The sequence below is a fragment of the Schistocerca gregaria genome, chromosome 2, assembly GCF_023897955.1.
Source record: "Schistocerca gregaria isolate iqSchGreg1 chromosome 2, iqSchGreg1.2, whole genome shotgun sequence".
Classification (NCBI taxonomy): Eukaryota; Metazoa; Arthropoda; class Insecta; order Orthoptera; family Acrididae; genus Schistocerca; species Schistocerca gregaria.
In genome coordinates, this window is record NC_064921.1 from 942,955,160 (window position 1) to 943,027,248 (window position 72,089).

The window sequence follows — 72,089 nt, forward strand, 5'->3', positions numbered from 1 at the left end:
TCTTCAAGTCCTGGGACTGTGATGGCCAGGGAAGGCGCTGCAGTTCAGTTGCATGCTCCTCATACCACGATTGTACTATCCTGGCTGTGTGAATGGGTGCATTATCGTCCTGAAATGTGGCATCATTGTTGGGGAATGACATTGGAATCATGAGGTGCACCTGATCACCTATAATGTTTACATAATCGTTGGCTGTAACACGGCCTTTGAGAGTAATGATGGGACCAGCAGAATACCACGATATGGCTGCCTACAGCGTCACACTTTCACCTCCATGCTTAACCGTTGGAATCAGCAATCAGGATTGTAGGCTTCTTTTGGCGTTCTCCAGACGTAAACCAAGATGGTTCATATGGCTCTGAGGACTATGGGACTTAACATCTGAGGTCATCAGTCCCCTAGAACTTAGAACTACTTAAACCTAACTAACCTAAGGTTCAAGTGTTCAAATGTGTGTTAAATCGTATGGGACTTAACTGCTAAGGTCATCAGTCCCTAAGCTTACACACTATTTAACCGAAATTATCCTAAGGACAAACACACACACCCATGCCCGAGGGAGGACTCGTACCTCCGCCGGGATCAGCCGCACAGTCCGTGACTGCAGCGCCCTAGACCGCTCGGCTAATCCCGCGCGGCACTAACCAAAGGACATCGCACACATCCATGCCCAAGACAGGATTCGAACCTTCGACAGTAGCAGTCGCGCGGTTCCGGACAGAAGCGCCTAGAACCGCTTGGCCACCGCGGCCGGCAGAGGTAAACCCAGCCCGTTTTTCGACATGAAAACGTTGACCCGTCGGACCATACGACGTGTTTCCACTGATCAGACGTCCAGGATTTATACATGTTTTACCCTTCCTTGCGTTGGTTGTCGTCCCTAATGATTTCGGTACAGCAGCTCGTCCATGAATATTCACTTTGTGGAGTTCTTGGCGAACAGTGTCGAGAGATATGGGGTCTCGAAGATGGCTATTGAGCTATGCCGTAGTTTTGTGTTGTTTTGATACAATTCATGTTAACGTACAACGATCTCTGTCATTTAGTTTTGATTTACGCTCACTATTACGTTTACACGATGATGTCTTTCCATGTTTTGTGAAGGCTATCATTACTGTGGGAACAGTTTCTCTTAAAACATTCAGTAAGTTGGCTGTCTTGGTTACTGATGCTCCAGCTAATCGGGCCCCCACAATCTGCCCTCTTAGGAAACTTATTACACGTCGACTTCGGCCTCTGAATGCAAATACGGAGGGTGCACTACTCGTAAACAACATGCACTGATGCCTAGTCCGCACTGAACACGCACGGTCCAGCACGACACTTGCTTTACCTGCGTTGTAGACCGTCAAACACAACCTTCCCATTACTACCACAGTTCACATTATTTTGCCTATCCCCTGTACGTCCTAGTCTGTTGTATGCCTGGGAACTGTGTCAGTACGCAAATGTCGGCTCCTCGTTGTGACATCGCTCACTTTGAAAGTGGGGAACAAACTTTGTAAAATATGAGCCCGCATTTTGCCCAGGTCGTTTGGACAAGAGTGCAGAAGTTTCCCTGGGAAGCACTTACACAATCTCGGCACAGTTCCGATCTCTCCCCATACGATTTATAAAATTTTTGGAGTGCTCAAGAAAGACATTTGTGACTGTCGGTCTGCTACGGACGAACAGGAGCAAACTTGGTTACAATCATAGGTACGTAGGCAACCACAAACGTTTTAGCATGAAGGTACTGACTGTCTTATCTCACAGTAGGATAATTGTGTAATAACAGTTACAGGTGGCAGGGGTAAAATACAGGGAGCGAAAGGCTATTTACAATTTGTACAGAAACCAGATGGCAGTTATAAGAGTCGAGGGACATGAAAGGGAAGCAGTGGTTGGGAAGGGAGTGAGACAGGGTTGTAGTCTCTCCCCGATGTTATTCAATCTGTATGTTGAACAAGCAGTAAAGGAAACAAAAGAAAAATTCGGAGTAGGTATTAAAATTCATGGAGAAGAAATAAAAATTTTGAGGTTCGCCGATGACATTGTAATTCTATCAGAGACAGCAAAGGACTTGGAAGAACAGTTGAACAGAATGGACAGTGTTTTGAAAGGAGGATATAAAATGAACATCAACAAAAGAAAAACGAGGATAATGGAATGTAGTCGAATTAACTCGAGTGATGCCGAGCGAATTAGATTAGGAAATGAGACACTTAAAGTAGTAAAGGAGTTTTGGTATTTGGGGAGCAAAATAACAGATGATGGTCGAAGTAGAGAAGATATATAATGTAGACTGGCAATGGCAAGGAAAGCGTTTCTGAAGAAGAGAAATTTGTTAACATAGAGTATAGATTTGTCAGGAAGTCGTTTCTGAAAGTATTTCTATGGAGTGTAGGGAAGTGAGACATGGACGATAAATAGTTTGAGCAAGTAGAGACTAGAAGCTTTGGAATTGTGGTGCTACAGAAGAATGCTGAAGATTAGATGGGTAGATCACATAACTAATGAGGAGGTATTGAATAGTATTGGGGAGAAGAGGAGTTTGTGGCACAACTTGACAAGATGAAGAGGCCGGTTGGTAGGACATGTTCTGAGACATCAACAGATCACAAATTTAGCATTGGAGGGCAGCATGGAGCGTAAAAATCGTAGAGTAAGAGCAAGAGATGAATAAACTAAGCAGATTCAGAAGGATGTAGGTTGCAGTGGGTACTGGGAGATGAAGAAGCTTGCACAGGATAGAGTAGCATGGAGAGCTGCATCAAACTAGTCTCAGGACTGAAGACCACAACAACAACCCTTCTTTGCGTTGGTTGCCGTCCTTAATGATTTCGGTACAGCAGCTCGTCCATGAATATTCGCTTTATGGAGTTCTCGGCGGACAGTGTCTAGAGATACGGGGTCTCGAAGATGGCTTTGAACTATGCCGTAGTTTTGTGTTGTTTTGATACAATTCATGTTAGCGTACGACGATCTGTGTCATTTAGTTTTGATTTGCGTTCACTATTACGTTTACATGATGATGTCTGTCCATATTTTGTGTAGGCTATCATTACTGTGGGAACAGTTTCTCTTAAAACATTCAGTAAGTTGGCTGTCTTGGTTACTGATGCTCCAGCTAATCTCGTCCCCACATTCTGCCTTCTTAGGAACTCTGTTAATTCTTTCATTACACGTCGATCTCGGCCTCTGAATGCAAATACGATGTGTGCACTACTCGTAAACAATCTGCACTGATGCCTAGTCCGTACAGAAGACTCACAGTCCAGCACGACACTTGCCTTACGCAATCATCCCTTTACTACCACTGTTCACATTATTTTGATTATCCCCTGTACGTCCTAGTCTGTTGTATGCCTGGGAACTGTGCCAGCACGCAAATGTCGGCTCCTCGTTGTGACTTCGCTCACTCCGAAAGTGTGGAACTAACTTTGCAAAATATGAGCCCGCATTTTGCCCAGGTCGTTTGGACTACAGTGCAGAATCTTCCCTGGGAAGCCCTTACACAACCTCGGCACAGTTCTCGGCTCTGCTTACTCCACGCTTGTTCGCCCCATTCTGGAGCATTTCTGCGCGGTGTGGGATCCGCATCAGGTGGGACTCACTGATGACATCGAGAAAGTGCAAAGAAGGGCAGATCGTTTCGTATTATCGCGAAATAGGAGAGAGAGTGTTACAGACATGATACGTGAATGGGAGCGGCAGTCATTAAAACAAAAGCGTTTTTCGTTACGTCGGGATCTTCTCATGAAATTTCAATCACTAGTTTTCTCCTCCGTTTGGGAAAACATTCTGTTGGTACCCACCTACATAGGGAGAAACGATCATCACGATAAAATAAGAGAAACCAGGGCTCGCGCAGAAAAAAAAAGTGCTCGTTTTTCCCGCGTGCCATTCGAAAGTGGAACGGTAGAGAGATAGCTTGAAGGTGGTTCATTGAACGCTCTGCCAGGCGCTTTATTGTGAATAGCAGAGTAATCACGTAGATGTAGATCTCTCCCCATGCGATTTATATAATTTTTGGAATGCTCAAGAAAGACATTTGTGGCCGTCGGTTTGTTTCGGACGAAGAGGAGTACGCTTGGGTACAATCATGGCTACGTAAGCAACCGCAAACGTTTTATCACGAAGGTATTGACCGTCTTGTCTCACAGTAGGATGATTGTATTGACAGTTATAGTAATTTATTTTGTTATAATAAACAGTTTACTTATTTTTTGCATCTTTCTCGTTTACATTTGACTGCTCGTTGTATGTAAGTGTAGATGAAAGCGTTATGAATGCTTGCGAAGGATTGTCTTCATATGTGTACCACAAGAAGTTTTATGGGTTATGAATTTCAGGGCCTTCATTCTGATTGACGTAAGAACTGTGTTCTTGCGCGAGTAGTACCACTGCAGAGGGACCTTATATCGATCTTGAAGACTTGTGAATTGCACTCACGAATTGTGGTAATCAATGTTGGCGAGAGCAATTAGAAGACTTCAGTGTACGTATATTGTCACTGAAAGGCTTCGATACAGAGGCATACGTGTAGTAGAGATGTCACTTGTCGTACCGTTGAGACCTCTTGTACGGAATCGTAGTTGCTCAACAACGTGTGTACGACATCTTTGAGAGTGAAATCAGAGATCTGGCGAATGAATAGTAGATTCGCCAAGAAAGTTATTTGTGGGATACCAAGATATAAAAAGAGGCTTCGACGACGATCTAAAGGAACGAAGCGTACGGATACGTATTAGCGAAGACTATAAGGCATAGGAAAATCGAAATGAGTCTTTTAGCCAGCAATGGCTGTCAAATGGCTGATGATGTTGCTAGCGGATTTGTACAAGAACTAAAAGGAGAAACTATTTTCTAACAAAACGAAGTCCATCCGCACACAGCATTTGCAGTAGCCAGTACTTGAGGCTACACAGCCTTAATTTTAGCTCAGATAGGACGCCTTGTCATGTGTGTCATTCCTCCATTCAACCCTACGCTAGAATATACGGTTATTCGCACCTTTTTTAAATGACATGTATCACTGGTCTCTAATTTTAGCCCTCCCTCGCCTACCTAGTATGAAATAACTGCCTCTACGGATTTATTTTGTCTGGTCCTTCGCTCTTATCTGCTTATCTGTTGCACAACAGGATGCTGGTCCGTGCCGTAGTTCTGAGTATGGCTGTACTGGTTTATTCATCTTGGCAACAACTGTGGACTGAACCATAGGCTTCGGGTCAGCCATTATCGGTTATATCTGTTTGTTTGCGTCTTTTTCTTTTTGTGGCTAACAAAATTATGCGTAAGTGAGTGCCAATGACGCAATAACGCTCCTAGTAAGTTATCACGAAATGCCGAGAAGAAGTCTACGCAGCCTGCACAAAATCGTTGCTGAAAGAAGAGTGAATCTTGCGGAGCACGTTCTACACATGACAGATAAAAGAATCCGCAAATCAGCACTGTTATGCAAATCAATGGAAGGATAAAGAAGTAGAGGAAGAGATCGTATCACCTGGAAAAGAACTTTTGCAAAGAAACTTCAGTGCATGGACAAGAAGTGAGAGAGAGTTAAAGACCCGGCATCTCATCGAGTTCGTTGTCGTTTGCTAAAAAGTAAGTCTATAAGTTAATTAATCATGGATGGTCAGCTCACCTATAAAGAAATGAATACGGACGCAAGAGCCAATCTAGTAGGTTGTCAAAAAGGAGCATTGTTAAAGATCTAAAAATGAAGGAAGGTCAAGAGTTTAACATTTTATCGACACGGAAAACATTGCAAGCAGTGTTGCGTATAGTATCTGACGATTCCGCCTTTGTATAAGATTCCGTGCTGTTGACTTGTGTATGAACAATGAAGACTGATGTGTGTCCAAGTTTTGTCCTGCCTCTGTGAATAAATGAAAGCTAATGTACATGGATAAAAGAAACATTCATGTAACGTACTAATACAGTATTAATGGTGTGCTGCTTGATTCACTCACGTCGACTAAATAGCTAAGCGTAACATTGCGAAACTGACTAAAATGTGTCGATTGATAAGATCAGTTCCACCGATGGCGACTGAGCGACTTCAGATTGTTGGGAGAGCCGTGGAAAAGCATAGCGCTCATATAAAACAACTGAGAACGGAACACTGCGTGGCACATTCTTGAGTACAGTTCGAGTCTTTGGGATCGTCAGCAGATCGGAGAACCAGGAAGACTTCGAAGCAATTCAGAGGAGAGCAGCTAAATTCGTTACTGGTAGCTTAGGTCAGTACGAGAGTGCGAGGGAAATACAGGTTGACCCGTTATAGGCGGATTCGTTATACACCTTTTCGCATATAAGCGATTTTAGTTTTAAGTCCAGTGCTGCCGTCTGTTAACAGAAGCGGAAGCAGTAATGCGTTAACACATCTCAATGCTCATCTCCTGCTGCGTTTGTCGAGACGTGAATCGTCATTTCAGATAGTAAAGCTGTGATGCACCGGCTGCGCCTGTATTTAAAGTGCCGGGAAAAAGGAAAGACAGTCTACTTCTTGGGGGAAAGAAGCATGCCGTATTCATTAGACGCAATGTTGAAAGTTTTGGGTCGCTATGAGAAAGGTGACCGTATTATTGATTTTCAGTGTGCATCGAAACTTGATGAATCCATTGTGATGACCGTTGGTGACAATGCCGAATCAATTCTAAAAACTGCTCATTCTTCAACAGACTTAATGTGAGACTAGAGTGGCCAAAAGTCGCTTGGAGGCGATGGAAAGAATGGAAAATACTCTAATCCACTGGATTGAGCACCACAAGCGTGCCTCTCTCTGGAGCTGCTATTCAGGCAAGAGTCAAGTGCTTGAATTCTGATTTAATGAAAGAAGAAGACGACCCAGCATGTTTCTCGGCCAGCTCAGGTTCGTTTGATCGCTTCAAGCAACATTTAGGCTTTCATAATATTAAAGTGAGAAGAACAGCATTGCAGCATATGAAGTTGTAGGCAAGGAATTTAAAAAGAGGTTTAAAGAAACTGTGACAGAAAAAGACTATTCCGCAAAACAACGTGGCACTCTAAATTAATATCAAGCTACGAAGGATTTGCATATTAGGAAATGCATCACGGAAACTGGACTGACTAGAGCACCTTCTGATTCTTCAGATGTAGATGATCCAAAGGCTCCAGAGGCTACTTAGGATGCGAATCGACTTAGTGAAAAGGGTTGGTAAAAAAACTAAGACAATTTGCTATTTTAAACTTAATATGAGAGTAAACGAGAACCTAACCCCATAGTTTACATATAAAATTGCTCTCAATTTACGCTAATTCGTTAGGAGCAGCGTTTCCGCCGAATGTAACTACGCTGTGAACGAGATCTGCCTGTACTCCGCAAGATTAGATGGGAGTCCTTGGAGCGAAGAAAGCGATCTTTTTGCGAAATAGTACGGAGGAAGTTTTGAGAGTCAACGTTTCCACTGGATGCACGGCGATTCCCGCTGCCTACACACTTGATGCTGCGCAAGGACCGTAAGAACAAAATAAGAAAGATATTAGGGCTCATAGAGGACCATAAATGTGATTATTTTGTCTCGCTCAATTTGCGAGAGGAACAAAAAAACCGAATGGCTAGAAAATAACCCTCCGCCAAGCACTGGACAGTGGCTTGCGGAATGTGTAAGTAAATGCAGCTTCCTGAAGTTTCTTACGCAAGAACAGTCTCCCAGTTGGTAATGAAGCGATGTCATGGAGCACTTAAAGACACTTCGCGTAAAGAAGGGCAATTTCAATAAAAAATTTAAAAAAAGTAAACGTTGCGAGAAGGACTCACGCTCTCAGGTCACGTGAATTCTGAGACTTTCGAGAATGTTTAAGTTAGAAATAATATAACAAAAGACAAAAGAAATGTTTTGTGTGATATAAATACAAATCAACACTTTTCTGATTTTCTCCTTTTACATGTTCAAAAATGGCTCTGAGCACTATGGGGCTCAACTGCTGTGGTCATTAGTCCCCTACAACTTAGAACTACTTAAACCTAACCTAAGGACATCACACACATCCATGCCCGAGGCAGGATTCGAACCTGCGACCGTAGCAGTCACACCTTTTACTTGTATTGTGAAATCTTGTTTATTCTATGTTAATGGGAAGTACACTACAGGTTTTGATGAGTGAGTTTACGAGTATCAGAATATATGATATAAATGTCCATTTCTTTTGGTTTCATCGACTTGGAAGCTTAACTTTTTTCCGCCGTCAAGGGACCACAGACATTAGAATGTGACGTAAATTTAAACTTGATACGTACACCTGTTCCTGAGAAACATAGGCATTAACAGACAAACAGTCAGATAATATATGACAAAGACTTTTTTTCGTGTGATATAATTACAGATCAACAAAACGTTTCAGACTTCTTGCGAAATTTCATGATTGTTACCCTAGGAATGTACTCTATAGATTTTGGTGAGTGAGTTTGCAAGTATTATAATTTGTCACTTCAATTTTTATAGGGACCGTAGGCCTCAGTATGGGGCATGAATTACTACTTTACACGTCCGTCCGTTCCTGAGAAAAGTGGTTATTAACAGTTCGACAGGCAGACAAACAGACAACAAAGTAATCCTCTAACGGTTCCGTTTTTACTGATTGAGGTATGCAGCCTTAAGAATGTTACGATGCAACGTATTGTCAACAGCGAGAGGCCATTTCAGATGGAGCTGAAGCTTAGATTGGGAGTGAGTGGGGAAGCGCACTTGGCGCATCCTTTTTAATGGAATCAACTCTGCTTTCACCTGAAGCGATTTAGGAAAGCCACAGAAAAGTTTACTCTGGACTGTAGTTTGAACCACCCTCCTCCAGAGCCTGACGGCTGCGGCGCCTCGCGCGGTGGCATTGCTTTCAACTGTTCCCTCCGTCTTTCCTGATAACTCCTCCACGAGTGGTGTGACAATGCTTGGCCAAGACTCAGATCACTTACGTCGGCGAGCGCACTTCTTCATACAGATCTGAGAAGTGGAGTGGATGTTATGTCACAAGGCAAACACAACTGCCTAAGACCGCGCTGTTATCACAGCACCACAGTTAGTGTTTGCTCTGGGGAGGAAGATTTCTGAAATCTTACCCGAAAATAAATAGTAGGCCATGTATCTCCTTGATACTGATAACACGAGGTGCTTTCAATAAGTAATGCAACAAATTTTTTTCTCGGCCAGTTTCGACTGACAAAATACGGCATTTGTTGTGAGACATCGTGGGATATTCCCGCTTCAGCCTCTCTAGTTTCATGAAGCTACGACAGGTGGCGGCCCTATGCGTATACTTCAAAATGGCGTCTGTAATGGAGGTGCATTCCAAACAGCGTGCTGTCATTGAGATTCTTTTCGTCGAAAAGCGGAGCGTAGACGCTTGCACAACGTCTAAAGAAACCTGGCAGAGTACAAAAGGACGGTGAGTTGTTGGGCGAGGCATCTGTCGTCATTGCAACAAGGTCTTGCAAACCGGTCCTATCTCCCGTGTGCCTACCGATTGCACACAGCTGTGACTCCTGCAGTGTTGGAACGTGCGGACAGTCTCATTCGAGGTGATGGATGGATCACAATCAAACTCGTCACTGCGGATATCTACATCTACATTTACATCCATACTCCGCAAGCCACCTGACGGTGTTTGGCGGAGGGTACTTTGAGTACCTCTATCGGTTGTCCCTTCTGTTCCAGTCTCATATTGTTCTTAGAAAGAAAGATTGTCCGTATGGCTCTGTCTGGGCTCTAATCTCTGATTTTATCCTCATGGTCTCTTCGCGAGATATACGTAGGAGGGAGCAATATACTCCTTGACTGCTCGGTGAAGGTATGTTCTCGAAACTTCAACAAAAGCCCGTAGCGAGCAACTGAGCGTCTCTCTTGCAGAGTCTTACACTGGAGTTTATCTATCATCTCCGTAACGCTTTCGCGATTACTAAATGATCTTGTAACGAAGCGCATTGCTCTCCGTTGGATCTTCTCTATCTCTTCTATCAACCTTATCTGGTACGGATCCCACGCTGGCGAGCAGTATTCAAGAAGTGGGCGAAAAAGTGTACTGTAACCTACATCCTTTGTTTTCGGTTTACATTTCCTTAGGATTCTTCCAATGAATCTCAGTCTGGCATCTGCTTTACAGACGATTGATTTTATATGGTCATTTCCTTTTAAAGCACTCCTAATGCCTACTCCCAGATAATTTATGGAATTAACTGCTTCCAGTTCCTGACCTGCTATTTTGTAGCTAAATGATAAGGGATCTTTCTTTCTGTGTATTCGCAGCACATTAAACTTGTCTACACTAAGATTCAATTGCCATTCCCTGCACCATGTGTCAATTCGCTGCAGATCCTCCTGCATTTCAGTACAATTTTCCATTGTTACAACCTCTCGATATACTACATCATCATCCTCAAAAAGCCTCAGTGAACTTCCGATGTAATCCACAAGGTCATTTATCTATATTGTGAATAGCAACGGTCCTACGACTCTCTCCTCAGCCACACCTGAAATTACTCTTACTTTGGAAGACTTCTCCCCATTGAGAATGACATGCTGCATTCTGTTATCTAGGAACTCTTCAATCCAATCACACAATTGGTCTGATAGTCCATCTGCTCTTACTTTGTTCATTAAACGACTGAGGGAAACTGCATCAAACGCCTTGTGGAAGGCAAGAAACACGGCATCTACCTGGGAACCCGTGTCTGTTGCCCCCTGAGTCTCGTGGACGAATAGCGCGAGCTGGGTTTCGCACGATCGTCTTTTTCGAAACCCATGCTGATTCCTACAAAGCAGATTTCCAGTCTCCAGAAAAGTCATTATACTCGAGCATAATACGTGTTCCAAAATTCTACAACTGATCGACGTTAGAGATATAGGTCTATAGTTCTGCACATCTGTTCGACGTCCCTTCTTGAAAACGGGGATGACCTGTGCCCTCTTCCAATCCTCCGCTCTTCTAGAGACCTACGGTACACCGCTGCAAGAAAGGGGGGGGGGGGGGGGGGCAAGTTCCTTCGCGTACTCTGTGTAAAATCGAACTGGTATCCCATCAGGTCCAGCGGACTTTCCTCTTTTCAGCGATTTTAATTGTTTTTCTATCCCTCTGTCATTTACTTCTATATCTACCATTTTGTCATCTGTACGACAATCTAGAGAAGGAACTACAGTGCAGTCTTCCTCTGTGAAACAGCTTTGGAAAAAGACATTTAATATTTCGGCATTTAGTCATTTAGTCTGTCATCCATTGTTTCAGTAGCATTATGGTCACAGAGTGTCTGGACATTTTGTTTTGATCCACCTACCGCTTTGACATGAGACCAAAATTTCTTAGGATTTTCTGCCAAGTCAGTACATAGAACTTTACTTTCGAATTCATTGAACGCATCTCGCATAGCCCGTCTCACACTACATTCCGCTTCGTGTAATTTTTGTTTGCATCTGTTGGTAGTGCTGACATACTCGTCCACCAGCTGGGGGTACTCAGAGGTGTCTCCCCGCTGAGTTCCTCGCCGCTTAACGGAAGGAAGGACCACCTGTGCGAAATTGCTTGTGCGTTACGAGGCTGATCGTGTCAGTGTTTTGCCGAACATCGTCGCAGGCGATGAAACGCGGGTTCATCACTTCGAAACAGAAACTAAACGGCAATCCATGGAGTAATTCCACACCAGCCCTCCTCTGAAGAAAATCTCCAAAGCCGCACTCTCACCAAGTAAGGTCATGGCGAATGTCTACTGAGTCTCTGAAGGAGTTAATCTGTTTCATGTCTTCCGTCATGGCACAATGATAAACTCGGAAGTGTAATGCGTTGCCCTCGGGGCTTTGAAGAAATGACTTCAATGTGATCGTCGCCAGAAAAATGCAAACGGACTTCTCCGTGACAACGCAAGGCCTCCGAGAGCAGCTCACAAAACTTGATTGGATCCCTCAGACATCCTACAGCCCAGATATCGCACCTTTCGACTTCCATTTGCTTTGCCCAATGTAGGATGCACTCCGCTGGTAGCAGTACGAGGATGATGGGGAAGTTATTGAAGCAGCAAGATGTTGGCTCCGACATCGGCCAGTACAGTGGTACCATGAAGGCATACAGGCCTCCCCGCAAGATGGCGTAAGGCCGTCGCCTTCAACCGAGATTATTTGAAAAATAGGGTTTTGTAGCCAAAAGAGGGGGAATAACATGGTTTACTGGAATCCTGAATAAAACCAATCTGCTTTCTGAAAGAAATGTACTGCATTACTTATTGAATGCTCATTTTATATTGGTCATCCGGCTGCATTTTCAGTTGTTGCGTGTACGCTATTGAAGGAAGGCTGCACGATTGGATCTCTAGGAGATTTGGGGCTACACTTACTGCGAAATGTTGCACACTGAGCTGCCACCTCTTGCAGCAACAACTGCTTAACCCAGCTAAGCGTCGAGTCCAACTGAGCTTAGATGACAGATGCGGGTAATAGGTTAATTCCTTCTATGCTCTTCAGCTCTCTGCGATAGTTCATAAACTACACTGGCTGGAAAGAGTGGCATACCGGTCTCTCTACAACACTCAGATATTTTGAGTGGGTGAGAGATTTGGATAACATGCTGGCCCTGGTAACATTCTAAGACCCTTTGTATCGAGATAGGCCTGGACAAAGCGGGTATCATGCGATCTTGCGTTACCTTGTTGAAAGGCAACGTCACGGAGACCAATACGTCAGAAATGTAACGGGAGCTATGAGGATTATCGGCTATGCGAAGCTAAGTTCATCGCACCAATAGCAGCCCATACGGTCGAAACGTGGGGTGGGCTCGTACGAGGATGGCGAATGCCATCTGGCGGCGTTCGTTCTCCTCAGTGCTTCCACACACGGATGCGACCACCGTCTGAAAGGACGACGAATTACCACTCCTGTGTGTCCAGTACTGTCGATGAATGCACCAATGTCGGCGCGCCTCTCTCTGTTGCTGCACCAAGGAAAGTTGCAACACTGGTCACGGTTCTGACAGTGTGGTGCTCCGGATGTCGTCGCACTGCAAACAAGCCTGTATACCGACAGGAGGTGCGTGGTGATTAGATTAGATTTACTTTCACTGCAATTGATCCGTAGAGAGGAGGTCCTCCAGGAGGTAGAACATGTCAGAGAAACAGTAATCAGTGACACATGACAAATATTTACAACTGATGATGATGAGTCCCATACTCCGTTTACCGAGCGTAGGGGAGCGACGCGGGAGACCCGCGCCGCCATACTAGGCAAGGTCCTAGTGGAGGTGGTTTGCCATTGCCTTCCTCCGACCGTAATGGGGATGATTGATGATGATGATGAAGACGACACAAACACCCAGTCATCACGAGGCAGGTGAAAAATCCCTGACCCCGCCGGGAATCGAACCCGGGACCCCGTGCTCGGGAAGCGAGAACGCTACCGCGAGACCACGAGCTGCGGACAATTTACAACTACAACAAATAATTTTTTTTTTACGATCCACCATACACCATAGGTAGTAGATATGGCATCGACTATGGCCCTCCTGCACCTGCACTCACAGAGTTCATATTCAGGTGGCAGTCGTGAAACAGCGACCAACACGAGCAGCAAAATCGCGGAACGCTTAAGCCATGTTTTGATACACCTTGATCTTGCTGCTGTCGAATTCCAACACGCGCAGGTACACCTTCCTCCTTCTCACAGAAAGCATACAACAACCATCACGCAAATAAACGACTTTCAAATGCCATTTCTGAATGAGAGCTCGCTGTCTAACAGTTGTCTTATATACGAAGACGCTCTGAAAAATAATGCCTCCCAATTTTTTTACGCTAAAACTCTTAAGGGCAGATGTAGGGCAAAATTGCGAAAAACAGAATTTTTTATTGCATAATTTATTGGACTGATTCTTTAAAAATAACAAAGCAAAGTTTCATAATCGAGTTCTGGCAAGAACTCTGTTTGGACGTCTGTGCCTACCACGCTCTCTGCTTCTATTCTGTGATCTACATCTTTTCTACGCTAGAAATTTTTTGTGCGCTAAATTTTTCGTTCACACAATCGAAACAAATTGCAGGTGAGGATATAAGGCTGTGAGAAAGATTACGTTTGCTCGTTCCTTTGTTTGCAATACAACTGTGAAATTCCACTTTTATTGCTTGACTAGTTTACGAGAAAAGGTACATCATAGAAACAATGGAAATTAAAAATTGAAATCCTTATAAAATGTGTGTGGATGAGGATTTTTAAACAAAAATTGCATAGAAGATCAAACATTATGTTGTATATAATAGTCTCAAGCCTTACTATTTTGGTTGTAATATTTTTAGAGATATACACTACTGGCCATTAAAATTGCTACAGCAAGAAGAAATGCAGATGATAAAAAGGTATTCAGTGGACAAATATATTATACTAGAACTGACATGTGATTACATTTTCACGTAATTTGGGTGCATAGATCCTGAGAAATCAGTACCCAGAACAACCACCTCTGGGCGTAATAACGGCCTTGATACGCCTGGATATTGAGTCAAATACAGCTTGGATGGCGTGTACAGGTACAGCTTCCCATGCAGCTTCAACACGATACAACAGTTGATCAAGAGTAGTGACTGGCGTATTGTGGCGAGCCAATTGCGTTCACCGTGATATCACCAAACAGGGATGCGACCATCATGATGCTGTAAACAGAACCTGGATTCATCCGAAAAAATGACGTTTTGCCATTCGTGCACCACGTTCGTCGTCGTTTGCACCATCGCAGGCGCTCCTGTCTGTGATGCAAAAATGGTTCAAATGGCTCTGAGCACCATGGGACTTAACATCTGTGGTCACCAGTCCCCTAGAACTTAAAACTACATAAACTTAACTAACCTAAGTACATCTAACACATCCATGCCCGAGGCAGGATTCGAACCTGCGAGTCTGTGATGCAGCGTCAAGGGTAACCGCAGTCACGGTCTCCGAGCTGATAGTCCATGCTGCTGCAAACGCCGTCGAACTGTTCGTGCAGATGGTCTTGCAAACGTCCCCTTCTGTTGACTCAGGGATCGAGACGTGGCTGCACGATCCGTTACAGCCATGCGTATAAGATGCCTGTCATCTCGACTGCTAGTGATACGAGGCCGTTGGGATCCAGCACGGCGTTCCGTATTACCCTCCTGAACCCACCGATTCCATATTCTGCTAACAGTCATTGGATCTCGACCAACGCGAGCAGCAATCGCGATAGGCTACAATCCGACCTTTACCAAAGTCGGAAACGTGACGGTACGCAATTCTTCTCCTTACACGAGGCATCACAACAACGTTTCATCGGTTAGAAACTTTCCTCATGTCAGTACGTTGTAGGTGTCGCCACCGGCGCCAACCATGTGTGAATGCTCTGAAAAGCTAATCATTTGCATATCACAGCATCGTCTTCCTCTAGGTTATTTTCGCGTCTGTAGCAGGTCATCTTCGTGGTGTAGCAGTTTTAATGGCCAGTAGTGTATATGTTTAAGTACAAGAATGCATTTTGCATTACGTCTGCATTTAAAACTTTTTAAATGAAACAAACTTTATTAAAGTCTTGAAGATGTCTCATTATAACCATTCTACATCTGTATTTTTCTTGTCTAAATATTTATTTCTCAACGTAGTCACGCTGGCGACGTACACATTTCTCCTAACGAGATACGAGTTTGTTGTTACTGCCACAGTAAAATATTTGACTTTCTTGACTGAGCCACAGCCTTACCTTTTCTTGCATCGCTTCATCACTATCACGGTGAAGTCCTCCAAGACTTCTTTAAATTCCGGAAACGGATGGAAATCGGATGGGGCCATGTCGGTACTGTATGTATGCAGGTTGATCGATGACAATGAACCGAAGGCGGCCAATTCTCGCAGTGCTCGTATGTAGGGTTTGGCACTGTCGTGCTGAAGGAAATGGTGCTTCTTCTGTGAACGAATTCTTCTGCCGTTGGAAACTGGATTACAGTACGCTGTTTCTCACGCACCGACATAGTAATGTCTCTCACCGTTGTGTTACCCGCTACAATAGGGAGCCTTCTAGCGGCGGAGGCGTACCAATTTGCTTAAACGAAGCTGGAGAGCCGACCGCATATGCATGACATGTAATACCTCAACTGAGATTCAGGGCAAAATAAAAGCCAGAAGGAATTACTTTTCAGAACAATACTACACTTTTCGTACAGTATCTAGATACCGTTTCTCCTACGGTGTCGCAGTTTTACTGACCAGCAGTGTGGGAAATGGCAACGTACAATTCGCAATCAGCAGTTTAGTTGAAGACGACCGCCTGTTGCCTGCAAGTTGACTCACTGTTCCGGATATTTGTGATATACGGAGCCACGTACCACACAGGCAGAACACTGGAACTGGCCCCATCATGAAGTCGCTTCTGTGTTGTCCACGTACACTGAAGCGCCCAAGAAACTGGTATAGGCATGCGTATTCAAATACAGAGATGTGTAAACAGGCAGCATACGGCGCTGCCGTTAGCAACGTCTGTATAAGGCAACAAGTGTCTGGCGTAGTTGTTAGATCGGATACTGCTGCTACAATGGCAGGTTATCAAGATTTAAGTGAGTTTGAATGTGGTATTATAGTCGGCGCACCAGCGATGGAACACAGATCGGTGAGGTAGCGATGAAGTGGGGATTCTCCCGTATGACCATTTCACAAGTGTACCATGAATATCGGGAATCCGGTAAAACCTCAAATATCCGACATGGCTGAGGTCATAAAAGATCCTGCAAGAACGGGAGCAACGACGGCTGAAGAGAATCGTTCGCCGGCCGTTGTGGCCGAGCGGTTCTAGGCGCTACAGTCTGGAACCGCTCGGCCGCTACGGTCGCAGGTTAGAATCCTGCCTCGGGCATGGATGTGTGTGATGTCCATAGGTTAGTTAGGTTTAAGTAGTTCTAAGTTCTAGGGGACTGATGACCTCAGAAGTTGAGTCCCATAGTGCACAGAGCCATTTGAACCATTTTTTGAGAATCGTTCAACGTGACAGAAGTGCAACCATTTCGCAAATTCTGCTGATTCCAATGCTGGGCCACCAACAAGTGCCACTGTGCGAAGCATTCAACGAAACATCATCTATATGGCTTTCGGAGCCGAAGACCCACTCGTGTACCCTTGATGACTGTACGACACAACGTTTTACGCCTCACCTGGCGCCATAAATGCCGACATTGGACTGTTGATGACTGGAAACATGTTGACCGATTGGACGAGTCTCGTTCAAAATTGTATCGAACGGATGGACGGGTACGGGTGTGGAGACAATCTCATGAATCCATGGACTCTGCATGTTAGCAGTGGGCTGTTCAAGGTGGTGGAAGGTCTGTAATGGCGTGGGGCGTATGCAGTTGGAGTGATATGGGACCCCCGATACGTCTAAATAGGACTCTGACAGCTGACTAGTACGTAAGCATCCTGTATGATCATCTGCATCCATTCTTGTTCCTTGTGCATTCCGACAGACCTGGGCAATTCCAGCAGAACAATGGGACATCGCAGACGTCCAGAATTGCTCCAGAGTGGCTCAGGGAACACTCTTCTAAGTTTAACATTTCCGCTGGCCACCAAACTCCCCAGACGTAAACATTATTGATCATATCTGGGATGCATTGCAACGTGCTGTTCAGAAAAGATCTCCACCCCCTCGTACTATTACGAATTTATTTATGGACAGCCCTGCAGCATTCATGGCACTACGTCAGATATTAGTCGAGTCCATGCCACATCGTGTTGCGGTACTTCTGCGCGTTCGCGGGGACCCTATACGATGTTAGGCAGGTGTATCAGTTTCTTTCGCTCTTCAGTGTATTAGGTTCTGATAAATAATTTCTATGTATAAGCAAGTGGGGCAAAACTGCACCCGTGACATAGGAGTAGCATTAAAAAAAGTCCTGGAACCCGAGTTCGAACATCTTCATTGCTTAAATGTACAACAAAAATCATCAGCAATGGCGACCGAAGACCTCCGATATAAGAAATTATCCTAGTTATGCCAACGACCGTGTCAAAGAGGGCAAAGGAATGGGCAGAGATTTAGAGCACTCTCTTGCGCTTGAGGTGTCAAACTGACACTAAAAGGCGGAAGAATCAGCAATGGTCAACGGTATGAGGATACAGAACACAGTAGATATCACTGCATTAAAGAGACATAATGCGTAACCACAGGACATATGGCCTTTAATTGAAATAGTGTCATGATGATCTCTCCTTTGGCTAAAGATTACGGACTAGTTCCCTGTTCGGATCTCCTTCGGATCTTCAAGAAGGGACTGCCAAGGGGGAGTGACCATAAGTAAAAGACCGCATAATCAGTGAAAGGGTAACATTCTACGAATTGGAGCGTGGAATGTCAGAAGCTTCAACATGATAGGGAAGCTAGAAAATCTGAAAAGGGAAATGCTACAGGTCAGTTTAGGTACAGTGGAGGTCAGTGAAGTGACACGGAAAAAAGACATGGATTTCAGGGGAGACGACTATAGAGTAATGTCAACATCGGCAGAAAATGGTATAACGTCAGAAGGGTATAGTATGAATATTAAGGTACGACAGAGAATGAGTTACTGTGAACCGTTCAGTGATAGGGTTCAAATGCTTCAAACGAGAGAGAAGAAAGACTAATTGAGTTCTGCAGTAAATTTCAGCCGGTAATGACGAATACTCTATTCAAAATCACAAGAGGAGGAGATATACTTGGATTCTGGAAGTTTCCATTTAGATTTCACCATGGTCAGGCAGAGATTCCGAAATCAGATATTAGATTTTAAGGCGAATGCACGAGCAGATATAGACTTATTATCAGACAATAATTTACTAATGATGGAGAGTAGGCTGAAGTTTAAAAGACTAGTCAGGAAGAATCACTACGCAAAGAAGTGGGGTACAGAAGACTAAGGAATGAAAAGATACTCTTGAAGATCTCTGAGTCCATAGATACTGCGATAAGGAATAGCTCAGTAGGCAGTTCAGTTGAAGACGAACGGATGTCTCTAAAAAAGACGATCACAGAAGTTGGAAAGAAAAACATAGGTACAAGGCAGATAACTGCGAAGAGATAAACAGGTGACAGAAGAACTACTTCTGTTGATCGACGAAAGAAGGAAGTAAAAAAAATCAGGGAAATTCAGGAAAACAAAAATACAACTCACTTAGGAATGAAGTAAATAAAAAGTGCAAAGAAACTAAGGCGAAATGGTTGCCTGAAAAACGCGAATAGAAAAACAAATGATTGTTAGAGGGACTGACTCAACATACAGAAAATTCAAAACAGCTTTGGGTAAAATTAAAAGCAATGGCGGTAAAGTTATGAGTGCAATAGGAATGCTACTGTTAAACACAGAAGAGAGAGAGAGAGAGAGAGAGAGAGAGAGAGAGAGAGAGAGAGAGAGAGAGAGAGCAGGTAGGTGGAAAGAGTACTTTGAGGCTTCTATGAAAGGGAGATCACATGATACTTATATCAAGAGTCGACAGGGAACAGATAGGGGATCCAGTATTAGAATCAGAATTAAAAGAGTTTTTGCCGACCGAAAATCGAATAAGACAGAATGGACAAATAACGTACCAGAAGAATTTCTGATCTCATTGGAGGAGGTGGCAACAAAATGACTGTTCAGATTAGTATGTAGACTGTATGAGACTGGAGATATACCATCGCAGTTTCGGAAAGACATCATCCATACAGTTCCGAAGACGGCAAGAGCCGACAGGTGCGAGAATTATCGCACAATCAGCTTAAAAGTTCATACATCCAAACTGCTGACAAGAAAAATGTACAAAATAATGGAAAAGAGGATTGAGCATCCGTCAGACGACGATCAGTTGCCACTTAGGAAAGGTAAAAGGAATCAGAAGAAATTCGGACGTTTCAGTTGATAATGGAATCAAGACTAAAGAATAATCATGACACGTTCGTACGATCTGTCGACCTGGAAATAGCGTTCGACAATATCAAATGTTGAAGATGTTCGAAATTCTAAGAAAAAAAAGGTAAGCTATAGGGAAAGACGGATAATATATAACATCCAAAAGAACAAAAAAGGGAACAATAAGATTGGAAACCAAAAAGGGAAGTGCTAAGATTAAAAAGGGTGTAAGACAGGGGTGTAGTCTTTCTCCCCTACTCTGCAATCCGTTCATCAAAGAAGCAATGACGGTAATAAAAGGTAGGTTCAAGAGTGGGATTCAAATTCAAGGTGAAAGGATATCAATGATGGTTCAAATGGCTCTGAGCACTATGGGACTTAACAGTTGTGGTCATCAGTCCCCTAGAACTTAGAACTACTTAAACCTAACTAACCTAAGGACATCACACATATCCATGCCCGAGGCAGGATTCGAACCTGCGACCGTAGCAGTCGCACGGTTCCGGACTGCGCGCCGAGAACCGCGAGACCACCGCGACCGGCAGGATATCAATGATAAGATTCGCTGAAGACATTGCTACTTCAGTGAAAGTGAAGAGAAATTACAGGCTATGTTGAATGGAATGAACAGTTTAATGTATGCAGAGTACGGACTGCGAGTGAATCGAAGAAATACGAAGGTAATGAGAAGTAGCAGAAATGAGAACAGCGAGAAACTTAACATTAGAACTGGGAATCAAGAAGCAGATGAAATTAAGGAGTATTGCTAACTAGGCAGCAAAATAAAAGGGCATTCCTGACAAATTTCAAACATAGGACTTAATCTGAGGAAGAAATTTCTGTGAACGTATATTTGGACCACAGCATTGTATGGTAGTGGAACGTGGACTGTGGGAAAGACGGAACGGAAGAGAATCGAAGCATTTGAGATGCGGTGCTACAGACGAATTTTGAAAATTAGGTTGACTGATAAGGTAAGGAATGAGGAGGTTCTACGCAGAATCGGAGAGGAAAGAATGTGTGGAAAACACTGATAATGAGAAGAGACACGATGATAAGACATGTGTTAAGACATCAGGGATTAACTTCCATGATACTAGACGGAGCTGCAAAGGGTAAAAACAGTAGAGTAAGACAGAGGTTGGACTACATCAAGCAAATGATTAAGGGCGCAGGTTGCAAGTGCTACTCTGAGATGAAAAGACTGGCAGAGGAGAGAAACTAGTGGCGGCCCAAATCAAACTAGTCACAAGACTGAAGATTCAAAAGAAAAAAGAAAATAAGGGCAGGGCCTAATCTTCCACTTCCGTTCGAACGGTGTGGTGTACTCAGCATTGCGCCAGAACAGACCGTCTGTCTACGAGATGCGTTAATTAGAATGTGTGCAGTCAAAGAAAACTGTGAGCGTCCTAGGCAGTGAATAATGGAGTCACGAAACCAACTTTTACATCTCTGAAATCTCACACGATTTATTTTGATCAAGAGTTGCATACGGCTTCGACAAGAATTCGACAAGTGTTGGTGATTTAGTCTTTGTTGTGCTTAAATACTGCAGTACACAATGCAAATATATGATGAAGACAATCGCGTGAAATTGCTCATGTTATGTAGTTACGTCTTCTGGCGTTGGACGTAGTAATATCAACGCTCACTTAATATACTGTAGAGTACCTTGGTTTCTACAATAGCCCGAGATCTTCTTGAAATCGATGTGTGTAAATTCTAATGATAGGCAGCGGTACTCAGTAGTATTCCTTACAAAGTAAGTATTCCGATTCCTTCAGAAATGCGTGGTATCTTAGTGGTTTGCCGAATGCACACCAAATAATTTAAAAAGATTTGATGATATATTTTGCATATTTTCAGCTGCGTGCAAAGGGAATTGTGGCATAGGAAGATGCAGTGACGTTCTGGGAATAATGTGTTTACCTCTGAATCCACTCAAGCATCTAAAATGGTCAACCCCGTTTACAGAAGTGATGAAATATCAGCTTTGAAGGGAGGGATCTGCTAGTCGCTTTGCAAGTGTTCTTGCGGCAGTAGGTTTTTGTGTCGGTTTTAGAATTGCGACGTCAGTTCTGGATACTGAAATCATTGCTGCCCAGAGACACGAAATACAGTAGTCATGGACGGATGTCTGGTACTCCTCATTTTTGTCTGGCACCCCTCATTTTCAGCTTGACTGGACTTCTCTCATACTCTTGCCAAATCCACAGAAGAAATCCTTCATAGTTTCACTGACTAACAATCTCAGGAAAGGAATATAGCAGGAAATAACTTACCTACAGCCTTTTGGAGATTTGCAGTAAAAAACTTTCAATCTGCAGCAGAACATACGCTGAAATGAAACTTCAAAAGACATTAGAATGTGCATTGGACCACTAATTGAATTGGAAGAACGAGAAAAATAGGCTTCTTCAGAGAAGAAGATCACATGCATCACACTTCGTTCTTCAGTAATGGTAATGTGTGAGGAATCCAAATAATGTCGAAATACCAAAAGGAGCTATTAACAGCTTAGGACATAAAAGCACGAGAACTGCGTGGATTGGTCTATCAAAACAGGGAGCTACTCACAAAGCTCTATGGATCCGATAACTGTCAATAATTAGAAGCTTCATACTCAGCGTGAAATCCTATCCCTAACTCATTACTAGGCCTGGCTTACAGTTGCCTGGGATCATCACGATATAAAAGACGTGACTAGGTTAAATGAGAAGGCGTTCAAGCACTTGCCCCTTCTCCATTCCGCCAGCAAAGTGAATAGCAAGGCAGTTTGTAAAAACAGATGCTTGGCAGCTTCAGACCCGTACTGCACAGTAGCTCGCAGACTGCACAGTAAGAACTGGTGAGCAAGTGTCGTAAAAGTCTTTGCGTGTTAGGAGACTTATTTTTCGACAATGAGAGGTGAGGTAAGCAGGAATGTGACAGACGCTGCTTTCGGGTGCATCGGCAGAGGACCACAACGACGAGCGTCCTCATTCCAAACGTGTCGGTGATTTCTGGTTCGAACCGGGAGAACAACGCAGCTGACTGCTGCTGCACGAGTGAGGGTCGCTTCACTTCACTCTGCCAGCCTAAGTTCAACTGCGGCTTCGGGAAAGGGCCGGGCACGGAATGTGAAATCGGTACACTACTTCATTGTGATTAAACAACCAAGCTGACGTGTTTTGCGAAGTAATGGCGTAATACGACCTACTCATCGTGTCTGGCATTGTTATCATCCTGTTCGTTAATGAGGCTGTTTTGAAGAAGTGCTCCCGGTTTGACAATTACGGTTCATTGTCCGAACGAATGCTTGCGTAATTTCACGTCTGCCTGATTATGTTTATTATTACAGACCAAGAGAAATCATTTGAATTCGGCAAAATATTCATTTGTCAACACTCGGATCTGTCGTTCTTCGTTGTTTCCTAAGAAGACGCATTGAGGAAAAGTATATGCTTTATACCATTTGTACTTCCAGTGATGTCTTGAAGTCATGTTTGTGAAGGTAGTGAAGAAAACGATGCTCCCTAGACATAGTTCAGCTTAAAGATTCTGAAACTGACATGTCTATGCTGGCACCAATGTAAACGAAAAAAATGTGGTAAACGTTTCCTCTGCTGTGCGTAATTACTGACATCAATTTGTGGCAGGTTTTCGGAACATAACGAATACTTCGGAGAAAACTATTTATTGACACATAACCAGCACGGACTCAGAATTACCTTTCTTATGAAGCATATCTCGTCTTAATTCGCACGAAATAGTGGGTGCTATCACCAGGAGATCTCAAGGGGATTCCATATTTCTAGATTTCCAGAGGGCTTTTAACGTATTTCCCCACAAGCAGCTTCTAATAAAATTGCATATATATGAAGCATCGTCTCAGCTGTGCCACTATATTCGTGAATTCCTGTCAGAAAGGTCACAATTCGTACCAATTGATGTGAAGTCTTCTATTGAAACTGGGGTGATAGCTGTGGTTCCCCAATGAAGTGTGCAAAGAAATTGGTTCTCTACTTCTGAAAAAAAACCTTTTAAATAATAAAACATGACCTATACAAGGAAACTGAGTACCCCTGTTAGCCATAGACGAAAAAAATCATTGGCATAGTCTTTTTCAGAACGTGCAGAATCTTACGTGGGGCCAATAATCTATATATGGTATGCCAATGTTTACGTAATAAAAAATAAATTAGGTAATACAATACAATTATTATATAGATGCGATAAATCACTTTAACGGGGGCCAAATGGACAATTAAAGTCAATATAATTCGAGTAAACCTGCAAAAGTAAAAAAAAAAAATATTCTAGGGGCCTACATAGACATCGCGCATCTGCTAGATGCCCACGAAATACGTAATTTTGTTTTGAGGCTGACAGCCAATGAGAAAATAGGTGCAAAAATACTTTTGGTCAGTTTTCAAGCAGTAATGGCGGACAGATCGGCTGGTAATATACGTAATTTTAAGGTAGCTAATTTTACTGCACAAAAAATAAGATATATACTCCCTCCAAAAGAAGTTACACACAAACATTAAAATAAAATTATGATGAGCAGCAAAATGTCTGAGAAGAATTTTGAAAGAAAATTATTAATTGAACTTTAATTTGGCGGGTTTTCAACACTGTCAACAAGACAAAATATAAAACCAGAACATTCACATTCGTAGAATACAAAATATAAAGCAGTAGCAAAATGAATGAAGAAACATAGTGATGTATTAACAAATAAAGAAAAGTTGAAATAAACGATACATACGTACTATGACAAGGTAATGCACAAAAGAAAAAAAAATATTATCGACTTTCGGGGAAAGCAAGTGACATAGGTCCCCTGGAGTTCTTAATTTCTATGAACGATGTAGGAGACAGTACGAGCAGTCAGCTTAGTTTGTCCGCAAATGACGATGTCATTCAACGCCTAGTATTGTCGCGGTAAGACAAGGTATCTATATGACGCGGAAAGTGACAACTGACTCTAAAGAATACGAAGTGTGAGGTCATCCACATGAATACTAAAAAATTCATTAAATCTGGTTATATGATAAATAAATCTAATTTTAATGTAGTAGACTCAAAGAAATAACTAGGGATTACGATTACACACAACTTTAACTGGATTTATCACACAAAAAATGTTGTGGGTAAGAGCAACGAGAGACTGCTGGTTATTACTGGAACACACAGATGATTTCAAACAGACACACTCCTGGAAATTGAAATAAGAACACCGTGAATTCATTGTCCCAGGAAGGGGAAACTTTATTGACACATTCCTGGGGTCAGATACATCACATGATCACACTGATAGAACCATAGGCACATACACACAGGCAACAGAGCATGCACAATGTCGGCACTACTACAGTGTATATCCACCTTTCGCAGCAATGCAGGCTACTATTCTCCCATGGAGACGATCGTAGAGATGCTGGATGTAGTCCTGTGGAACGGCTTGCCATGCCATTTCCACCTGGCGCCTCAGTTGGACCAGCGTTCGTGCTGGACATGCAGACCGCGTGAGACGACGCTTCATCCAGTCCCAAACATGCTCAATGGGGGACAGATCCGGAGATCTTGCTGGCCAGGGTAGTTGACTTACACCTTCTAGAGCACGTTGGGTGGCACGGGATACATGTGGACGTGCATTGTCCTGTTGGAACAGCAAGTTCCCTTGCCGGTCTAGGAATGGTAGAACGATGGGTTCGATGACGGTTTGGATGTACCGTGCAATATTCAGTGTCCCCTCGACGATCACCAGAGGTGTACGGCCAGTGTAGGAGATAGCTCCCCACACCATGATGCCGGGTGTTGGCCCTGTGTGCCTCAGTCGTCTGCAGTCCTGATTGTGGCGCTCACCTGCACGGCGCCAAACACGCATACGACCATCATTGGCACCAAGGCAGAAGCGACTCTCATCGCTGAAGACGACACGTCTCCATTCGTCCCTCCATTCACGCCTGTCACGACATCACTGGAGGCGGGCTGCACGATGTTGGGGCGTGAGCGGAAGACGGCCTGACGGTGTGCGGGACCGTAGCCCAGCTTCATGGAGACGGTTGCGAATGGTCCTCGCCGTTACCCCAGGAGCAGCAGTGTCCCTAATTTGCTGGGAAGTGGCGGTGCGGTCCCCTACGGCACTGCGTAGGATCCTACGGTCTTGGCGTGCATCCGTGCGTCGCTGCGGTCCGGTCCCAGGTCGACGGGCACGTGCATCTTCCGCCGACCACTGGCGACAACATCGATGTACTGTGGAGACCTCACGCCCCACGTGTTGAGCAATTCGGCGGTACGTCCACCCGGCCTCCCGCATGCCCACTATACGCCCTCGCTCAAAGTAAGTCAACTGCACATTTGGTTCACGTCCACGCTGTCGCGGCATGCTACCAGTGTTAAAGACTGCGTTGGAGCTCCGTATGCCACGGCAAACTGGCTGACACTGACGGCGGCGGTGCACAAATGCTGCGCAGCTAGCGCCATTCGACGGCCAACACCGCGGTTCCTGGTGTGTCCGCTGTGCCGTGCGTGTGATCATTGCTTGTACAGCCCTCTCGCAGTGTCCGGAGCAAGTATGGTGGGTCTGACACAGCGGTGTCAATGTGTTCTTTTTTCCATTTCCAGGAGTGTATTTTAGAGAGACTGCCTGCACTACGATTGTCCTTCCTCTCCGATATCATATGCGAGGAGGGGTGGCGATCATTAAAAGAAATCTTGTCACGAAATTTCAATCACCAACGTCCTCCTCCGAATGCGAAAATATTTTTTGCCTCCCACCTACATAGGGAGAAAGGATCGTAATGGTAAAATACGAGAAACCAGAGCTCGCACTGAAGATTTAAGTATCTCTCATAGGCAGGATAGCATTCCAGAAACGACAACATTCTAGAAATATTTGACTGTGACGCTAACTTAGATCCCATGCCTACATTCTTTATGAGCTGTTAAAAAATAAAACTAAAAAACCGTACTATTCTCTTTACTGAGGACTCTGTTACATGGGCCAAAACTTACTGATAAATAGCAACTACGTTCTGGAATGATGTGTGAATGCACGCCGTTCTTTTAGCGAGCATTGCACCTGTCAAATTCGGAAATCAGGCATGATTCACATCTGCAGCAGCCAGCAGCTCTGCTACAGAACACACTCCACGTAGGCAACTCTTACTCGGCAGGAGCGATACTAATATTTCCATCAGGACATACAGATTTATGTTTCCTTGTTTGCCACAAGCCACTTAAGGCTAACGCTAGGACGGTTTCTTCGAATAAGTCTGTACTGACTTCGTCCTCTGTTCTCGTTCAGTGAGCTAATGACTCCGTCACTAATGACTCTTATCTGTCGAAGGGGCGTTAGGGGCTAGCCTTCCTTCCTTCCATCCACAGAGGCATCTCCGTGGTAGAGTCAAAATTTCATCGTAAAGACCGTTATCGGTGAAATGCTTCCAAGCTGAGGCAATTTCAGCCAACCAAAATCTGTCAGGTCGGTGGCGCATCTCTGAAATGATTCCCTGATGTGCACAAATTTCAAGAAATAACTTTTGGGGGTTTTCTTTTTGTTGGTAAATAGATCAAAGGCTGCTTGTTATTAAGACACACGTCCAAATTTTTCCAACCACTCAAAGATCAAACGTGGAGTCAATATGGAAAGACCTCCATTATTTAATTGATACTGCGAGGACGAACAGAGTAACATGCGGCCACGTTTACAGAACGTAGATAGACAAATATCCAGAGTATCTATAATATTATCCTCCTAATGTAGACTCTGGCCTATGCCACAGGCTTCATGGGGGAAGGGATTTCCCAGACGCAAATATTAGTTTGGTGCACAATTTCGTAGCGTTTTTATTTTTCATGTTGGTATTTCGGTTGCTACTGGTTTATTTATCGATTATCGTTCTCATTTTGTTATCTAAAGATAGCGAGTAGAGCTGTGGACGTTGCTAATGGAGTGTCAAGTGGAGAAATCGGAATATTTACGACATATTCTTCTTTGAATTCAGTTGAGGGTTGACAGCAGCAGAGGCAGTCAGAAACATTTGGCCGTTTTTGGGGATAATACCGTTGGACACCGCACGGGAAAAATTTGTTTTCCCGTCTTAAGGAGGATCTTCGGGTTTTTAAGAAGATCGTTTAAACGCATTAATTCCCAATGATCCACGTCAGTGTACTAGAGAATTGGCAAATGCTATGAACTGTGATCGTTCCATCATCGTGCGACATTTGCATACAATAGGGAAGGTTCAAAAATGGGGTATATGGGTGCGGCATGCTCCAAGCCAAAATCACACGAATCAGTGGGTGGCCATAAGTGCATCTGTGTCTCCTCCTCATCTGCTGGCTCGTGAACAACATCGACCATTCCTACCCTGTACATTTACTCATTACGAGAAATGGTGTCTTTATGATAACATAAAGAAAAGAAAGGAATGGCTGAATCAAACAAAGCAGCAACACCCCGTTAGGGGTTTGAATCGACGAAACATTATAGCAGCAGGTATCAAGTGTCAAGTCAGTGAAGTTTATAAAAATACGACAGTAGACGAATCGCGGTTAATAAAGTTAATTCAGTTCCAGAGAATGTCATGGCAAAAGTTTAAAAGACCCATCACTACCGACGCATGAGCTGATTGGAAGGTGACGTAGTGTGGGGCGGCGAAGAAGTTGTCGAATGAGTTGTTTGAATGTTCATTTCACGTAACAGACTATTGCCGATGCAACATATGTGGGACGGCGAAGAAGTCGTTGTTTAATGTTGAATGAAAGTTGAACATTGCCACCTTAAATCACGCGAGCCTGGCAACTAATTTGGTGGCCAGTCAGAAAGCGAAGGGAAACTTACTGACCTTAGTTCCCAGTCTGCACGGCCACATTCCTGTACAGCCCAGCTAAACGAAAAATATCCATAGTTCTTCACGGGATTAGGGCTGCTTCAATAAAATTTAAAGTTCCAAACAAGATTTTATTATCTTAAAGGCTCACACAAATTACTCGAAACTTCTGAAAATGCTAAAGACATTAAATATTGTTAATTCAGCCAATCGTTTAATAGTTCAGAGGCGACTTCTACAGCAAGTTCCTCCCGAATAGTTCATTACTCTAACTAACGGTGCTCTATTAATAGTTCGCAATAATGTTAAAAAAAAAGATTAATGCTCGCCTTAAAAGTGGAGTTAGTCACCACTTGCCACGCGGAATTATACTTCACACGGACGGCACAATAACAGTTTGTTACCGAAGTCTAAACGATCCAGGACGGTGTACAGTCCTGGCGATTTTCTATGTCCGTTTATATTGCTAAGTACGCGCATGTCACAGCCCGCTATGACGTCACCCGAGGCGAGGCGCGATCGGACGTTAAGCTCGCGTGGACTAGGCGTTGGTCTAATGCGGAGTGAGCTTACTACTGCCTCTGCCGCTCTTTTTATATAGCTCCGGCGCGTACCGCCAAGAGAGCATCTGTTCTTTCCGTTCCTATGCAGATGCCTGCAGCCTCCAAATGATCGCTATCTCAGGCACATAATCTTAAATATCACATTTAATAATAGCTTTACAAACTTCTCAATTTTTGTATACATACATCTGAGCAGTACAGAAGCACGTAGAAAATCTCAGCCCGCTAAAATTAAAACTTTACTCTCTAGAATTTTTACAATGGAACTAACGGTAGATTGTTACCTCTGAACCATAGCTTTATCAAGACTTGTATCAGCTGTTAATTATGCTACAAGACTAAAACTTGGTGTAGCTTTGTTAATTGTCCTATCTGATCATTGGTCTTAAAGAATTTGTTTTATCATTAAAGTTTAAAGTACTTAATCTATAATGCTTATGTACATTTTACTCACAAAAGTAGTTTTTACTAAATTACTAAAAAAACTAGAAGAGGTAACTGATTGTGGTATTTCCATTATTATTATTAGGGTGAACTGAAGCATCCTACCAATTTTCAATATTGTAGCTCTATTATTTCGCGCCTCTGATTTTTCCGAAAAACGCGGATTCTGGAGTCAATTTTAGTTTTATGGTTTTGTAAACCAGCACCACTCATTAATGACTTCTTACTGCACCTTCTCACCAAATTTTGGCTTCCTAGCGTCATTATTTAGCGCCTCCTATTTTTCTTTCAAAAAGTGAATTTTACGTAAACTACTAATTTTATAACATTAAGATTTGTTACCTGAAACATTATTACATAGAACTATACTTTAACAAAGTTTTACACACAAATCTTAATTTTTACTTTTATGTTAAATGTGGTGCAATACTATATGCAGGCGCGTTACGATGACGTGACGCTACTAGCAGTGAACTAGGGTAAGTCCCGTGCACTCGCTCGCCTCTGTATCTTATACATGATACAGCGCTTGCTTTGCTTCAGTAGCAACTGAAAAATATAATCAATGCTTCAATTCCTGTGCTTCCATTGCGGTTTAGGAACTTAAAAGTTACTTATCATGATAGGCAGACAATATCCACATCCATGGGAGGAGCGGGTGGGGGTGTACAAAATGTAACGTGACACGTCGATATGTGTGTCAACACTGGAAACAGTTGTGTAAAAGACTTGTGTACAACGTTTGTGATTCTGTTCTATTTCGATTTTTGTTACTTGTGGCGTCTATAGTTACGATGCCACAACGTAGACACAGGCTCTCATAAGTTATCACTACGAGAGAAGACAAACTACGCCGACCACAGCGCCCTCTGGCCGACGCTTGGAGCTCAGGGAGTCCCGTCTTGGTTTCGACCCATTTCATCAAGAGCAGACGGCCTGGAAATATCGCTTCTACCACAGGGTGCGCTAGCTTACTATTGAGACTTTGTATTAGTTACGTTCAGTTAAAGTTTGAACAGCAACGAGTATTTGTTAGTTTTTAGATTACACAGAACAGTCATCCTTATCTTCACAGGATTAGACATGGACTACGGCTTCACACCTACGTGCTCATTCTAGCCAAAGTTGTGTATGTATTTGATATTTACTTGTGATTTTGAGTCTATTAAAAGTGTTAAAGTTACATGGAGACCGAAGTGCTTCACCTCTCCTGCTCCTGCTCGCTTCCTTCGCTCACGGCCTATATTACAGAAGCAGTTCACAGGAGCAGATTCACGCACCGCCTATCCAGGCGGGATACAAAATTACCTTTGCTAATTTGCACTTTGTTTTGTTACCTAACTGAAAGGCAAAGCGTACAACGGCAGTCAATGAAGAAATACTGCGCTGGTGTGACGCAGAAAGGGATATCGCTGGCGATTAAACTGTGAGCAGACATATCCCGACCTCGTAAACACTTCCCATTTCCTGTACATCATAAACGCAATCCACTGTCAATACGCTTACCGAAAGATAATCGATAACGATCTCAACAGAATGCATTCCTTTGCAGAGTTAAAGTAACATAAAAGCCGTTTTTCCCTGCCGTATCGGCTTGCTAAAGATTATTTGGCGCCAATGCTGTCATTGAAGTATTTGATGGTTGTACTGAAAATAAAGTGACTCGGAGGAACCGCAAAACCATCTCGTGTCGCTGACTGTTTGTTTGCTTTCCTTCTATGTTGTTAAGTCTTCTTTATTTCCTCGCGGAGGCTACGAGAAGATTAGTCTAATCTACCTGTCAGCGCAGGGAAAACACCATATGTCATTTGAGGAGACTAGAGGTCGTACACTGCTCAGGTGATCGGGATTGTATAGTTAACTGAAGATCCCTTCCGCCACTAACTACGAAACCTAGCCAGCAAGTTCCAGTTGGCAATATACACAACAACTCGCTATGCTATGAAATCTGTCAGTTTTATTATAATATCGTAACGCACCTGCTTATCTTGTGACCACAATGGCTTGAACTTAATCCTAGGTTTTACATTTGTGTTTATAACTGTTTATAACAGTTATTTATAACAGTTTATTTATAACAGTTTAATAAGTCACAGCTGCAAAACACTAACGCGAATTCTTTACAGACGAATGGAAAACTGATAGTGCCGACCTCGGAGAAGATCAGTTTGGGTTCCGTAGAAATGTTGGAACACGTGAGGCAATACTGACCCTACGACTTATCTTAGATGAAAGATTAAGGAAAGGCAAACCTACGTTTCTAGCATTTGTAGACTTAGAGAAAGCTTTTGACAATGTTGATTAGTATACTCTCTTACAAATTTTGAAGGTGGCAGGGGTACAATACAGGGAGCGAGAGGCTATATACAATTTGTACAGAAACCAGATGGCAGTTCTAAGAGTCGAGGGACATGAAAGGGAAGCAGTGGTTGGGGAGGGAGTGAGACAGGGTTGTAGCCTCTCACCGATGTTATTCAATCTGTATATTGAGCAAGCAGTAAAGGAAACAAAAGAAAAGTTCGGAGTAGGTATTAAAATCCATGAAGAAGAAATAAAAACTTTGAGGTTCGCCGATGACATCGTAATTCTGTCAGAGACAGCAAAGGACTTGGAAGAGCAGTTGAACGGAATGGACAGTGTCTTGAAAGGAGGATATAAGATGAACATAAACAAAAGCAAAAAAATTATTATGGTATGTAGTCGAATTAAATCAGGTGACGCTGTGGGAATTAGATTAGGAAATGAGACGCTTAAAGTAGTAAATGATTTTTGCTATTTGGGGAGCAAAATAACTGATAATGGTGGAAGTAGAGAGGATGTAAAATGTAGACTGGCAATGGCAAGGAAAGCGTTTCTGAAGAAGAAAAACTTGTTAACATCGAGTATAAATTCAAATGTCAGGAAGTCGTTTCTGAAAGTATTTGTGTGGAGTATAGCCATGTATGGAAGTGAAACATGGACGATAAATAGTTTGGACAAGAAGAGAATAGGAGCTTTCGAAATGTGGTGCTGCAGAAGAATATTGAAGATTAGATGGGTAGATCACATAACTAATGAGGAGGTATTGAATAGAATTGAGGAGAAGATGAGTTTGTGGCACAACTTGATTAGAAGCCGGGATCGGTTGGTAGGACATGTTCTGAGACATCGAGGGATCACCAATTTAGTATTGGAGGGCAGCATGGAAGGTAAAAATCGTAGAGGGAGACCAAGAGATGAATACAATAAGAAGATTCAGAAGGATGTAGGCTGCAGTAGGTATTGGGAGATGAAGAAACTTGCACAGGATAGAGTAGCATGGAGAGCTGCATCAAACCAGTCTCAGGACTGAAGACCACGACAACAAGAACAACTGTACTAATGGGAGTAGATTGTTTTGACCCACTAATGCAACCAGACAGGCGCACGGTACTCTCTTGGTGTACACAGCAGCAGAGTACTGTGCGCCTGACTGGCTTAACAGTCCACAAGTAAAAAAGATAGGCGTACGGCTTAACGACGCCATGCGCGTTGTTAGTGGGCCAACGTGCTCAACTCCCACATACTGGCTACCTATCTTGAGCCACATTCTATCTCCTGATGTCAGATGGAAGAGAGCGCTACTGCGTGAATATCAGAAGATTGCTAATAACACAGACCTTCCAGTAATGGACGACGTATTCCCTGCGGGACGAAAAAGACTAAGTTCAAGACATCCCAGTCTCATCACAGCCAGCACGATCATGGAAACTGAATTCAATACCATCGATGAATGGTTACGCTACTGGCAACAGCATAGTTCTCCACAATCCCTGAAGCTGCCTCGCATCCACAAGTAACCCTCTGGATTTGACCAGCCTCAAGAAATATGCACTACCTTGAACCGCACCCGAACAGATCATGGACGATGTGGAGACACTGTCTGGAAGTGGTTCAAATTTCATCGCCATCGTGTGACTGTGGTGCGCAACGGCAGACTAATTGCTTATATTGTATTGACATGTCCCGAACGTGCCTACAAGGGACTTTTCGAAGGTTTCCTGACAGCGACGAGTGATGTAATAAAATACGTAAAAGACCTTGATATCCATATACAGCTGTTGTCATATGTGTTATTTTATGGTGGAGAGCTGTGTTTAAAAGTTGACGTGTGTATTATAATAACAAAAAAAAATGTGACGTATATAATTAAAATGGAAAAAAAATTAAAGGATAGTACAATTGTATTAGTAAATGTTCTGTGTGTACGATATTGTGCTATTCTTCACTCACTTTACCTTGCGTCGCTTTTGTGTGTGTGTGTGTGTGTGTGTGTGTGTGTGTGTCCACTACTATATATATTTTAATTCTATTTCAGGTCTTCTGAAAGTTCTTATACTTCTGTTAATCTTACGAAATAGGACCGTGGACTTCCTCTCTGACATTTCAATTGTATATGCAGGCAGCTGACTCCAAGGACACCAGTGCCTCTCAAGATGAAGGAAATCCTCCCGACTTGGCTCAACTTCAATAAAAATACTTAATACCGTTATTAAGTCTTCCCTTATCCAGAATCACATATAATACAAACCACTCGTAACACGTCATACTTCGAGCAATAAATCTTAACCATCCTTCTACATACGAGAGAGTGAAACAAATCGTGTACAAGGAAAAGTGAATTATGTTTTCGTTCATTTGTCTGCGCCTCACCGCGCGTTCGTAGTTAATGTCTTTGCCGACGTTTACGGTCGGTCCTCGCTTCCGTCATTATTGCTGATTCCTTTTTTAAAATAAATTTTAACTTTACCATATCCGGGGTCTTTCACCATTACACATTCGTAATAGTTTTATAATCTTTGATACGTACTGTCATACGACAAAGAATAATATAATTGCTAATTCAAGAAGTTTAGGATTTTCATCCTCCCGAGGACTATGACATCAATTAGGACGGAGTATGAGCTTGAATGGGATAAGAATAAGGAAAGAACCATTCTAGCTTAATCGACGGAGAGGAACCACGGAAAATCTAAATTTCATCATTAACCATGCGCCTCTTTGCGTGGTTTGCTATTTATTCGAAAATGAAATGAAATTTATTCAAAAAGAAACGAAGATAAGGATTAACGTCCTGTCGAGATGGAGGCCGCTGCAGACGGAATACCTATGAGTAGTTCACTTATCACTGCGTAGATATGCATCTAGAAGAACAGTTCTTGATGGGAGAGAGCCGCAGTTGCATATAGTCACTCGGTGTAAAGAAGCTTCTCTAGAAACACAAACTACTGCATAATGCACTCTAAGACAAAACAGAGTGGCCCACCACGAAGGAATTATCCGAATGACACGGAAACTGGTAGTTGTATTGCACATGTACAGACAAAAAAATGATTGCAGTTTCGGAAAAATGGATGATTTATCCAACAGAAACAGCTTCACAAATTGAGAAAGTCATTAATGTGTTCTCCTACCTCTGGTCTTTAAGGGGTGTTGTGGTGTTCAGTCCTGAGACCGGTTTGATGCAGCTCTCCATGCTACTCTATCCTGTGCAAGCTTCTTGATCTCCCAGTACCTACTGCAGCCTACATCCTTCTGAATCTGCTTAGTGTATTCATCTCTTGGTCTCCCTCTACGATTTTTACCCTCCACGCTGCCCTCCAATACTAAATTGGTGATCCCTTGATGCCTCAGAACATGTCCTACCAACCTATACCTTCTCCTAGTCAAGTTGTGCCACAAACTTCTCTTCTCCCCAATCCTATTCAATACTTCCTCATTAGTTAGGTAATCTACCCATCTAATCTTTAGCATTCTTCTGTAGCCACACATTTTGAAAGCTTCTATTCTCTTCTTGTCCAAACTATTTATCGTCAATGTTTACTTCCATACATGGCTACACTCCATGCAAATACTTTCAGAAACGACTTCCTGGCACTTAAATCTATACTCGATGTTAACAAATTTTTCTTCTTCAGAAACGCTCTTTTTGCCATTGCCAGTCTACATTTTATATCCTCTCTACTTCGACGATCATCAGTTACTTTGCTCCCCAAATAGCAAAACTCCTTTACTACTTTAAGTGTCTCATTTCCTAATCTAATTCCCTCAGCATCACTCGACTTAATTCGACTACATTCCATTATCATCGTTTTGCTTTTGTTGATGTTCATCTTATACCCTCCTTTCAAGACACTATCCATTCCGTTCAACTGATCATCCAAGTCCTTTGCTGTCTCTGACAGAATTACATGAATTTTAATACCTACTCCCAATTTTTCTTTTGTTTCCTTTACTGCTTGCTCAGTATACAGATTGAATAACATCGGGGAGAGACTACAACCCTGTCTCACTCCCTTCCCAACCACTGCTTCCCTTTCATGCCCCTCGAATGTTATAACTGCCATCTGGTTTCTGTACAAATATATAGCCTTTCGCTCCCTGTATTTTACCCCTGCCACCTTTAGAATTTGCAAGAGAGTATTCCAATCAACAATGTCAAAAGCTTTCTCTAAGTCTACAAATGCTAGAAACGTAGGTTTGCCCTTCCTTAATCTAGCTTCTACGATAAGTCGTAGGGTCAGTATTGCCTCACGTTTTCCAACATTTCTATGGAATCCAAACTGATCTTCCCCGAGGTCGGCTTCTACTAGTTTTTCCATTCGTCTATGAAGAATTCGCGTTAGTATTTTGCAGCTGTGACTTATTAGACTGATAGTTCGGTACTTTTCACTTCTGTGAACACCTGCTTTCTTTGGGATTGGAATTATTATATTCTTCTTGAAGTCTGAGGGTATTTCGCCTGTTTCATACATCTTGCTCACCAGATGGTAGAGTTTTGTCACGACTGGCTCTCCCAAGGCCGTCAGTAGTTCTAATGGAATGTTGTCTACTCCAGGGGCCTTGTTTCGAGTCAGGTCTTTCAATGCTCTGTCAAGCTCTTCATGCAATATCGTATCTCCCATTTCATCTTCATCTAAATCCTCTTCCATCTGAATAGTATTGTCCTTAAGTACATCGCCCTTGTATAGACCCTGTATATACTCCTTCCACCTTTCTGCTTTCCCTTCTTTGCGTAGAACTGGGTTTCCATCTGAGCTCTTGATATTCATGCAAGTGGTTCTCTTATCTCCAGAGGTCTCTTTAATTTTCCTGTAGGCAGTATCTATCTTACCCCTAGTGAGATAAGCCTCTACATCCTTACATTTGTTATCTAGCCATCCCTGCTTAGCCATTTTGCACTTCCTGTCAATCTCATTTTTGAGACGTTTGTGTTCCTTTTTGCCTGCTTCATTTACTGCGTTTTTATATTTTCTCCTTTCATTAATTAAATTCAATGTTTCGTCTGTTACCCAAGGATGTCTACTAGCCCTCCTCTTTTTACCTACTTGATCCTCTGCTGCCTTCACTACTTCATCCCTCAGAGCTACCCATTCTTCTTCTACTGTATTTCTTTCCCCCATTCCTGTCAATTGTTCCCTTATGCTCTCCCTGAAACTCTGTGCAACCTCTGGTTTAGTCAGTTTATCCAGGTCCCATCTCCTTAAATTCCCACCTTTTTACAGTTTGTTCAGTTCTAATCTACAGATCATAACCAATAGATTGTGGTCCGAGTCCACATCTGCTCCTGGAAATGACTTACAATTTAAAACCTGGTTCCTAAATCTCTGTCTTACCATTATAAAATCTATCTGATACCTTTTAGTATCTCCATGATTCTTCCATGTATACAACCTTCTTTTATGATTCTGAACCAAGTGTTAGCTACGATTAACTTATGCTCTGTGCAAAATTCTACTAGGCGGCTTCCTCTTTCATTTCTTAGCCCCAATCCATATTTGCCTGCTACATTTCCTTCTCTCCCTTTTCCTACTACCTGGTCTTTAAATAAGCAGTTATTCGTCTTGACATTGATTGATAGAGTTGTTGGATGACCTCCTGAGGGGTATTGTGCCAAAATCTGTGCAATTGGCGCGTTAGATGAACAAAATCTAGAGCTTGTTGGAGGGCCCTGCCCATAACGCTCCAAACGGTCACAATTAGGGAGAGATCCGGCGGCCTTGCCGGTCAATGTAGGGTTTGGCAAGCACGAAAACAAGCGATAGAAACTCTCGCCGTCAGCGGGCGCGCATTATCTTGCTGAAAAGTAATCCGAGGACGGCTTGCCATGGAGGGCAACAAAACGGGGCTTAGAACATCGTCGACGTACCTCTGCTCTGTATCTGTGCCGCGGATGACAACCATACTATGAAATGAAATGCACCCCAGACCGTCACTCCTGGCTGTGGGTCCGTATGGCAGCCGACAGTCTCATTGGTACCCACCACTGTCCGGGGCATCTCTAGAGACACCTGCGCTGGTCATCGCAGCTCAGTTCGAAACGAGGCTCATCACTGAAGACGACTCTATTCCAGTCAATGAGATTACAGGCCGAAGTCGTGTCTGGAGACGCCCCGTGGGTATCTGGAATTCAATTCTAGGGACACTTTATTATCATATTGCGTTAAATTTAATTGCATTGGACATCTTCGCCATGCATTTGGATTTCAAGGAGCGACCTGCCTCTCAGTAGGTCCAGCTGACGCAGATTTGTCCCGCTCACACGTGGCATTTCTCAGGTATACAGAGAAGGGCAGCATGAATGGTCACAGATTTGTCTGATCCATCGGAGAGCCTCACGAAAATGCTGAAAAACCTGAACTGGCAGACGCTAGAAGACAGACACAGAGTTTCAAGAGATAGCTGTAAATGACGAACCTAGGAATATCTTCCAACCATCTAAGTGTCACTCCCATACAGACCGCTTAGAGACAATCAGACTAACTGTAGAGCGCCCAGAGGACTTTAAAGAATTCTGCTTCTCGAGCTTCTAATGTTTTCACATTTAATTTTTACTTAGTTTTACAAGAATTAATACAAACATCACCTATAACCTCGTCTTGATAACGATGTTGTTCAGCTATATTGTCTCCAGTGTTAAATCGTACCGAAGCAAAAGGCTGAAGAATTAGAGTACATGCAACAATTACTTGATGACTTTCAACGGAAACTAGTTTTACTTAATTTTCTCGTTGTAATCGATCATATTTTTCTTCATCTCGTTGCCTAGAAGATAAACTGTTTCGACTAAGTCAAGAATAAACATTTGAGCTCCATCTCGTTGCCTAGAAGATAAACTGTTTCGACTAAGTCAAGAATAAACATTTGAGCTCGGCACCTGAGCATAATATTAAATAAATGATGAAAGTTGCAGCTGTTTTGAACCATTTATTCCATCTTGATTGAGATTTACTGCTAGCAAGACAGAACGGCTCACACTTCAACAACCGATATCAGACACGACTTCTTCTTAACGCACGTCATAAACAAACTAAACTAAAAAAGAACAAAGCTAATACATATCATAGTAACACTTGAAACTAACAAGAGACGTACATATTGACAACCTATTCTAGTGTTTTATTTTGAGATTTCATAATTAATAATTCGAACATCAATAACATAAAAAAGTGACATGTTCCTTGAAAAATAATGAAATCATCATTATTTATGCTTGATCCATTATTTGAACGTACATTTATGTAATTTGAGAAAAATGTTTATGTACTGTGTGGTCTAATTCTCAAACTGTATCGTTGAAGTATAAAACGGAAGTAGGACCACTGATCAATTCCATTCAATTCTGTATGTCAAAGAAGAAGAGAGGAAATCCTAATCGTAGTACAGAAGGAAACACTTCCTGCCATGCACTTCATAGTGGTTTGCAGAGGAAAGACGTAGATGTAAATACGCTCTTTTCAAGATCTCTGTTGGCATATCTTTGTATACGACTTATTTTTATTTCTGTTTCTGACGTGTCAACATATCTCTGTCTTTCTTTTTATGATCTTGCCGGCCGCTGTGGGCCAGCAGTTCTAGGCGCTTCAGTCCGGAACCGCGCTGCTGCTCCGGTCGCAAGTTTGAATCTTGCCTCGGGCATGGATGTGTGTGATGTCCTTAGGTTAGTTAGGTTTAAGTAGTTCTAAGTCTAGAGGACTGATGACCTCACATAATAAGACCCATAGTGCTTAGAGCCATTTCAACCATTTTTATGACCTTCAAAAGCGAACTCTGTAAGTGATGACGAGTATGTTTTGAGTTTCCATGTAATAGAACACTCAATATTCGGTGAGAAAAAATGCTTTCGTATATTTCCAGTGTCTGTAGGAAACGAATCGCCAATTATGAAATCAGTTTCGTGTGTATGCAGTGCAGTTGAGTTACGGGAAGGAGTCAGCAGCTCATCCACGGAAAAAGCATCAAGTCATAATGAAAATGACAAAAACGCCCTCGACAAAAGAAATTATTTACCGAAAGGCATCGTGCGTAAGGTAAATTATACAATAAAAACTATGATTGTCAGTATCATGTGTTTTGATGATGAAAAAGAAACAGTTGTTTAGACTCAGGCTTTCATAACCATTTTATAATAGGCAAAAGAGAAAAAAATAGGCTTTACACATCATAACTGAGCTCATAAGCATACACACACACACACACACACACACACACACGCGCGCGCGCGCGCGCGCGCGCGCGAACACAGGTGCAGGCGTTAAAAGGTAGACCATACATCATCGTTAATACGTTGTTAAGTAAAACGAAGATAGAAATGACTGAAAATATGCAAAGTAAACCAATTTTTCGCTCTTTCGCGTCCAGTCCCTTCTATCATCCGAAATGTAAAAACATGAAACTTCGACCTTTAAGGAGATTAATGACGCGTGATTTTCAGTGCGAATTCTCATTATTGCGTACATTCAAAATTACTTTGGTGCGATACCTCTCGATGGAAGTATTACGTTCATTGGTTCAAGTATGTAACATAAATTGTTCGTGTATGAGATAGAATACCAACAAGTGTAACTCAAGCTGTAATCTTACAACACTCTGGTCGTTTACCGGATCCAGAGTGCTACAGACAGCGGATGGCAAGATGATGCGATCTTTCCGGACTTTCACACGACGAAGAAGAAATTAACGTGTGGCGAGTATCATTATAGTCGAAGTGCTAGGTTGAATTTTAGCAAGTCGGAGCTGCGACTTGAAGGTACAGTCTCGGCATTTACCTGAAAATATTTATGAAGACAACAGAAAACTTATTTCAGGACGGCCAGAGGGAGATTTGAACACTGATTCTCCCGAATTTAGAATTTAGTGCCTTTACAACTGCACCACGTCTCATGGTGACCTTGTAACAAAAGGATTTGCTGTAGTCTGGTAGTTAGTGAATGAGGCGTTTCCAAAATATCGAACCAGATACTATCAGACTGACAGATACCTAGCAGGAAGATCTAAAACTGACGTCATTAATAAAGAGTCGCCGTTTAGCGACAGGTGACACTGATGTAAGAGTAATAGGAAGGCCTCTTTACAATTGGCGATTTACAAGCTGGGTAAGAATTGTATCGATCAGCGAATAGTTGACACCGCCGCTGCTTCGCGGGCCTGCAAGCAGACAGCGATTGCCGCGGTGTTTCGCAAGTGGTGACACCGGCCCCTGGGTGCGTCACGAGCCATTCGCTTTACACGGCACAGATAAAAACTTCCGGGAACCGCCGCCTGATTCCTTGCAACAGCTTCCGTTAATCACCGAGTTGCTTTCTTCTATTGCGCAATGGCACACATCCGGATATTTCGGAAATTATTTTTGGTGATGAACAGGGCCACCAACCAAGAAACTTGTAGTACCAAATCACAGTTCTTACACTACATGATTTTGCCGCCCCAAATTTAAAAAAAAAAAAGATCCACTACAAAACAATAAGCAACATATTGACATATTCGGAAATACGGCAAATATGATTCGTCATAGGCGTTGATCTCGAACTTTGTCTTGTGAAATGGCTTAATTTTTTCTACCAATAGATACTTGCATATTTTGTTGATGATATCAGATTCATCTGTCATCGTGGTAAACCTCGCCACACAAATATTCTGAGTGTGCATGTGTGTGTGTGTGTGTGTGTGTATGTGTGTGTGTGTGTGTGTGTAGGTTAGATTGTGAGGGGGAGGGGCGGACGTGACGTATTAACATTTCTGTCCTTTCTGTAGTCGCGAATCACTAATAACGATATACTTAATAACGAATAGAAAAATAGGGAGGTAGGTGAGATAATATGATCATCACGATGAACGCATTATTATGGACAAGAAAGATATAAAATCAACATCCGCTAGAGAAATTCAATTTTATGTCCCCACTCGCTTTTGCAGATGATGAAGAGATTGAAATATGTGTGATGAAATGAAACAAATTATTCAGATCGTTAAGGATGGCGCAAAAACATAAATTTCAAGTGCTTGGAAGCCTTTCTTGGAGGTTTATGTGTGCGGTGGGTTCATATCTGGTAGTGGGACGTGGAAGATAAACGGTTCGGACTTAACAATAGCTTTTGATATATGTAAATGTCGTGTGACGAGGGCCTCCTGTCGGGCAGATCGTTCGCCATGTGCAAGTCTTCCGATTTGACGCCACTTCGGCGACTTGCGCGTCGATGGGGATGAAATGATTATGATTAGGACAATACAACACCCAGTCCCTGAGCGGAGAAAATCTCTTACGCAACAGGGAATCGAACCCGGCCTAACGGGGGCGGACTTTTCATATATTGTTCAAAAGAAGAATGCTAAACATTTGGTGGGCAGACAGAATAACTAATGAGGAGGTACTCAATAGAACTGTGGAGGAAAGAAATTTACGGCAGAACTTAGCTAAAAGAAGGAGTAGCTTGATAGGACACACTCTGAAGTAACAAGGAATTGTCGGTTTGGTGATGGAGAGAGAGGGGAGAGAAAGAGTAAGAACAGTAGATGGAGGCCAAGTCTTGATGATAGCAGGCGGGGTCAAATTGTTACCAGGTGCAGTAGTTGTACAGAGATGAAGAGGTTTCCACAGCCGGCCGCGGTGGCCGAGCGGTTCTAGGCGCTCAGTCCGGAACCGCGCGACTGCTACGGTCGCAGGTTCGAATCCTGCCTCGGGGATGGATGTGTGTGATGTCCTTAGGTTAGTTAGGTTTAAGTAGTTCTAAGTTCTAGGGGACTGATGACCACAGATGTTAAGTCCCATACTGCTCAGAGCCATTTGAACCATTTTTGGTTGAAACGTCCCCTTAGAACAATTTATACAAGACTGGTCTATGTGAAACGTCCTCTTTGAACAATTATACACGACTGTGCTTAAACTGACACACAATATTTTTAGCGCAACGCAATCTGACTTCAAAAAATCCCTACAAAAGAATGGCCCTGACTAACATTAACCTATACGTTTCACAAATCACTTACCTCACAAAAATCTTCGTTACTCAAGCTACTGCAATCCAGCGAACGCCACTACTGCCAGCTAAATAAAAGATTCAAACTACTGAAGGCACTAACTACTGATAGGCATAGTTAGCAAATGAAAGATTGTAATAGAGAACAAAGAATGTATTTACCTCACTAGTCATAATAGCAGTTCATGACACCAATTCTTACAAATTTCAAAACTCCGCCATCTCTCTCCCCACGTTCACCACTGCTGGCGGCTCACCTCCAACTGCGCAATGCTACGCGCTGTTAGCATCCAGCTGCCGCTGCCCAACACTACAATGGCAGACAACAATGCAAACTAAACACACACTGCGCACAGCACAGCCAGTGATTTTTCATACCGAGCGCTAAGCGGCGTTACCAATAAGAAAACCTAAACAGCCTACTTACATGGTTTCCACGGGATAGACTAGCGTGGAAAATTGGATTATTTCAGCTTTTGGAATGGATACCACAATAAGATCAGCTTATACTTCATTTAAAGTTCTGAATTTATATCTTGCGAATGAATTAAAAGAGTACGGCAGAGAGGCACTTTGTATTGAACCATGTCTTTCCGTTACATTCACGGTGATTCGTGCGAAGAATGCCTGTGTGCGAGCTGATATTTGCCTAATTTTGTCTCTACGGGATCGTTCCGTAGGTAATTACCACAGGACTACTGGTACTTTCCACCTCAAAACTCGGTTCTTGAAGTTTTCTAAATAGGTCTCACGAAATACGCGCCGTCCTTTTTCGACTGTCTGTCTGTAAAGGTTTTCAGAAATTACTGCAACCAGTCGCCTTTTATGTAGATGTATTTTATTTAACCATGACCGGTTTCGAGCTGCCTAGCAACTCATCATCAGATGGTATATACATTTAGTGCTTTTTTGTACCCATTGTGTGGGTGGTTGAGTATCTGTGGAGATAAATCTTTCTGCAGGTATATATATCTCTTTTAGGACGTATTTTTGAAACCATTGTGTCTTGTTTTTCACAATTTCACAAGTTAAAACTTTCACTAGATGTATATTACTTTTATGAGGCACTGTTGGAAACATATATCTTGTTTTTCGTAAACATCACTGAACACACTTAGCCACAGATACGAATACAGGATTTACATATTATAAACAAGCCAAAGATTGCAAGATTGTTATATTGCAATCTTTGGCTTGTTTATAATATGTAAATCCTGTATTCGTATCTGTGGCTAAGTGTGTTCAGTGATGTTTACGAAAAACAAGATATATGTTTCCAACAGTGCCTCATAAAAGTAATATACATCTAGTGAAAGTTTTAACTTGTGAAATTGTGAAAAACAAGACACAATGGTTTCAAAAATACGTCCTAAAAGAGATATATATACCTGCAGAAAGATTTATCTCCACAGATACTCAACCACCCACACAATGGGTACAAAAAAGCACTAAATGTATATACCATCTGATGATGAGTTGCTAGGCAGCTCGAAACCGGTCATGGTTAAATAAAATACATCTACATAAAAGGCGACTGGTTGCAGTAATTTCTGAAAACCTTTTCACACCACAGTCGCAGTGTTCCACATCCACAATGGATAAAAGTCTTGTCTGTCTGTAAAGTTTTTTTCAAGATAACTGTTACGCTCTCCTGTCAGTCAAACGCGGTTGCGTCCGTTCGCATCGCCCTTGTCTATAAACGCTGAATGTGGGTTCCTGCATTTCAGCAGTATTCAGCTACACTCCATACAAGTGTACTGTATTCAGTCTGCTTTCTAGACAAACTGCTGGTTACGTAATGAAGGCTTCCTGGACCGGCTGCCTTAGCTGCTTGTAAATCCTTCAGATTGCGTGGTCGTGGTCCATGAAACATTTTTGTTCCTAACATTCCTGGTTCTACTTATTCTCCCGAGTCGGCAAAACTTAGCGGAACCAGGAGCATTTGTGCAGACGTACAACGCAGCTCTGGACGAAACGTTAGGAACAAAAATGTTTCTTGGACCGAAAAGATACAAGCTGTAAAATTTAGCAGCAACTAAAACTGCGGTTCTACGTCCGCATCGATACTCAGCAGTCCAACGTACGGCACGTGGCGGAGGGTATTCTGTACCACTTCTAGTCATTTCCTTTCCTGTTCCATTCGGAAATAGAACGAGGGCAAGATGACTGTCTACATGTCTCTATATGAATCCTAATTTCTCGTATGTTATCTTCGTGGTCCTTGTGTGCAATGTATGATGGCGGCAGCAGAATCGTTCTGAAGTCAGCTTCAAATGCCGGTTCTCGACATTTTCTCAATATTGTTCCTCGAAAGGAATGTTGCCTTCAATCCAGGGATTCCGATTTGAGTTCCCGAAGTATCTCCGCAGTACTTGCGTGTTGCTAGAACCTACCAGTATCAAATCTAGCAGCCCTTCTCTGAATCGTTTCGTCGTTTTCCTTTAATCCGATGTGGTACGGACCCCAAAGTACACAACAATAGGTCGCACTAGCGTCCTATATGCGGTCTCCTTTTCATATGAACTACACTTTCCTAAAATTTTCCCAATGAATCGAAGTCGATCATTCACCTTCCCTACCACAATCCTCACATGCTCCTTCTATTTCATATTGCTTTGCATCGTTACACCCTGATATTTATACGACTTGGCTGTATCAAGCAAGACACTGCTAATGCTGTATACGAATATTATGGGTTTGTTTCTCCTACTCATTCGCATTAACTTAATTTTTTTTAGATTTAGAGCTAGCTGCCATTCATAACACCAACAAGAAATTTTGTCCAAGTCGTCTTGTATCCTCCTACAGGCACTCAACTTCGGCAGTTTGCTGCACACCGTAGCATCATCAGCAAACAATCGTAGTTTGTTGAATATCCTGTGCACCAACTTATTTATATTTCCCAGTACCTTATTAATGAATCGTAACCTCCCATTTGCTTTAGCTACAACTGAGCTGGGCCTATGTGGTGGTTCCTGTTCGTATATCTACACATTGTTGCTCCAAAGTATTTGTATGACATGTCTGATTTTCTGTAATGAAATTTTCACTCTACAGCGGAGTGTGCGCTGATATGAAACTTCCTGGCTGATTAAAACTGTGTGCCGTACCGAGACTCGAACTCGGGACCTTTGCCTCACGCCCCGTCCTCACAGCTTTAATTCCGCCAGTACCTCGTCTCCTACCTTTCATTTTGGATGGGTGGCTCAGTTGGTAGGGCACTTGCCCGCGAAAGGCAAAGGTCCCGAGTTCGAGTCTCGGTACGGCACACAGTTTTAATCTGCCAGGAAGTTTCATGTCTGATGTTAATTGTGGCTCGTTTATCATGTAACCAAAGATTACCACACTTATTAGTTATGTAACTTGCTCGACTTTCGTCCATGAAATTTTAGGCCAAGTGCCGAATGTCAGTAATATGTTGCCACCACATTTCGGTGCAGAATCTTGTGGTAATCTTTAGGTGCATACTGGCCAAAGTAGACTGGGCGCCCCTGTTTTCTGCCAGTATACAACGGAAGAGGGTCAGAAGACTGCGCAAAAATATAGTGGCGGCATGTTATTGAAATCCGACAGTTCGCCCGACATTTCGTGGTAACTATCTATACTTGGGGGATGTTTTCAGTTACACAACTTTGCATTTCTTGATATTAAAATTAATTCTTTTAGATACGAATATTTCTGCAGTTTGACGGAATAGATTGTAAGCATTATCTGTAAAAAGTATGAGCTTTTAACTACCGCTATCCTCTAAGATGTTAATCTATATCAAGAACAGTAACGTAATGTAGTTGTATTTGAATTTCGAATGTATTTCCAACCAGTGATACGATACATTGAGGATTTACCTGATCGTCTCCTTATCAGATTACAGAAAGAACGGCAATAGAAAATGGTACGGCTATGTACCGCCTAAGTTACCCGCCCGCCTCATATTTACGAGAAAAGGAAAACTCGGAGAAAAACTGTCCACAGAATTGAAAGGAAACAAACTTCACACTTCCTTCTATTCGAAAATATTATCATTTACAAAGATTAATCTCAGCTACATAGAAGTAACAGGAGTAACTGATAACTAGGAATTCCAGTTCTCTTAAGCTCAGTGCAAAATAAGCTGCTCCATTTCACAAGAACACCCTCGAGAAAACTATGCGAGACGCTATTTTTGCGAGAGAAAATGTTCTGCTTGAGTTGGTTTCCTTTGTCTGTACCGAGCGAGATTGCGAAGTGATAAGCACACTGGACTCGCATTCGGGAGGACTTGGTTAAAATCCCCGTTCGGCCATCGTGATTTAGGTTTTCTGTGCTTTCCCAATATCGCGCCAGGCAAATGCCAGGTTGGGCCCTTTCTCATCCTTTGGTAATCCGAGCTTGTGTCCCCCCCCCCCCCCCCCCCCCCCTCTCTAGCGATCGCGCTGTCGATGGGTGTTAAACTCTAATACCATTTTCTTCGTACATCACAATATTAGTACGGCCAGCATAACGTCACTTTAAATACTTCCGACGACTGAAAACGGACACAAGCAGTGCATGGCCGGGTTGTAGACTTCAGGGCTGCACTGAAACGTAGTGATGTCTTCAGGTGCCAAAATATATGCGACGAAGAGCGCTTTCAGAATATTGCAGCGGATAGTTTAATGTAACTGACTACTAGTAGTTCTCTTAATCAAAGAACTTTCTCATACGAAGGCATAAACCCTTTATATTGGTCAGATGATTATTGTATTTTGACGCATAAAGCCTCCTTGAGCATACTTGCTTATCAGATTTACTGCGATACAAAAATACTTTGATGTTGCTAAAAGATTAATGTGCTGTAAAAAAATTAAAACAACACGTCTCGTTTCGATCTTTTCCGGTTCAAATATCAGCATTGTACTTACTGAAACTTCAAACAGAATCGATTGCATAACATTCATCAACATTTCATTGTTCTGTTTTCCTGCTCGTGACACATTGTTGCGCAACACCTGTGGCTGCAACCTCGTTAACATAATAAAAATAACAAAAAAGACAACATGTGAAGAGCCTACGGAAAGAACGGGATAAGTCACATCATATACATTTTTCAGGAGAGGAAATTTAAACTTTGAAGATTACAAAAAATACTTAAAACACAACAATCGATTATAACCAATATAATTGTGATTCCAAATTTAATTGCTGTAGAGGGCGTTCCATTAGAAAAACCAGAAATTGGAATTATATGATGAAAAAGACAAAATATCTTTGCCATCAAAAGTAGTAGTCCATCACCTTTTGGTAGGCGTTCGTCTCTCCTCCCTGTTTATAGCTTTGGAAGTGTTTTTATTGGTCTTGGAGTTTGGTTCGTTATGTGGAAGAGAAATTTCTTGCATCTTGACCACAAAAAAGTAAGTTCTTTAAGGTTCTGCGTTTTCTCATAAAATATTGCCAGATGCTCTGTAAATATACCCCTAGAATTAGGTATTTGCAAAACAGTCTTGATTTATCTTACAAAAAAAATTTCGTATTATAAAACTCTTACCATAACATGTTCGAGGCCATAACAGTTCGTCGGGTTCGTACAGTTGGTACTCAAGCTCGACGTCTACTTGAACACCACCAGAACGTTCCAGATGCACTTGTCCCAGGCTCCATTGTAAGTAATGCTGCATTGGAACAGCTTATCGTCCTTCACAATCAGAGATTGTATGAGCGGTCATGTCTTGAAAGAACACTTCGGGTTGTAATATGCTTTTAAAATGGTCGTCGAATTTCGTATAATTTCTTGGTGAACAGGAATGATTTTGTAACGTTTTGGATTCATTCTTGTGGTTTAAAAAGCATAACTCTGCATTGGTTATCTTTTTCATTAAAACAAAGTTGTTATCCCATTCCATGTAAGAGTGTCCTCTTACTGCTACTTACTATTTTTCCAGTACCTGACTTCTTAATGGTAGGAACGACATAGTGAAGGTATAAGAACGCTGCACAGTTCTCCTTCTGTTCTGAGCACAAATCATGTAATATTACTAGAACCCTTCCTTTTGGATCAAGTACGTTACTCACATAATTGTGCAAAAAGAAAAACTAATTATTTGGTATGCTCTTTTACTTCCATCATCTTCAGTCTAAGTGTAAAATGTTACATTGGACATTTGATTAATGTTGAAACTCTAACACGATAGTTGACGCTTGTACTAAACATAATTAGTTCTAATATTTGGCAAGGGTAGGTTTTTTTGATAGTTCATGCATAGCGCTACATTTTCCGCTTTCTGTTTACTTTCTTGCCCCACTTTTAGCGTTATACATTAAAATGTGACCGTCCTTAGCTTGTGAATCTGGCTAAATGTGCAGATGTGTGTGAAATCTTATGGGACTTAACTGCTAAGGTCATCAGTCCCTAATCTAACACACTACTTAACCTAAATTATCCTAAGGACAAACACACACACCCATGCCCGAGGGGGGACTCGAACCTCCGCCGGGACCAGCCGTACAGTCCATGACTGCAGTGCCTAAACCGCTCGGCTAATCCCGCGCGGCGTGAATCTGGCCTTTCGTACTAAGTTGTGGTTGTTGTGATCTTCAGTCTCAAGGCTGGTTTGATGTAGCTCTCCATGATATTCCGTCCTGTGCAAGCCCCTTTATCTCCGAATAACTACTGCAATTTACATCCTTCTGAATCTGTTTGCTATATTCATCTCTTGGACTCCCTCCATGATTTTTGTCCCCCACATTTTCCTCCAATACTAAACCGGTGAACCCTTGATGTCTCAGAATGTGTCACGTCAATCGATCCCTTCTCCTAGTCTGGTTGTGTCACAAATTTCTTCTCTCCCCGTTTCTGTTCAGTACCTCCTCATTAGTTACGTGATCTACCCAAAATATCTTCAGCACTCTCCTGTAGCACCACGTTTCAAAACTTTCTACCCTCTTCCGTCTGAACTGTTTGTCGTCCATTTTTCACTTGCATACATGGCTACACTCCGCACAAATACTATCAGAAATAGACTTCCTAACGCTTAAATCTCTATTCGATGTTAACAATTTTCCCTTCCTCAGAAACACTTTTCTTGCCATTACGTACTAAAAAAATCCGCCCGAACAAGCCATGAAAGCCCAGTGGTACCGACCGGCCGCTTTGTCATCCTCAGCCCACAGGCGTCACTGTATGTGAATATGGAGGGGCATGTGGTCAGCACACCGCTCTCCCGGCTACATGTCGGTTTACGAGACCGGAGTCGCTACTTCTTAGTCAAGTAGCTCCTCAGTTTGCCTCACAAGGGCTCGCCAACAGCGCTCGGTAGATCGGATGGTCACCCATTCAAGTGCTGGCGCAGCCCGACAGCGCTTAACTTCAGTGATTTGACGGGAACCGGTGTTATCAATGCAGCATGGCCGTGGGCTATTTCTTGCCATTGCCAATCTACGTCTTATATCCTCTCTCTTTAGACCATCACTAACTATTTCGCGGCCCAAACAGTAAAGCTCATCTACCACTTTAAGTGACTCGTTTCCTGATCTAATTCCCTCACCATCACCTGATTTAAAACGGGTTAGATAGCTGCTGCACAAGCAGCGAAAAAAGCATGCCAAATTTAAAAGAACGCGAAATCTCCTAGACTGGCAAGGTTTTGCTGAAGTTCGAAATATAGCGCGCACTTCAATACGAGATTCTTTTAATAATTTCCACAACGAAATTCTGTCCCGAGACCTGGTAGAAAACGCAAAGAGATTCTGGTCATACATAAAGCACACCAGTGGCAAAACACAATCAATACCTTCACTGCGTGATAACAACGGTGCAGTCACTGATGACAGCGCCACTAAAGCAGAATTATGAAACACGGTTTTCCGAAACTCCTTCACCAAAGAAGACGAAGTAAATATTCCTGAATTCCAATCAAGAACAACTGCCAAGATGAGAAACATAGAAATAGATATCCTGGTGTCACAAAGAAGCTTAAATCACTTAATAAAGCCAACGCCTTCGGTCCAGATTGTATACCAGTCTGGTTCCTCTCAGAGTATGCTGATAGAATAGCTCCACATTTAGCAATTATATACAACCGCTCGCTCACAGAAAGATACGTACCTAAAGACTGGAAAATTGCTCAAGCCACACTAATACCCAAAGAGGTAAGTAGGAGTAATCCGCTGAATTCCAGGCCCATATCACTAACGTCGATTTCCAGTAGGGTTTCGGAACATATATTGTATTCGAAGATTATGAAGTACCTTGAAGAAAACGATTTATTGATACACAGTCAGCACGGTTTCAGAAAATATCGTTCTTGTGAAACACAACTAGCTCTTTATACTCATGAAGTAATGACTGCTATCGACAGGGGATGTGAAACTGATTCCATATTTTTAGATTTCCAGAAGGCACCAAAGTGCCATCTGTGTCTACCTTTTAATAGGGAATGCTCACAGCCAGAAAGGTCACTGAAGTGCAAACGTGTGAAGCAAGCAGGCGACCACACCATTGGAGACGCATGCAGCAAAATGAGTGAGTTTGAAAGGGGTAAATTGTGGCCTTCCGAGTGGCGGGGTGGTACTTTCGGAGAACGGCCACACTAGGTGGACGCGCTGCGATCAGGGTATCAGTGGTCACGTGAATTTTTTCACAGCCATAGACGAGGTTCTGAACATCGACGCCACACAGGCGCCCTCCAAACCCGTTGTATTATAAAGGTAGCAGCGGCAGATCGTACAGGTACCACAGCGTAGATAAGAAAGCTTGTGAGCCCGGGCGTGTCAGCCCGAACTGATGCAAACCAATCGCAGGAAATGGGACTACGCGCACGCACACCTTTAGCCCGTCTTCTACTCACGAGATCGTACAGGTACCACAGCGTAGATAAGAAAGCTTGTGAGCCCGGGCGTGTCAGCCCGAACTGATGCAAACCAATCGCTAGAAATGGGACTACGCGCACGCAGACCTTTAGCCCGTCTTCTACTCACGCCACAGAATCAACGTTCAAGACGCGACTGTTGCAGTCAGAGGATCACTTGGGAAGATGGGACGTCGCGCCGTGGTCTTCAGCGATGAAAGCGTATTTTGTCTGCGCAGAAGTGATGGTCGGTTGCGTGCACTAGATAGACCTGGTGAGCGCTTTCTCGTAGAGTGCATGCGTCCAAGACACTCTGGCCCCATCACAGGCCTTATCGTCCGGGATGCGATAAGCCACAATTCTCGTTCACCTTTCGTGTTTCTGGAGAGCACACTAACTAGCACCTGTATCGTGCAGAATGTTGTTGGACCCGCTCTTTTGCCGTTCTTGCAACAGAAGATGATGTGTTGTTGCAACGGGACAACGCTCGGCCACACACTGACCGTGAAACTCAACGTGCTCTGCAGGATTGCACCGGCTTCTCTGGCCAGCATGAGCTCCGGACTTGTCTCAAAAATAAATTATATAGAACGTAACAGAAAGAGTGTAATAATCATTGCACCTCATCAGAAATCACACGCAAGTAACAGAAGAATGGTTGTTATAGTTTCCCTCCCTCTCCAGCCTACGAGCAACAGAGAAATTATCTTTTCCAGAAAATGAAAGTAACTCTGGGAGGGCACTATACCTCCGTCAGATATTCTTGATCACTCAAATAAATCTAGTTCCAACGGGACAATACTCGGCCACACACTGACCGTGAAACTCAACGTGCTCTGCAGGATTGCACCGGCTTCTTTGGCCAGCATGAGCTCCGGACGCGGCTCAAAAATAAATTATATATAACGTAACAGAAAGAGTGTAATAATCATTGCACCACATCAGAAATCACACGCAAGTAACAGAAGAATGGTTGTTATAGTTTCCCTCCCTCTCCAGCCTACGAGTAACAGAGAAATTATCTTTACCAGAAAATGAAAGTAACTCTGGGAGGGCACTATACCTCCGTCAGATATTCTTGATCACTCAAATAAATCCAGTTGATGTTTGATCCCAGACTGCGTGTCAAATACCGTAACAAGAACTACAAAACAAAATTTGGAACCTCTCTGAGAAGACAGCAGGTACTTCTGTTGTATTTCGTTCCAGTTAATGAAGCATACGATTCATTGTTATTTATCTCATTTTCGTATTATTAGTATTTGACACCGAAATTTATTTCCTATTTCTTCTAAAAACGCTTTTGTTTTAATGACTGCCTTTCCAATTCGTGTAACACATCTGTGGCGCACTCTCCCCTATTTCGCAATAGCACAAAACGAGCAGCTCTTCTTTAAAATTCTTCGAGGGCCACCGTCAATGCACTCTGATGCGGATCCCACACTACAAAGCAGTACTCCAGAAGAGGGTGGACAAGTGTAGTGTAAGCAGTCTCTTTAGTAAACCTTCTACATTTTCTAAGTGCTGTGTCAGTAAATCGCACTCTTTGGGTAGCATTCCCCATGTCATTGTCTATGTGACCTTTCCAATTTAAGTTATTCGTGGTTGTAATCCCTAAGTATTTAGTTGACTTTACAGCCTTTAGATTTGTGTGATTTATTGTGTAACCGAAATTTAGAGGATTCTTTTTAGTGTTCATGTGAATGACTCCGCTCATCTCAAGATAAATAGTCAGTTGCCACTTTCCGTACCATACAGATTAAATAATTTTGCAGTTCGTTTTGATTATCTGACGACATTACATGACGGTAAATGACAGCATTATCTGCAAAGAATCTAAGAGGGCTGCCCAGATTGTCTCCTAAATGATTTATGTAGATCGGGAACAACAGAAGGCCTATAACACTTTATTGGGGAACGACAGATTTTATTTCTGTTATACTCGATGACTGTGACCTTTCTGACAGAAAATCACGAATCCAGTCATACGACTGAGACGATAATCCATAAGCACGCAATTTAATTAGAGGTTGCTGGTGAGGAACGGTGTCAAAAGCCTTCTGTCGACAGCTCTCGTTACTTTGTGAGATTAAAGAGGAAGTTGTGTTTCACAAGAACGGTATTTTCTGAATCCGTGTTAGCTATGTGTCAATAAATAATTTTCTTCGAGGTAGTTCTAATGTTCCAAAGCAGTATATGTTCCAAAATTCTGCTGCAAATTGACGTTTGTTATATCGGTCTGTAATTCAGCGGATTGCTTCTATTTACTTTCTTGGGTATTGATGTGACTTGCGCAACTTTGCCGTCTCTGGTTACGATCTTTCTACGAGCGAGCGGCCGTAAATGACTACTAAGTATCGAGCTATTGTATTAGCATGCTCTAAAAGGAACCTAACAGGTACACAATCGGGACCGGAAGCCGTGCCTCTCTTAAGTGTTTTAAGCTGCTTCGCTATACCAAGAATATTTACTTCTAAGTTACTCATGTTGGCAGTTGTTATTGACGTAAATACTGAAATATTTACTTCGTATTCTTTTGTGAAGGAGTTTCGGAAAACCGTGTTTAGTAACTCTGCTTTATTGGTGCTTTCGTCAACAACATCACCATTGCTTTCGGGCAGTGAAGGTATTGATTGCCGGCCGCTGTGGCCGAGCGGTTAAAGGCGCTTCAGTCTGAAACCGCGCTACCGCTACTGTCGCAGGTTCGATCCCTGCCTTGGGCATGGACGTGTGTGATGTCCTTAGGTTAGTTAGGTTTACGTCTTTCTACGTTCTTGGGGACTGATGACCTCAGATGTTAAGTCCCATTGTGCTCAGAGCCAGTTTTGAATCATTTGGTATTGATTGCGTCTTGCCAAGATGTACTTCCCATCTTCCTGGTTTTCTGCCAGATTTCGAGACAGACTTTCGCAGTGGAGATTATTAAAGACATCTCGCACTGAAGTTCACGCAAAATTTTGAGCTTCTGTAAAACTTCGCCAATCTTGGGGATTTTAAGTTCTTTTAAATTTGGCGTGCTGTTTTAGTTGCTTCTGCAAAAGTTTTCTGACCTGGTTTGTGTACCTTGGGGGATCAGCATATATCCTATTTATTTATTTGGTATATACCTCACCATTGCCGTTGATACTATTTTTTTGAAATACCCGACTATGCTTACATAGTCAGACAGGAAGGAATGGAGACTGTCTCTTAGGAACGTGCCAAGCGAATTTTTATCTGCTGTTGTAAATAGGTGTAACTTGCGTTTATTTTTGATGGGTTTGGATGTTACAACAGCGTTGAGGTCACTGATCCCTGTGTATGTCATGGTGCTCCTTATTTGGTCAGGATTATTTGTTGCTAAGAGGTCAAGTATGATCTCACGACCATTTGCACTAGTTGTTCAAAATAATTTTCTGGCAAGGCATTCAGCACGACCTTTTATGCCTGCCAGCGACTTTAAGCATGCGCACTAAAGAGGCAAAGAAGCTGGTATACCTGCCTAATATCGTGTAGGGCCCTGCGAGCACGCAGAAGTGCCGCAAGACGACATGGCATGGAGTCGACTAATGTCTGAAGTAGTGCTGGAGGGAACTGACACCACGAATCCTGCAGGGCTGTCCATAAATCCGTAAGAATACGAGAGGGCGGAGTTCTCTTCTGAACAGCACGCTGTAAGGCATCGCACATATGCTCAAGAATGTTCATGTCTGGGAAGTATGGTGACCAACGGAAGTGTTTAAAGTCGGAAGAGTGTTCCTTTAGTCACTCTGTAACAATTCAGGACGTGTGGGGTGTTGCATTGTCCTGCTGAAATTTCCCAAGCCCAGCGGAATGCAGTATGGTTGCAAGTGATAAGGCAGGATGCTTACGTACGTGTCATCTGCCACTGTTGTATCTGGACGTATCAGGGGTCCCATATCACTCCAGCTGCACACCCCCCACATCATTACAGAGCCTCCACCAGCGTGAACAGTCCCTTGCTGACATGCAGGGTCCGTCGATTCATGAGGTTGTCTACATATCCGTACACTTCCGTCCGTTCGATTTGAAACGAGATTCGTCCGACCAGGCAACATGTTTCCAGTCATCTACAGTCCAATGTCGGTGCTGACGGGCCCAGGCGAGGCGTAAAGCTTTGTGTCGTTCCGTCTTTAAGGGTACACGAGTAGGCCATCGGTTCCAAAAGCCAATATCGATGATGTTTCGCTGAATGGTTCTCACGGTGACACTTGTTGATCACCCAGCATTGAAATCTGCAGCAGTTTGCGGAAGGGTTGCACTTCTGTCACGTTGAACGATTCTCTTTAGTCGTCGCTGCTCCCGTTCTTGCAAGATCTTTCTCCGGTCGCAGTGATGTCTGAGATTTCATGTTTTACCGGATTCCTGATATTCACGGTACACTCGTGAAATGGTCGTATGGGAAAATCCCCACTTCATCGCTACATCGGAGATGCTGTGTACCATCGCTCGTGCGCCGACTTTAACACGACGTTCGAACTCACTTAAATCTTGATAACCTGCCACTGTAGCAGCAGTAACCGATCCAAGAACTGCGCACAGACACTTGTCTTATATAGGCGTTGCCGACCGCAGCGCCGTATTCTGCCTGTTTGCATATGTCTGCTTTTGTTTACGCATGCCTATAGCTGTTTCTTTGACGCTTCAGTGTATTTTCACCAACAGATGTAAGGTAATTTGAAGTCACCACCAACTATAATTGAATGAGTGGGGCACCTATTTGAAATACTACTTAAGTCTTCTTTCAACTGTTGAGCAACTGTATAATCTTAGTCGGGTGGTCAGTGAAAGTAACCGGTTGTCATGTATAACCTTTAGCCATACTAAACCACAGGAATTATTTACTTCAATTTCACTACAAGGTAAACTACATTCGAAAGCAATAAAGACCAACTGTTTTTAATGTATGTTTCTGAACACGGTCCTTTCTAAAAATTTCGGTTGAACTTATGTACGGTCTTAGCCAGTTTTCCATATCTATAACAATTTGAGATTCAGCGCTTTCTATTAGCACTTGGATCTCTGGTTCTTTTCCAACACAGCTCCAACAGTTTACAACTGCAATACTGATTGTTCATACGTCTACCATCTTCCTATGCTCGTCCTGCACCCTGTGGAACTGAAACCCTTTCTGCTCGTTCCCGAGACCTTCTAACTTAAAAAACTGTCCAGTACCCTCCACACAGCCCTCTCTATCTGTGTAGCCGCTTCTTACTTGTAAATTCATTGGAATTCTAACCAAATACACATCAACATCCCCACGATCTGGTCTACAGGTTCTGGTGCCAAAAGAGCTACAGAGCTCTTTTTTAGTCACAATTGTATTGATCGCACTGGATGTACTTACTTACAGTTTACTCCTAAGAGTCATTTTCAGGACTACAGTTTAAATCTTATGAACCATTATGAGAAATAAAAATACAAAAAGTACAGAATGCAAAGTTGCTATCAAACATAAAACAATTAAAAAGTGTAAGATAACGATGAAGACAGCCAGTATCTTGTGACAAAGTTACCGCATCGAACAATCAGCCAACACTGAAATTGGTAACTTGACATCAACTGGCGTGTCTGCTCTTCCAGCGTGCTATAAAATGGAATAGTTATATTCGTAGAGGGCTCATGATCATGCTTGGCTTAACATGTGCGGAAATTACAGTTTAAAAAGAGATATTTTGAAATTATAATGTTGTGGTTGGCAGGAGAGCCAACACCGTGTTACTAGAGGAGGCCTAAAGGCACGCGTTTTAGCTCACGCAGGCTGGCGTGAGGTCTGGAACAGGACAAGGATATTAGAATTTAGAAACAACGGACGTATCTGATGGAATACTTAACTTTAATCCATTAATGACGAACGTCGCTCTGGACGGTACATGATTCTCAATATCAATAGTAACTGATAATGGCGCCTAGCTAGGTCGTACCAAATGACGTAGCTGAAGGCTATGCTAAACTATCTTCTTCGCAAATGAGAGCGTAGAAGTCAGTGAACCATCGCTAGCAAAGTCGGCTGTACAACTGGGACGAGTGCTAGGAAGTCTCTGTAGACCTGCCGTGTGGCGGCGCTCGGTCTGCAATCACTGATAGTGGCGACGCACGTGTCTGACGTATACTAACGGACCGCGGCCGATTTGAAGGTTACCACCTAGCAAGTGTGGTGTCTGGCGGTGACACCACATATAACGTAATCAGTGTTTAAAAAAAAGCCAAGACAACAGTACAGGGTGTCCGAAAAAGTCTTTCCCTGATTACATACATTGATAACTCAAGCTAGAAGTAAGATACAAATATGAAACTGGTGTCTAATTGTTTACAAACTATCAAAATTTTTTTTCACACATCAGTGAACTTCCACATGAGCACCCTTGGTAGCACGTAGCACATGTAGGCGATTCAATTTCCGTCCACACATTAGCCAACATCACTGGAGGGATCGATTCAACGACTGTGGTTATCCGTTGCCGCAGTGTTTCAAGGTCTGGTACACGTGTTCGGTAGACCTCGTCCTAGACATAGCCCCATAAAAAGGAATCTAATGGGGTTATGTCAGCAGAGCGCGGAGGCCATACCATTGACCCATCACGACCTATCCATCGCCCAGGAAAGGTCATATCGAGATAGGCACGCCATGGAGACGACTTGTCTGATAAAATGCAACGGTCATGTTGACATGTGTAATATAGGAAGCATACAAAAAAGTAAACGAACCAGGAGTACGTAAAACTATGGTTGTTGAAGACACGTAATTACACGAACATAAAAAATTCGCAACACCAAAAAATAATTGATCTAGGGTAATGAAATTTCGGGAATAACTTTGTCTAGGTAACATATTTAAGTGATTAACATTTCAAGATCACTGGTTAATATAAGCACGAGGTAAGCCACTGCAAATGTGAAATTCTGGTACTTTAATAATTGACGTAACCGTTGAATACAAGCCTGCAAACGCGCATACACTGTGTTGTACAGGTGCCGGAAGGCACTTTGCGCGCTGGAGTTCCATGGCTGTTGCACTTGGTCTGTCGGTAAAGCGACGGTTAATGCTGGTCCTGGATGACGCTGGAATTATCATCGTATGATGTTCCCTATGAGATAGATTGGAGACATATCTGGTGATCGAGCAGGCCAAGTCAACGTGTAGACACTCTGAAGAACATGTTGGGTCACAACAGCGGTATTTTGGATCACAACAGCGGCATGTGGACGAGCGAATCCTGTTGCAAACACCTCTGTTCATGAATGGCAGCACAACAGGTCGAAACACCAGACTGGCGTACAAATTTTCAGTCGGGGTGATTGGGATAACCACGAGAGTGGTCTTATTGTCATACGAAGTAGCACCCCAGACCATAATTCGAGGTGTGGGTCCAGTGTGTCTAGCACACAGACAGGTTGGTTGGAGGCCCTCAGCTGGTCTGCTTCCAGCGGACACACGGCCATCACTGGCACCGAGGCACAAACTGCTTTCATCAGGAAACACAACAGACCCCCACTCTGCCCTCCAGTGGGCTCTCGCTTAACGCCACTGAGGTGTAAAATGGCGGTGGTTTCGGTTGAGTGGAATGCACGCTACAGGGCGTCTAGCTAGGAGCTGTCCTTGAAGTAAGCGATTTGTAACAGTTCGTTGTGCCGCTGTGGCGCAAACTGCTGCTCAGACTGCAGCTGCAGATGCAGTTCGGCGCGCCAGAGTCCACGCCGAACCCGCCGATGACGTCTCAGTGGTACCACGTGACTGTCCGGAGCCCGGTCTTCTTGCGGCCGTAATTTCTCGTGACAACCGCTGCAGCAGTCATGTACGGTGGCTACTTTCCTGCCACGTCTTTCTGCAGTATCGCAGAAGGAACAGCCAGCTTCTCGTAGTACTGTTACACGATCGTTCAAAATCAGTGAGGTGCTGATAATGGCGTCTTTGTCGCTTAAAGACGTTCTTGACTACCATCAACTTACCACGTCAAATCTCGAAGCTTAATAAGGCTCACAACCGTTACCGTGTGTACACTACTGGCCATTAAAATTGCTACACCACGAAAATGACATGCTACAGACGCGAAATTTAACCGACAGAAAAAAGGTGCTGTGATACGTAAATGAGCAGCTCTTCACAGCATTGACACAAGGTTGGCGCCGGTGGCGACACCTACAACGTGCTGACATGAAGAAAGTTTCCAACCGATTTCTCATACACAAACAGCAGTTGACCGGCGTTGTCTGGTGAAACGTTGTTGTGATGCCTCGTGTAAGGAGGAAAAATGCGTACCATCACGTTTCCAACTTTGATAAAGGTCGGATTGTAGCCTATCGCGATTGCGGTTTATCGTATCGCTACATTACTGCTCGCGTTGGTTGAGATCCAATGACTGTTAGCAGAATATGCAATCGGTGGGTTCAGGAGGGTAATACGGAACGCCGTGCTGGATCCCAACGGCCTTGTAGCACTAGCAGTCGAGATGACAGACATCTTATTCGTATCGCTGTAACGGATCGTGCAGCCACGTCTCTATCCCTGAGTCAACAGATGGGGACGTTTCCAAGAAAACAACCATCTTAACGAACAGTTTGACGACGTTTGCAGCAGCATGGACTATCAGCTCAGAGACCATGGCTGCGGTTGCGCTTGACGCTGCATCACAGACAGGAGCGCCTGCGATGGTGTACTCGACGATGAACCTGGGTACACGAATGGCAAAACGTCTTTTTTTCTGATGAATCCAAGTTCTTTCTTACAGTCTAACAGCATGATGATGGTCGCATCCGTGTTTGGCGACATCGCGGTGAACGCACATTGGAAGCGTGTATTCGTCATCGCTATACTGGTGTATCACCCGGCGTTATGGTATGGGGTGCCATTGGTTACACGTCTCGGTCACCTCTTGTTCGCATTGGCGGCACTTTGCACAGTGGACGTTACATTTCAGATGTTTTACGACCCGTGGCTTTACCCTTCATTCGATGACTGCGAAACCCTACATTTTAGCAGGATAATGCACGACCGCATGTTGCTGGTCCTGTACGGGCCTTTCTGGATACAGAAAATGTTCTACTGCTGCCCTGGCCTGCACATTCTCCAGATCTTTCACCAACTGAAAACGTCTGGTCAATGGTGGCCGAGCAACTGGCTCGTGACAATACGCCAGTAACTACTCTTGATGAACTGTGGTATCGTGTTGAAGCTGTACTTGTACACGCCATCCAAGCTCTGTTTGACTCAATGCCTAGGCGTATCAAGGCCGTTATTGCGGCCAGAGGTGTTTGTTCTGGGTACTGATTTCTCAGGATCTATGCACCCAAATTGCGTGAAAATGTAATCACGTGCCAGTTCTAGTATAATATATTTGTCCAATGAATACCCGTTTATCATCTGGATTTCTTCTTGGTGTAGCAGTTTTAATGACAAGTGGTGTATTTGGAGCAAACGTAATTTGGACCCTCTTAGTGGCACTAGTAGCGCTAAAGACATTTGAGTATGCGTCATCTTTCACATGTAGAAACATGCCTAACAACTTTCGTCCATATCACACAACTCCTTATTTTTTTCCGTTAGTGTATTTTGAAATTGACATATTGTCTGTTGAATTTGCTCTCGAGACCTTCGACCGACATTATTTTCATAATTTTTTTCACGTCGAAGTGCGTTGCCATCAGCGATGGTAGTGATCACGCGAGGAAAGCTAACAGTTGGCCACTGTGGCCGAGTGGTTCAAGGCGCTTCAGTCCGGAACCACGCTGCTGCTATGGTTGCAGGTTCGAATCCTGCCTCGGGCATGGATGTGTGTGTTGTCCTTAGATTAGTTAGGTTTAAGTAGTTCTAAGTCTAGGGGACTGATGACATCAGATGTTAAGCCCCATAGCGTTTAGAGCCATTTGAAGCATTTGAAAGCCAACAGGCCGCAATCAATAGCGCCCACGAAAACCTCAACTGTTTCATTTTCAAATTACACTTACCGCACATGTGACTCCGGCCCACAAAGTGACATCCGCCACCTGTACAACACAATGCATGCGCGTTTGCAGGCTTGTATTCAACATTCTGGCGGTTAGCGGTTACATCAATTACATTTCCTGTCAGAAAGGTCACAGTTGGTAGTAATAGATGAAAAGTCATCGAGTAAAACAGAAGTAATATCCGGCGTTCCCCAAGGAAGTGTTATAGGACCTCTATTGTTCCTGATCTATATTAACGACATAGGAGACAATCTGAGTAGACGTCTTAGATACGTGAATTCGAGTGGCAATCATTAAAACAAAGGCGTCTTTCGTTACGACGGGATCTTCTGATGAAATTTCAATCGTCAATTTTCTCCTCCGATTGCGAAAACATTCTGTTGGCACCCACCTACATAGGGAGAAATGATTATCGCCATAAAATAAGAGAAATCAGGGCTCGCACGGAAAAACTTAATCGCTCATTTTTCTCGCGTGCCTTTCGAGAGTGGAACGGTAGAGAGACAGCTTGAAGGTGGTTCACTCTACCCTGTGTCAGGCACTTTATTGTGAATAGCAGAGTAATCACGTAGATGTAGATGTCACGTAGCTGTTGAATGTTCCCGCATTTCACATTTGCAGTGGCTTACCTCGTGCTCATATTAACCAGTGATCTTGAAATGTTAATCACTTAAATATGTTACCTAGACAAATTTATTCCTGAAATTTCATTACCCTACATCAGTTATTTTTTTGGTGTTGCGATTTTTTTCTGTCAGTGTAATTACGTATCTTTAGCAACCATATTTTTACGTACGCCTGGTTCCTTTCCTTTTTTTGTATGCCTCCTATATTGCACTTGTCAACATGACCGTTGCATTTTATCAGACCAGTCGTCTCGATGGCGCCACTATACTTTTGTCTTGGCTGTTTTAAAACAGTGATTACGTTATAATTTCAAAATGTCTCTTTTTAAACTGTACTTTCCGCACAAGTTAAGCCAAGCATTAAAAAATATTTTCCAAGACAGAACGAGTGCCCGAGTGACGTCAGACTTGAAAGTTCTGGAGTTATTTGAGACAAGATTGGCCTTCCTACTCTAACGCGAAGCAGTGTCCGCCTCTTAAAGGAGGTGACGTGTGTCGGACGGCACGAGTGCGGTTGCACAACCTTCGTAATCGTAGCGAGGCGGCCCCGAGACCAGACGCGCCTCTGTCTCCAGAGCGACGGACGGGCGCTGCAGCGGCAGTCGCGGCGGCGGCGGCGGCGGTGGCGGCGGACTTGTACGCGGACCGCCGTTCGGCGTTAAGAGGATGAAGTTCACCCAACCTGGATGTGATGTGACGTCATTATGACGTATATACGCTGTAGTCGATTAACACACCTATCGACTTTTACGAACGTTCGAGATTCTAAACTGTCGTCAACTAGTGGTTTGTTTTGACACGTGCGATTCTGAAAACAGCTCAGTGTGGCAGCGTATATGTATTTCGCCAAAATAAAAGTAAAAGAGCTGGAAATTAATAGAAATATTCCTGACCGTGGCCTTGAAAACACCACGTAAAAAAGTGAAGTCTTCTTATGTCCCGACCAGATTAGATTGTGTGATTGTTGTATTGAATGCTTACGCCGAAAATAATACTTATTTATTATCAACATTTTAGTATGGTTTCATACAATTGGTCTTGTCAGTACATATTAGATTGTAGCGGCATACTCTTGCCGACTTTTTTTTCTTCATTTATATCTACATCTACATGACTACTCTGCAATTCACATTTAAGTGCTTGGCAGAGGGTTCATCGAACCACAATCATACTATCTCTCTACTATTCCACTCCCGAACAGCGAGCGGGAAAAACGAACACCTAAACCTTTCTGTTCGAGCTCTGATTTCTCTTATTTTATTTTGATGATCATTCCTACCTATGTAGGTTGGGCTCAACAAAATATTTTCGCATTCGGAAGAGAAAGTTGGTGACTGAAATTTCGTAAAAAGGTCTCGCCGCGACGAAAAACGTCTATGCTGTAATGACTTCCATCCCAACTCGTGTATCATATCTGCCACACTCTCTGCCCTATAACGCGATAATACAAAACGAGCTGCCCTTTTTTGCACCCTTTCGATGTCCTCCGTCAATCCCACCTGGTAAGGATCCCACACCGCGCAGCAATATTCTAACAGAGGACGAACGAGTGTAGTGTAAGCTGTCTCTTTAGTGGACTTGTTGCATCTTCTAAGTGTCCTGCCAATGAAACGCAACCTTTGGCTCGCCTTCCCGACAATATTATCTATGTGGTCCTTCCAACTGAAGTTGTTCGTAATTTTAACACTCAGGTACTTAGTTGAATTGACAGCCTTGAGAATTGTACTATTTATCGAGTAATCGAATTCCAACGGATTTCTTTTGGAACTCATGTGGATCATCTCACACTTTTCGTTATTTAGCGTCAACTGCCACCTGCCACACCATACAGCAATCTTTTCTAAATCGCTTTGCAGCTGATACTGGTCTTCGGATGACCTTACTAAACGAAAGTTGAAAGAGAACTCGTGCAAGTTTGCTAGCTAAGTAATTTATATGTCTATCCCAAGACAGTCTTTTATCAACCATAATTCCAAGTAATTCTACACTCGGACCGCAGAGACAGGTACCTTAGTGTCCAGTAATGACTGATGTGTAGAATGATTGAAATTCGATCTTAAAAAGAAAAATATGAGGCATTGTTGACGAAAAATCGTCGGCCGGAGATGGAATACGATGGGAAGTGGATTTCTCAATGTAATCTTAACCAAAGGTTAGTGTCTAGTACTGATTGACATATGAAATGATTGAATGCAGTGTCAAAGCATTCGATGGTGGTAAGCTTTTCTCTCATTAGTCTCTCGAATGCTGAACACATAATTAGAGACGAGCAAACGAAAAACAACGCACAGGACACAAACATAGTACAATACACGATTTAAACGCAAGGAACGCAAAACACATTTACACGAATGGCGCAGAGCACAGCGCTACCCTGTCACAACCTCTCGAAAGTTCACAAAAGTCGAATAGTCGATATACGGTTTCTATCGTTTTCGATGTAGCGTGTTACGTCATAATGACGTCACATCGTATCCAAGTCCGGTGAACTTAGCATCCTCCTCGGCGTTAGCCGCGGTCGCGCCACGCCAGTTGCGAGTGGTGGGTGTCGTGCTATATATAGCCGGCTCTTAATCACTCGCCAGACCGGCCGGTCTCTTTCGCAAAGGAGCCTGCGCGGCTCACAGGGCCAAGGGCGGTCGTCGCCGCCTCCTGGCCTCCACATCAGATAAGGGGCGACAAGGGGGGGGGGGGGGGGGGGTAGGTAGGAGCCCGCACGACGCATCGTAGCGAGCTCAGTAGTTACATGGTCCAACAATGAACGTGTAAATTGCACTACACCTGCTAGTTCTTATCAGTTTCATTGTGCTGCGAAAGGATGGAACAAAGAAAATTGAAGCTCTGCTCTTGTTTTTGTCTTACAAAGGTATTCATGATACAGAAAAGTAAAAGAAATTCAGTACCAACGTATGTATAGTTTCATAAGGATAGAAGACGATGTACTGAATGGTTGTTGGGCAGATGGGTTATCCACTACACCACCCTGGCACTGTGGACTAAACTACTCTACTCCAGCGCCCTCCCAAACACAAACTTTACTTCATACGTCAGCCCAGGGAGGGCATCGGACTACGGTAGTCCACGTAGATACACTGAAGCGCCAGAGAAACTGGTCTAGGTATGCGTATTCAAATACAGACATAAATAAACAGCCACAATACGGCGTTGGCGGTCGGCAACGCCTATACAGCGTGTTAAAAAAACGACCGGCCAAACTTTCAGGAACCATTCCTCACACACAAATAAAGAAAACATCTTATGTGCACATGTGTCCGGAAACGCTTAATTTCCATGTCATAGCTCATTTTAGTTTCGTCAGTATGTACTGTACTTCCTCGATTCACCGCCAGTTGGCCCAGTTGAAGGAAGGTAATGGTGACTTCGGTGCTTGTGTTGACATGCGACTCATTGCTCTACAGTACTAGCATCAAGCACTATCAGTAGGTAGCATCAACAGGTTAGTGTTCATCACGAACGTAGTTTTGAAGTCAGTGCAATGTTTACAAATGCGGAGTTGGCAGATGCCCATTTGATGTATGGATTAGCACGGGGCAACAGCCGAGGCTCGGTACGTTTGTATCGAGACAGGTTTCCAGAACGAAGGTGTCCCGACAGGAAGACGTTCGAAGCAATTCATCGGCGTCTTAGGGAGCACGGAACATTCCAGCCTATGACTCGCGACTGGGGAAGACCTAGAACGACGAGGACACCTGCAATGGACGGGGCAATTCTTCGTGCAGTTGACGATAACCCCAATGTCAGCGTCAGAGAAGTTGCTGCTGTACAAGGTAACGTTGACCACGTCACTATATGGAGAGTGCTACGGGAGAATCAGTTGTTTCCGTACCATGTACAGCGTGTGCAGGCACTATCAGCAGCTGAGTGGCCTCCACGGGTACACTTCTGCGAATGGTTCGTCCAGCAATGTGTCAATCCTCATTTCAGTGCAAATGTTCTCTTTACTTTACGGATGACGCTTCATGCCAACGTGATCAAATTGTAAATTTTCACAATCAACATTTGTGGCCTGACGAGAATCCGAACGAAACTGTGTAATCACGTCATCAACACAGATTTTCTGTGAACGTTTGGGCAGGCATTGTTGATGATATCTTGATTGGGCCCCATGTTCTTCCACCTACACTGACTGGAGCACGTTATCATGATTTCATACGGGATACTCTACCTGTGCTGCTAGAACATGTGCCTTTACAAGTGCGACACAACATGTGGTTCATGCATGATGCAGCTCCTGCACATTTCAGTCGAAGTGTTCGTGCGCCTCTCAACAACAGATTCGGTGACCGATGGATTGTTAGAGGCGGACCAATTCCATGGCCTCCACGCTCTCCTGACCTCAACACTCTTGACTTTCATTTATGGGGGCATTTGAAAGCTCTTGTCTACGCAACCCCGGTACCAAATGTAGAGACTCTTCGAGTTCGTATTGTGGACGGCTGTGATACAATACGCTATTCTCCAGGACTGCATCAGCGCATCAGCGCCGGAAGCTGGATGCATGTATCCTCGCTAAAGGAGGAGATTTTGAACATTTCCTGTAACAAAGTGTTTGAAGTCACGCTGGTACGTTCTGTTGCTGTGTGTTTCCATTCCATGATTAATGTGATTTGAAGAGAAGTAATAAAATGAGATCTAACATGGAAAGTAAGCGTTTCTGAACACATGTCCACATAACATATTTTCTTTCTTTGTGTGTGAGGAATGTTTCCTGAAAGTTTGGCCCTACCTTTTTCTAACACCCTGTATAAGACAACAAGTGTCTGGCGCAGTTTTGTTAGATCAGTTACTGCTGCTCCAGTGGCAGGTTATCAAGATTTAAGTGAGTTTGAACGTCGTGTTATGCAGCGATGGAACACAGCCTCTCCGAGGTAGCGATGAAATGGAGATTTTCCCATGCGACAATTTCACGAGTGCACCATGAATACCAGGAATCCGCTAAAACATCAAATCTCCGACATCTCTGCGGCCGGAAAAAGATCCTGCGAGTACGGGAGCAACGACGACAGAAGACAATTGTTCAACGTGACAGAAGTGCAATCCTTCCACAAACTGCTGCAGATTTCAATGTTGAGCCATCAACAAGTGTTAGCGTGCGAACTATTCAACGAAACAGCATCGACGTAGGCCTTCGGAGCCGAAGACCCCCTCGTGTACCCCTGATGACTGCACGACACAAAGCTTTACGCCTCACCTGGGACCGTCAACACCAACATTCGACTGTTGACGACTCGAAACATGTTGCCAGGTCGGACGAGTCTCGTTTCAAATTGTATCGAGCGGATGGACTTGGACGGGTATGAAGGCAACCTCATGAATCCATGGACCCTGCATGTCAGCAGGGGACTGTTCAAGCTGATGGAGGCTCTGTGATGGTGTGGAGCGTGTGCAGTTGGGACTCCTGACATGTCTAGATACGACTGTGACAGGTGACCCCTACGTAAGCACCCTGTCTGGTTATCTGCACCCATTCATGTTAGTTGTACATTCAAACGGACTTGGGCAATTCCAGCAGGACAATGCGACACCCTACACGTCCAGATTTGCTACAGAGTGGCTGCAGGATCACTCTTCTGAGTTGAAACATTTCCGCTAGCCACCAAACTCCCCAGACATGAACATTATTGAGCATATGTGGGGGTGCCCTGCAACGCCCTGTTCAGAAGAGATCTCCACCCTCTCGTACTCTTAAGGATTTAGGGACAGCCCCGCAGGATTCATGGTGTCAATTCCCTCCAGCACTACTTCAAACATTAGTCGAGTCCATGACACGTCGTGTTGCGGCATTTCTGCGTGCTTGCGCGGGCCCTACACGATATTAGGCAGGTGTACCAGTTTCTTTGGATCTTCAATATCTGTTGTGTAAATCACCAGAGTCGTGCAGTGGATAGCGTATCTGCCTACTACGTAGGAAACCTGAGTTCAATTCCAGCTTTTGTTCCAAATTTTAATTCATTACTTCAGCTTTTATCCCTATCAAAGATAAAGTTGAGACGCAAAATTTCTTCAAGAAGATGTAATTTCCTCAGATTAGTATATATAACTGTTACACGTGAAAAGTATAAAACTAAATCATAACAATGTTGCTCAACATAACAGTTCCATACTATACTTTAGAAAGTATTTTATGTAGCAGTGATTGTAATTTGTGCTTATGATTCGTTCTAAAAGATTTTTAGGTAACAATTAATCACCAAGGCAAGGCCTATAACAACTCGCGAGAAAATTTCCCATCACTGCACTGATCAACAGTATCCAGACCCATAGGCAATACAGAATTGACCACTAGATGTCACAATAGGCGGACCAGCCAGTATGAATAGAGGTTGGGGGTAACGTGTTGTCAGTAGAGAAGATGTAACAGCAGAATGGGCTCAGGAGAGCTTAGTGACTCCAAATGTGGATTAAAATGGTTCAAATGGCTCTGAGCACTATGGGACCTCAGAGGTCATCAGTCCCCTAGAACTTAGAACTACTTAAAGCTAACTAACCTAGAACCGCTCAGCCACTGCGGCCGGCTCTTAATCTGCCAGGAAGTGCGTGCAATCAGTAGTGTGGTTTGCGGAAACAAAATCATCGATTACTGCGCAAAGAAATTATCCTGATGTGAAAACAATTAAGGAATGGTATAGGAAGTTTTTGGCAACATGAAGTGTTACTGAAACATACTGGTATTGCACGTTACGCAGTTTCAGAAGACAATGGAGGACGTCAGAGAAACGTTTCTCAGAAGGCCGCGTAAGAATCTAAGCAACTTGATGTATCTCGATCAACACTGCATCGTGTAGTTCACGTGCGTCTTCGTATGTGTGCTTACAAAGTGCAAATTCTGCAACATCTGACGCCGAACGACCAACCACGCCGACAACAACTTTCTGTGGATATGATGCAGCGTATTGATATGGACGCCAGCCAGCTCCCTGGAAAGATATTTATTCTCAGATGAGGCAACCTTTCATCTGTCAGGAGGTGTTAATAGGCATAATGTTCGGATTTGCGGTTCTCAAAATCCGCACGTTGTCATTGGACGTGTTCGTGTTAGCCCTAAACTAAACGTCTGGTGCGGGCTAATGCACGGCAGGATTGTAGGACCGTTCGTCTTTGCGGAACAAACAGTGAATGGGGCAGTGTGTCTGGACATGTCGGAGCAGTTTGTGTACCCACAGATACAAGACTTGCAACCCAACATCATTTTTCAACAAGACGGAGCTCCGCCGCACTGGTAACTGCTGTTCGTAAGTTCCTGGATAGGAAATTTCCCAAACGTTGGATCGGACGCGGAGGGCCCGTCGCCACGTGGCCCATGGCCACGTTCACCCGTCATTACGCCGCTTGATTTCTTCATGTGGGGATTCTTGAAGGACCGCGTGTATGCGACTACAGTGGACGATATTCCTACGTTGCGACGTCGTATCATTAATGCGATTGCAACAATAACAGAGGAAATGTTGCAAAGTACTTGTCAAGAAATTGAATATAGACTCGATATTCTTTGTGCTACAAATAGTTCACATGTAGAGGTGTACTGATTATAAGTAAATAAATTCTTTGAGATGCTCTACAATGTGGAGCATTTTTCATTCCCGTATCTACCATGATTTTTTTTCCTGGGTCTTTGAAATCCGGGAGGTTTGAGTGGGACACATTATACTTCTTGGACATCAAGGTGCCTTGCACAATCTCCACTACTCGCATGGATGAAGATAAGCATTCCGAAAACGTCAGCAAATAAAGTTTTGGGGAAAAATATTTGTAGCAAATTTCCTCCTCTACATAATTCGTAGTCAGTTTTGTTGGATTTCTGTTCGCCGTTTATGGTCTCCCAGATTCTTTTATTTCAAAAATGCAGTGCCAGCGAGAAGGAGGAAAATTCTAATGATATGGGCGAGCAGCTAATCACAGCACAGGGCACGTGATGGCATGAAAACGTGTTTTAACTGAATAACACGAAACGTGTGAGACAACTAAAAGTACATTTCAGTAATTAAAGCCAGTACCAGTATTAATAATTTTTTGATACTGAACGTATTGATATATCATGTAGACACAAAAGGAGAATTTCACAGATATTATTTCGGGTGTATCAGCGCAATAAAGAGGTGACATTTACGTCGCTCGAACCTCTCTTAGTGCTGGTTACAGTTTCCACAGTTGCCTTCACAAAAATGTTTTAAGAACAGCGCATTCTATGCTGTCTGGACAGACCACGTCACCCAACTCGCAGCGACATTCCGGCCACGCGAATTCTTTGTGGCTGCGAACAGCATCTTTCATCTCATATTGAACCTGTGTTAAGGATTACGGGGTTAGATGCAGTACGAGCGACCGTGGGAGAATCGACAATAAGATAATGGTGAAGTCGCATTTTTACCTTTTTGTTAACCTCGAGATTCAAATATAACGTTAAGATGACAGTTCATTCTATAAAGAGAAGCAGGTTGTAGATGAGACATTGTACGAAAATACCCTACTTTCAATTAACTTCACTCCAGTAATAGATTCAGTCGCCAATGTCACATTTCTGACACATCTACACGCAAAAATCGTGCCAAAAATAACGAGTTATTTTAGAATGTTTAATTTTGTGCATAAACTAAACAACAAATTTGTGTAGCACGCAAGTATAAATAGGAAACCCACCAAATAAGGCTCTCTAGTTTTTGGATCTCGTAAGTGAACACGATGTCTCTTTAATCAGCTTTTCACAGAGCAGGATATATGACGCCACGTGCACATCGCAATAGTCACATATACTAAAAGGAAGCGATCCGTCGCATTAGCGTGTGATCGCTTCATAGATCGCATTTGTGCGGGGGGTCGTAGCGATCAGCCACTGATCGCATGGAAACCGTGGGCAATCAGGCATGCGATGTGTGATATATTACCGCTGGGTTGCAACTCGTGTGTTTAGTTATTAAGCATGGTTGTGCAATTTTGTTTCGTTTCACTTTGATCATGTTGAGTAAGAATGTTTATATTAGAATGTATAGTTACACCATGAAATGATTTTTTCAGGGATCAGTATTTTGAAACTGTAGGAATAGAACTGATGGGAAATTCATAGTAATAGTCACGATACACTGAATTCATTTGATGATTTTTCAGTTACTTATGAAACAACTAGAAGCATTATTGAAGTTCACTTTTCAACAGTATGACACACCATAATATGAACTGGATATTTCAGTTTAAATGTTCAGTGGAAATCTGTTACGCAGCTATACCCAAAGGCTCCTATTTCATAAAATGTAACTCACAGTCTATAGCAAGAATTATGGTAATTAGCAGTGCGGCTGTTGATAACATTTCTATAGACACACCGAGAATTCAGTACAAATTGTGTAAATACACGCAGTCAGACTATAAGACTAATGAATCAAAAAGGAATAGAGGGCAAATGAAAAAAACATTGCATTACACAGCCCTCTGGGAGTAACTGACATATATAATGCATTCTGTAGGGTAAACTACAGTTCCCAAGAATAGATTTTCAAAACAAGTGTAATAAAATAGTTCTTATTTTTCTTTAATTTTTTACAAATATTCGTGGTGATTCGAAGATGAACTGCCATTGCTGCTAAACATAGCTGTACGTTTTCCCTAGAAGAACTCCTAGACACAGTGGTGTTCGCAATATTGACTGAAATTGCTTGCAAATCGTATGTGGCGCGTATCGCTTGCAAGAGATCGCTGCAATCCTCTCTCGTGAGTGGAGACCTTAGATGAAGGTGAGCAAGAAGTATGGTTGCTAATTTCCTGTGGAAA